Here is a 71,376-nt window from a genome sequence, read left to right as displayed (position 1 = left end):
CACCTTCGGCCACAGCCCTGACCTCCACATGAAAGGCCAGCCAACAGCGCCTGCGCAGTCCTCCGCCAGCGCGTCTCATTGGCTCCCGCAGGCGCAAAGCACTCTGGGATTCGTAGTTCTCCGGCCGCTTCCTGCTCGCCCCTCTCCGGCGAGGCCGAAGCTGGCTAGACTACAACGTCCGGCAGGCCGCGTCCTGGCTCGCCCGCGGAGCAAAGTCTCTCTCTATTGGCCTCGGCCCTGCCTCGCTAGGCGCAAGGCTTCTTGGGAATTGTAGTCCTGCCGCGGGGGATGCACGTGTTGGCGGAGCTGGTGCCTGAGGGGGTTCGGGTTTGGCTTGGGCTTGGCTCTTCTCTGTTCTCTCCCCGCCCGGTGCCAGGCAGCCAGCCAGCCAGTGTGTGATGGGCAAAGAGCCATGCTCCAGCCCACGCCACACTTCTCTGCCAGGCAGGGAATTTTGCAAAAGACCATGCCCAACCAACCCCCTCCCCCATTTCTCTGCAGGGCAGGGGTTCCCCAAAACGACCATGCTCCAACCCCCCTCTAATCTTCTCTGCTGGGCAGGGGTTCCCCAAAACGACCATGCTCCAACCCCCCTCTCAACTTCTCTGCTGGGCAGGGGTTCCCCAAAACGACCATGCGCCAACCCCCCTCTCAACTTCTCTGCAGGGCAGGGGTTCCCCAAAACGACCATGCTCCAACCCCCCTCTAATCTTCTCTGCTGGGCAGGGGTTCCCCAAAACGACCATGCTCCAACCCCCCTCTCAACTTCTCTGCTGGGCAGGGGTTCCCCAAAAGGACCATGCTCCAACCCCCCTCTCAACTTCTCTGCTGGGCAGGGGTTCCCCAAAACGACCATGCTCCAACCCCCCTCTAATCTTCTCTGCTGGGCAGGGGTTCCCCAAAACGACCATGCTCCAACCCCCCTCTAATCTTCTCTGCTGGGCAGGGGTTCCCCAAAACGACCATGCTCCAACCCCCCTCTAATCTTCTCTGCTGGGCAGGGGTTCCCCAAAACGACCATGCTCCAACCCCCCTCTCAACTTCTCTGCTGGGCAGGGGTTCCCCAAAACGACCATGCGCCAACCCCCCTCTCAACTTCTCTGCTGGGCAGGGGTTCCCCAAAACGACCATGCGCCAACCCCCCTCTCAACTTCTCTGCTGGGCAGGGGTTCCCCAAAAGGACTATCTAACCTGACTGTGGCTCAGAAGGGCCCCTTCAAAGAGTCATTATAACACTGCCCTAGAGCGCTCTTTCTTGTAAAGGGATCCCCAGAAGGGGATTTCTGCTCCCCCCGGAAAACTCTGCGGAGTCAGGCTGTCACCAGAAAGGATGATGCTTCAACCCTCAACCCTAGCTGCTCAAGGTAAAGAGGCTTCTTCAGGGTGGAGTGCTCTGATGTCCCTCCACTCGCATGCCTTCTGCAAGGTAAGTGTGTCCCTAGAAAGGTCATATTCCCCACTCCTACCAAAACCCTTTGGCCAAGTCAGGGAATTCCTGTCCCAAGCTTGACTTTATTCTGTTATTCTGTTGCTATGCGGTTAATTGCTGTCAGAAATGCTGAATCATGGAAATGAAGGAGTAGAAAACTGTGCATGTTAAACAAATGAGATCACGGGTCTTTTCAAGTTTCCGCTCTACTGCTTCGTAGTGGGGAGCTCATCATGTGTATTAGTCAAGTGTGTGCCCTTCACTTGAGCCTTGGATGATCTTTGGAATGAAATTTTAAAAATCAGAGCCTCGCTCAGTTAGGGTATTACTGGAAGTTTCAAAAGAAGCATCTCTAAATATTTTCGGTGGTGGAAATAACCAAGCATGGCTAAAGGACAGCTGCTCGAAGAGACAAAAGGTAACATGGCTGAATCTTAACCCTCACCTTTATGGCTCTTTTGAAAACCTGGCTGTATGTGTCACACTGGGGGCTGAGCACTTTGAGAACCGGGCCCACGTTTAGGTGCCTAAATGAGAGCTGAGGTCTCTGGAAAATCTGCCTACTGAGCACCTGAAAATCAGACACCCCCCCACCTGATAGTTGCATCCTTAGCCCTAATGCGGTAAGAGAGTCAGGGGTCACCACTGTACAGGGTGAAGGTGATCTCTGAAAGGTGTCTTTTCCTAGTTGGAAGGAGCGATGTTCACATAGGGGAAAGGAAGAAGAGTAGGGCGCTCTCTAGGAGCAAGGGTATTTTCATAGCAGGGAGCGTCTTGAAACCAAGAAAGTGTGCAGGCTAGGTGGGTCTGCGGGGTGCTTGGCATGTGCACCTTTAAGGACCATTTTGGTATGGGATGATTGACACGGCTGATGACAGTGACGCCTGTGTCGATTGACGGCAAGAGCCGCAGGGCAGTGAGCGTGGTGGTGAATGTTCCATTGTGCTTCAGGGAAGACCTTGGAGTAGTTTGGCAAGAGCACTGGGGGAAGGGGCTGGGGAGGGCAGAGCAGTGACAGGGCATGTGATAGTGTGCTGGGCTCTGAGCAGCATGGGGTAGTTGGCAGTGGAAGATGCCAAGGCCGGCTGGTATGGCGGGTGACATAGATGGGTACTCTGGAGAGTGCAAAGAATGAGGCATAGGAGGGTGAACTTGCAGTTCTGGAGCCATTGGCACAGCAAGGGTGCCCGTATAGCAAGGCGGCTGGCATTTGGCGAACTGGCTGATGGCAGCGTGTACTCTGGGGAATTATTGGCACTTCTACCACCAGCAGGGGCCAGAGGGTTTGAAGTCTGTGAGCCATGTGGCCCAAAGGTGCACACAGTGGAGAAGATGTAGGAGTTGGCAGAGCTGATTGTGTTCTCAGATTACGGCAGCCAGCGGAATGGCTCTGGGTGAGTACTTGGAGCCATCTATCAATTTCAAGTCTTCTGGCGTGCTCCTCACTCTGGATTCTAGTGGGATGACTCGGGATGGTGGATAGAGCAGTGGTACCGAGCTGTGGGTGTGATATCGTGCAGAGCATGTGAACACAGAGAGAACAATAATCTCTAAGAGGCCTAGTCCAGTACCAGGATTTTGGTCACAGAGGAGAAACTTGGTAAGTCTAAGTAAGCAAGGTAGTCTCTAGTCCTGCTTCGCCTTTGTTCCTGCCCACCTGGGGCAGCACATGGTCACGCGGATCTCTTTCTCATGCTCTGGCATATCCCCCAGTTAACTAAAGCATCAAGTCCCAGAAGCCCTAGCTAAACACAATCACAGTAATCAGCCATAACATGTTCCTCTCCTTTCATCGAAGGAGAGAAAAAGACCTGAAATTGGCTTTTTTCCCTGCTGAATAAGCAGCATTCCTAGGAACGTGGGAAGCAGGATGCTGGGAAGAGACAGATGGGGCTTGGTGTTTGCTGATAGTGCACTGGGGAGTTCCTAAAGCTAAACCCACCTGGCTACCCTTTGAAGAAGAAACGTGGCTAGTTCAGGAGGAAGATTACAGGATTGGGCTGAAACCAGACTCTGGTGTGTCTATAAACGTTGTCTGCAGGTGTGAATTGATGGAGCCTCACAACAGCTCCCTGAAATAGAGATTAGTTCACCAGTATTAATGATGGGGAACGAGGCTCAGAGAAAGGTTAAGAGACTTGCCCAGGGTCACAAAGTGAGTCAGTGGCAGAACCAAGAGTAGACCCTGGAATCCTGATTCTTAGTCCCATACCCAAATTGGTATAGCACATTTCCTTCCACATGATTAGAAACAGAGCCCAGGAGTCCTGACTCCTAGCCCCCTGTCTTTAACTGTTAGATATCCCTGCCTCTTTTGACAGGGGTTGTGCCTAATGGTATGCCTGTACCACAGCGGCACAGCTACGGAACTGCAGTGCTATAACGTAGATGCTTTCTACATTGACATAAGGAGTTTTTCCAGTTAATCCACCTCTCCGAGAAGCAGTAGCTGGACTGACGGAAGAATTCTTCCATTGACCTAGCTGTATCTACACCGGCGGTTGGGTTGACCTAACTACATCTCACAGGGTGCAAAATTTTTCATAGCCCTCAGTGGCGTAGTGAAGTCGATCTCATGTTTAAGTGTGGACCAGGCCTGTGGTATGTTTGTCATGTTTGGGGTTACAGAGATCGGGTAGAAATTTCAAGCAGTCTCAGAAAATGGCACAAAGGCTGTTGATCACCAAGGATTTCCAGGACTTCCCGTCCAGTCAGTAAAGGCAGAGGTTGTGGGCATGAGACAGACACACACAAAAAACATTGTCAAACCTCCACTCCAGGCTGCTTTTGCGATCCCTACTCCTGAATAGCCACTAGGAGGAGACAGCACCCTCCTGTTAAAGTCTCAACACAGGATGCTCTCAGGGGACTTATCTTTCTCCTGAGCCTGTATCCAGGAAGGAAGGAAAAGACAGATTACATCCAGCTAAGCCTGCTGCCACTTGCCCCTGGCAAAGCCTCCCCTCCCCTTTTGCATCCCCGCCATGGCAGTAGCTTGTTCCAGGCACCTTCCCCTGTGTGTTCTGCCTTTAACTTAATGCCGCGAAGCATGGGGTGTTCATTAAGCTGCAGCCTGGTGATTTGTGAGCGTGTAGCTGGGATCCTGACATCCATCAGGTATCAGATACGTGTCGGTGGGGGGAGCAGGGGAGGGAGCAGTTAATGGCTGGGTGTCCCCACTTCGGGGGGCCCTGGCCTGATTTACGAGCTCCTAAATAAATCATGTGTATTGGAGCTGGTCCAATGGGCTCTTTGTCTCTGTCTTACATTTAACCTGAAACACTAGTCAGCCACTGCAGAGGGTCTGTGAGCGTCCAGCTTTCAAAGTTGCGTCCCTCCTGATGGCACCTGGAGAGAGGATAATTCTAAATAATAACCTTCCTCCCTGCATCCTTCCATAGCACTTCGCTGTGGAAGATCCCAGGGTGGTTTGCAAGTGTGGAGGAGTGAAGCCTCATGACCCCTCCTGCGAGATGGGTTTGTATGGTTACCCGCGTATGATAGATGGGGAAACTGAGGCACAGAGGGAGGAAGGGTTTTCCCATGCTCAGCCAGCGGGGTGGGGAAGAGAAGAACGAGACCGGGAAAGGGCAGTTTGGAAGGCTGCAGGGTTTTAGTTAATATCAGAATTTGCTAGCTTGGAAGAAGTTTCCAACAGAGGAAGGGATGGTCAGCCGCAGTGGGAAGAATTTGCGAGAGCTGCTGTCACCCATGTCCTCCACCCAGTCCTGACTGCAGGAGATGCTCCGAGCTGCCAGGCTGCCACCAAACCCGGCTCACTGCCACTGTCCACCTGCAGGCCTCAGCGCTCTGTGCTACCTGGTGTTCTCTTCCCGCTCCACAAAGAAAATCAAGCACGTTTCTGCAGAGAGCTGGGAGACTAGAGGCTGCTGTCTCCCATAAACTGCACCTTTGTGCGTCTCGGCTGGTCCTAACTGGTGGGGAAGGCCTTGGCTGCGGGCAGACGGTGGCACTTCTGCCCTGCAACAACCTGCTGCAGAAAACCAGTGACCTCCCTCGCCAGACTCCTGTCTCGAACCTCTCGCTCCCGAGGCAGGTGGATGTGAACCAGCTCAAGCAACGCCTGGCCTCTGGGGATACCCCAGAGCAGGCTACATGACCTGGGTCCTAGGACCTTGCTGAGGGGATGTGTCCGAGCCTGGGTCCTGGTGAGACTCAGGTCCAAGCCCTGTCACTCTGCGAGTGTGGACGCAGCTCAAGCTGCAGACCCGAGTCAGAAGGTCTCGTGTGGTGCCGTGTGGACGCATCATCACGGCAGTGAGACCCGGCTCCAGGAATTGCAAACCAGGGTTTACAATTCAGTGCGGATGCTCAAGCGCAGACTTGGAAACACCAAGTCCACAAGCCCGGATCCCACAGACCTGGGCTTAGTGTGCTGCTGACCTTGCTGCCCCAGGTCCCATCTCTGCACTGAGGATAATAGCACTGCCCCGCCCCAGAAGGACTGTGAGGACAAATCCATTGAAGATTGCAAGGCGCTTTGATCCTATAGGAATCAGAATCCTTCCAGAGCCATTAAATGTCGTCCAGGGCAGTGCTACTCAAAGCGGTGGTCTGCAGACCGGTGCCGGTCTGCGCACACACTGGGGGAAAAAAATTGCCCGTCCCCCACATCAGATAGCTTGAGAAGCACTGGCCTAGGGCACAACAAGGCTCCGCCATCCCTGTCGATCAGGGGCTGCTGTATGCATGCCCTCGCTGTTGTTAAGTCCCATAAGTTTTCCTTCCCTTCCATGGAGGGATTCTTTTAGTCGGCCTCTTGTGCGTGTCCCTCCGGCTGCCCAATGGCACAGCTGCCATGGCAGCTGTTCTGGCTTCGTTCTCATCACGTGTTCCAGGTCTTCCCAGTTTCTTTTCTGGATAATGTTGGAAATAAGAAGTAGTTGGACTCTCCTTCAAAGAGCTTCCAACCTAAATAGTCCAGACAGACAAAGGGTGGGAGGGGAAACAGGCACTGTGAGGATACGTGACTTGCTCAAGGTCAGGCAGCAGAGCTGAGATTAGAACCCAGGTCTCCTGATTCCCAGTCCACTTCTATCACACAGATGCCTTGCTACTACTGCGTACTTACGTTGTGCATTGATTTCCAAAGGCGCTCCAAGTGCTTTAGTATCTTTCACAAGTTCATAGAGGAGTCGCCTCTGCTACCTCTGAAATGCAGCCACTTCTAGGGTGGAACGTGGCAACGGTTTCACAGCTGCGTGGCAGCACACAGACGGAGACAACCGTGTAGGCATTGGGTTAGCACAAAATTAGTCGGGTCACGGCCCCGCCTCCGCTAAGCGCAGGAAGCAGGTGATCTTAGGTGAGATGAGATTGATGAGATTACTGGTTCTGTGGATGAAGGGAAAGCAGTGGATGTATTGTTTCTTGACTTTAGCAAAGCTTTTGACACGGTCTCCCACAGTATTCTTGTCAGTAAGTTAAAGAAGTATGGGCTGGATGAATGCACTATAAGGTGGGTAGAAAGTTGGCTAGATTGTCGGGCTCAACGGGTAGTGATCAATGGCTCCATGTCTAGTTGGCAGCCGGTGTAAAGTGGAGTGCCCCAGGGGTCGGTCCTGCGGCCGGTTTTGTTCAATATCTTCATAAATGATCTGGAGGATGGTGTGGATTGCGCACTCAGCGAATTTGCGGATGATACTAAACTGGGAGGAGTGGTAGATACGCTGGAGGGCAGGGATAGGATACAGAGAGACCTAGACAAATTGGAGGATTGGGCCAAAAGAAATCTGATGAGGTTCAATAAGGATAAGTGCAGGGTCCTGCACTTAGGACGGAAGAACCCAATGCACAGCTACAGACTAGGGACCGAATGGCTAGGCAGCAGTTCTGCGGAAAAGGACCTAGGGGTGACAGTGGACGAGAAGCTGGATATGAGTCAGCAGTGTGCCCTTGTTGCCAAGAAGGCCAATGGCATTTTGGGATGTATAAGTAGGGGCATAGCGAGCAGATCGAGGGACGTGATCGTCCCCCTCTATTCGACATTGGTGAGGCCTCATCTGGAGTACTGTGTCCAGTTTTGGGCCCCACGCTACAAGAAGGATGTGGATAAATTGGAGAGAGTCCAGCGAAGGGCAACAAAAATGATTAGGGGTCTGGAACACATGACTTATGAGGAGAGGCTGAGGGAACTGGGGATGTTTAGTCTGCAGAAGAGAAGAATGAGGGGGGATTTGATAGCTACTTTCAACTACCTGAGAGGTGGTTCCAGAGAGGATGGTTCTAGACTATTCTCAGTGGTAGAAGAGGACAGGACAAGGAGTAATGGTATCAAGTTGCAGTGGGGGAGGTTTAGGTTGGATATTAGGAAAAACTTTTTCACTAGGAGGGTGGTGAAACACTGGAATGCGTTACCTAGGGAGGTGGTAGAATCTCCTTCCTTAGAAGTTTTTAAGGTCAGGCTTGACAAAGCCCTGGCTGGGATGATTTAATTGGGGATTGGTCCTGCTTTTGAGCAGGGGGTTGGACTAGATGACCTCCTGAGGTCCCTTCCAACCCTGATATTCTATGATTCTATGAAGAGAGATTGAACCTTCACTGACACGTGTCCTGGAGCCGAAAGGAGAATTGAAGCCGGTATCGTTTAAAGTGGATTAGAAGATAGTAATTACATCGGAGAAAGGGTCAGGGAGGATTTGAATTGGCATGTGCATCTCAGTCAGCGCGTGCGTAGCCCGGGGAAACAGGCTGTAGATAGACACAGAAATATGCTACATGTCTGATGGGAAGTTTCACGCTCCATAAAGTAGAGGAAGATGGGGAAACTTAAGGTGACACTTGTGGAGAAATTCCATGTCCTTGGAGACAAGGCAGTCGGGAGACTTCTCTCTTGTATTTTGATTGGCCAAGACTGTCTTGTCACTGCCCTGTTGGCTGTGGAAGAACCTAGGATGTGGCTCTTTCCTAAATTAATGGGGATTTTTTAGGGGGATTAAAAGGCGGTTGGTTTGTTTTTGATTTGCCTGCAACCAGCGCTGGGTCAGGAGATTCCTGGTTGGCAGGATACTCTTTGTATTGAAATCTTTAACACAAAAATACCCCTCTGTGTGTGCACCAGGGATTCCCCCTGTGGGGGGAAGGGGGTCGTCACTCCTTGGGTGATGTAGGTCAGCTTCTTTGCTACCTCCCTTAATGGCTGCAGCTGCAGGGGGTGGGGCTGGGCTGAAGGGTTCATGGCCAGGATGTTCCTGTGCTCCGGTGATCCTAGGCTGTTGGAGTGGACCCATGGGGTCATAGCAGCTGGTGAAATAAAGCAGCCCTGAGCCTGCTGTAATTGACTCTGGGGACTGAATTGGGGGGCTGTGGTGTGCAATGATCACTCAGTGCTTATGGGGCTTGAAGGGATCTGCTTTCTCCTGTGTCTGGTTCCACCCGGCTGTGCATAACAGGAGTGTCAGCATGCCGCACCCAGATTCTCTGTTTGGGAAGCTCAGCCCTTACAGTCCCCAATACCACAAAGGGCAGTGTGGTGCCCACTCCTTCATCTAGAGTTGCATGAACACCTATGTAACCCCCTGCATGCTCAGCGCGCTGGCTAGGCCAGCTAGAGCTTGGTGAGCCTGCCACAGCCTTGGCTAAGAGATGCAGGAGCAGCTCATGCAGGAGCAGCTCATGCATTTAGCTCCAGAGGTCCCAGGTTTGATCCCCGCTGCCGACGCCCCTGGGTGGGTCGGCGTTACTCCCACCCATCTGCAGGGACCCCTTCTGCAGTGCCAGGGGAGCATTCAGCCTTCATGCGTAACCTTGGACTCTTTGCTGAGACTGCCAGCCAGGTGTCCGGTTAGTGCCAAAGGCAGAGGTGATGTCTGTGAAGTGGTTTCCTGCTCCCGGGGAACTGGACTGAGGTCAGTCTTAGACTCCTAGTGCCACAAGTGAAAACGCAAGGTGCTAAGAATGCAATTTGCTGTTTATAAAGTGGGTCCCTCACCTGGAATCTAGATTCTCCCCTAGTCCTTTCCTGGAGTTTTGCAGAGCCGAGCAACCCGGCACCATTTCACATAGCGATTCCCAGCACCCATCGCCTCTGAGCTCCTAGGTTAGCCTGCTCATTCTTCCAAGCTGTCTGCGGGAAGGAGAGGGGAAGGTCAGCACACCGTGGGTCACGCAGCCAGTGTGAATCTCAGGTATGTTTCAGGCTTGGGGCAGAGTCTGACGCTTGCAGCTGTTCTGTGCTGCAGCTCTACCAGCTCCAGTTGTGATCTTGTTGGATTTCACATCCTCCGTAGGGGTGGGAGAGGTCAGTGTTTGGATAGGGAAACCCGAGGTGCTGGGTTGATGTTGATGACTCGACAGCAGGTGGTCTTCCTTCTGAGTCACACGTAACCAACGCCCCAGCCCAGTGTCGGGGGCCCTGCACCATGACAGATCTGGTGTAAATCTGAGGTTCTGATCCTTGATTGCAATGACGCTGTTTGTGAGGGACATGGCGTCAATACCCAGGCCCTCCCCAAATTCCACATTCTGCCTGAGTTCCCCCTGCAGTTTCAGATCCAGGTGGTATGCTCCTCCTCTTCCTGTCCTAAAGCAGTTGTGCGGGGTTGCTGAGCCCCACCCCTGAAGTGGCTGCATTTCAGTGTCGGGTGAAGTGATTAGACCTAGATATTATCATAGTCAGATGGTCCATCCTGCCTCCAGTGAAGTCACCTGGTGTTTTGCCTTTGACTTGTATGGGAGCGGGATGGGTCCCTGGCTTTCTCGGCACAGCCCTGGCTGGGTTCAGGCTGGGAGGATTTGGGATTCCCCAGGTGTGTCCTGGTGCCATTGTGCCGTGTTTGTACAGCCCCTAGCACAATGAGGTCCTGGGACATATAATACATATAATAAATACTAAGGATTTTGTTGCCCCTGGAGCTTTAAAGCAGGAAGTAGCCTGGAGAGATCCAGGAAGACAGACAGGTCTGATCACTCAAAGGTCCTTATACGCCATCCTGGCACTGGGAAGGGGCCTTCCAGTGGGTGCCAATGAGAATCAGACCCACAGTGGCTAGGGCTCCTTAGAGTGAGATCCTGACTCCCTGGAGTTGATGAATAAAAGCATTTCACTGCAACATGCCTCCTGGGAAGCACTGTGTCAGGGTCCCATCAATACCCTCCCCACCCCTAAGAATCCAACGACAGGGGACATCCCCACTGCATTACCACCCCCCCACGGGCAACCCCTCGACGAGCTTGCATTGCAAACCTCCCGGCCGGCTCCAGCAGGAACACTGGCGTTCCCTGAGCTTACTGATAGAGCTGCTGGCACTGGCTTCTCCCTGCCCCGGCAGACGCTGGAGTGTGGGCTCAGGGGGGACCCGCGGCTGTGGGTGAAAGCCGGCCTTGTGGGCTCTTTTGTGTGGTGTGACCTTCTCCTGCTTTGTGTCCCCGAACAAAAGCGCTTTAGTAGCCACTGCGGTGGCTGGAGAGTGGGCAGAGGGGGAGTTAAATGGAGCCGAGCTGAACGTGGCCGAAGGGCTGGAAAAAATAGACTCCTGCCTTCAGGGCACAGTAATTACTCATCAAAGTCGAGCGGGGAGCTCCTTTGTGCGCTGGGACGGCTCCCTGCCTCTGCCCCCGCGCAACCAGGAACAACCGCTGCCATCCACAAAAATAGCGACTCGCAGAACAGGGCCCGTGGCATGAGGTTCGGATTTGCCCGTGTCTCCATCGTGCACAAAGCGCCAAGGCCGCTGAGTTGAACGGGCTGAGTTGGGGGTGGGAGGGGGGCGAAAGGGGGTTACCACTCTGGCTCCGTGGGTAGGCGGAGCATGTGCGTGTCTGCCTGCAGTGGCCGAATCCCAAGCAGCTGTCAGTCAGCGTGGCTCTGTTGGCTTCATCTGGACTGGACGGCTCTGGCCCCATGTGGTTTGCACGTGTGTGCACGCTCTGTAGGTGTGTGTGACGGCATCTGGTTCGGGTGTGCACAGCAGATGGAACGAATCCTGTTTCCACGGATGTCAGCGGCAAAATTCCCAGTTGACGTCAGTCTGTTGCATGGGCCGGCACCAGCCAGTCACGGGGGCATGTGGCACTGGCCTGGACACACTCCAGTTTTACGCCAGCGTAACTCCATTGGCGGGAGCGATGTTCCTCCAGGTTTACACCCCTGCACGTCAGAGCTGAATCAGGCTCTGCGGGAGTGGAAGAGAGAGAGGTGACCACTTCACTCCTGGCCTTTGCTTGCTCTTACTCACCTTTCATTGCAGGGTTGGCCCCTGTTTTGTCGGGTGCACTCGCGTGGGTGGCACTGCGGGCGGGCAGCCCTGCGCACAATGAGGATCGGTGGTAGGGTGAGCCAGCCCAACAACGGGCGTTATTTACAAACAGCCAGAGAGCCTGCGTGTGGCCCCAACCCAGTGAAGAACAGCTGGGCCTGACGTACTGGCTGCCAACTCCTCCTCCGCAACCTGTAGCATCCAGGGAGAGCAAAGCAGATGTGGAGGCTCTGAACTGCAGGGGGTCCTGCGAGTCTGAAAGCGCAACGTAATCAGGATCCCCTCAGCCTCCATCCCCAGAGCTCCAAGAGCGGGTTCACGACAGATCCCGCTTCCGGCCATACATCTATTTCTGTTTCCTTTACAAAAACACATACGCACGCCCCAGAAACCCCCGCAAAGTCCCTTGCGGAGCCCAGCTGCACGGAGCAGATGTTTGGGAAATGTGTCCTTGTGTCTGGCAACCCTTCTCCCGAGCTCAAAAAGGCTCTTTTTTGCCTCGACAGCGCTGGGAAGCGGAAACGTCAGCGGAATAAGAAGAGGACGCAACGGTGTTTATAGGCGCACAGGATCATTGTGGTGTCTCATCCACCAGGCTGGAGAGAGCAAGGCCCTTGCACAAGGGATTGAAATTCCTTCTAGGTTTCCAACAACCCAGCCATTGTGGAAACTGAGTGATGGGGCCAGCCAGAGGCCCAGGGAGCGGAGGCTGCAGTGTAGTGCATGTCTGTTCTCATGACCATGAAAAGATTGGCCGCGGGGAGCTCGTGATCAGCTTGTTGAAGGGAATGGGGAGGGGGGCCCTGAAACGACTTTTACAGCCACATAGGACTGGTCTTGTCCCGATCAAATTATATAAAGGGGAAAGGGCCAAGGGGCTAAACCAAGATCACCTGGCTTGGAACTCTGGAGGCCTTGTTCTGATCTCATGCTGGTGAAAATCATTGATGTCAGTGGAGGGTTGCCAGTGGACCCGAACTACCAGCTTAGAAACCCCCAGGAAATGAATAATTGTGGGCTCTCCTGTGGTACCAACTACGGTCCCAGAACAGCTGGGATACCCAGGCTCCTTAAACAATGGGATACAGGGAATTTCTACCTAGCTGTTTCCCCAACAATAGCAACTCATATCCGGGAGATTTCTCTTCACACATCTATCCTAAGCAGGGACAGAACCAACAGATGCCCAATTCATTCTTGGTGTAACTTCGTACAGCTCAGTGGCGTTTCCCCAGGGATGCATTTGGCCCCGGGCGGTTTCTATCCCAATGTGTCTAATCTAATATCGACATCCGTTATGGCGAGAGAGCCAAGGCAATAAACACCAGGAGAGATGCACCCTTTCAGAGGTCTGCAAGATTCACACAGGGCGGAATTCAACCAGTAAGTCGACCTCTTCGCTGGGGTGAATTTCAGCCTTTTGCAGTGCAGACCCAAGCGTGGATGTGCTTGTTGGTTCATTTTGTGCGTTTTCACAACCTTTCCAGCTTCCTACGAACCAACGTTTCTTGTTCATGCAGAAATGGCTGTTGTCTCATGGAAAGCCTGGTGTTTTCATGCTTTTTTTTTTTTTTTTTTTGATGCAAAGCCAGCGCTGCTTGGGAACGGGCTTGGGACATGTGCAAAACTCACGGAGCCAGGCAAAAATGTTTGCCTGATTGTCCCATTTTGGAGACATATACAAGGGATGGAATGTGACCTCTTCCGTCATTTTTGTTTATACCCACACGTGTCCATCTCCATTAAACTTGATCCCTAGAAAATTTGAACTGGCTCAACAGAGAGAGAAAAGAAGTCAACAGTATGTGTGCGAACATGCATACACAGACCTCTTTATAACCCCTACGAATGGGGAGAGATTCCTCAGGAAAAGAGCATTAGGGACAGTGATGGACTATACGGGGCTAAGGGGCCAGATCTCAGCTAGCGTAAAGCACCATAGCTGATTTGGATGGAGCTATTGCAGTTGACACCAGCTAAAGGATCTGGCCCATGAGAGACACTCAGACTGCATGGTAATGTGTGTAGGATGGAGGGGATGGATAGATTAGCCAGCAAACACATGGAATAAACCCACTGTGCTGTTTACATTGTAAGCACTTTGGGCTTGAACAGTATTTGTACAACACCTAGTGCATTGGGGCCCCTTTCTTGGTTGGCTCGTCAGCACTGCCATAATGAACAGGTTAAATAATAATTAATAATACTTAGCTATTTCTCCCATAATATCCCAATCCCAACAAGTGACACAACATAGACAGGAACAAATCCCTGTAGGCTTCTGTTCTGCTCTGTGTTCCTCTTTCTACCCAATACCCCTGCGCCAACCAGGGGTAAAACCAGAGCAATAACTCCCGGGAGGAGATGTCTTCCCAGCCGTTCCTTACCCAATATCCTTATCCTAGCAGGAGAAAGCATCTCACAGGCTACAAGCCATTGGATTTGGACCCATCTCTAATCAAACCCACCCTTATCCCTCATGAAATTGCCCGATGTCCCGGCCAGAGGAGGAGGGGTGGCATTTTCCCGGCTGACATGGTCAGAGCCTGATGCTGTGGTGAGGAAGCGAGAGGTGGGTTGCCACCGATCCGTCATGTTGCAGTCAGCTCCCGCGTGACATGAACGCCTTGACATTTCCGGCAGACTCCTCCAACTGCTGTTCCCTTTCACTGGTTGGTGCAGTGATTGTCAGCAGCATGGGAGCCCTCACCCTCTCTTTCTGTCTCGCTCTTTCTCTCTCCTGGGTCACGATCCGGTGACACACTCCAGAGAGAGCATGGACGCTGTTGTGTTTTCAGCGCCGGCTGGGACGCAGGAAAATGGGCCTATTGTCCGGGGAATATCTCAAGGGTGATTCAGCCAGGACTGACGCCTGCTTGACAAGCTGACACATTGCTTTGTGACCAGGAGGCGGGGTGCTGCGGGGAGAAGCTCAAACATCTCCCATCGCCCAGCGCTTCCCCTCTAACTGGGGGTCACTGTCTCGGGTTGCAGGGGAATGTCAGGTCAGCGCTCCAGCTTTCCATGGGAGAGGGCCGTTTGGCTCGGTGGGCTTGGTAGGGAGAGTTGAAATCTGCCCTCTGGAAGTCGAGGGCCGGAATCACAACACTCTGGTACAGAGTTCAAATGCAGTGCCTTGGCTCTCCTTAAGCCCTGGTTTGAGGCTGCATTGGTTTAAGGACTCATATAATTCATTGCAGAGAGGAAGGCTGGCCTGGTGGTTAGAGAGCCAGCCTGGGATTGGGGAGACCTGGGTTTAATTCTCTGTTCCACCGTAGGTTTCCTGTGAGACTACAGGCAAGTCACTTAGCCCCAGATCCCCACAGGTATCTAGCTGCTTAACTCCCACTGACATCATGTGTATTTTGGTGGGGAAGATGACTCACGACTCCCCCCACACATACACACACCAGCCAAGCAAGGGTTAAAGAACGTTTGTGGTCACAAGTGCCAACCTAGTGCACCTGAATGTTTTTCAGGCCTGGGTGTGGGAGGAAGTCAGTGCAATTGAGGGCACCCTTGGAAGCAAGCAGAGCCATGGCTCCCAGACCGAGGCCCTGTGGTACTAACTGATGGGTGGCTTGAGACTGCCACCCGCCTGAACCCTCTGAGGAAGAGGACGGGCCGTCTGTTTTGCTGATGAAGCCCTGGCCTTTAGCCACACAGAAGAGCGGGACCCGAGAATGCCTGCAGGGTCCCAAAGACTGCTGCCTTCTCCCTGGTACCAGGAAGAGAGCCCGGTTTCTTGTGGTCCGTGGAAGTATTTTCCTTTTCTTTGGACTGGAGTATGTCCCCTGAAAGGGGGTGGACTAGCTAAGGGCTACAGCCAGGGGTGAGCTGGAGCCGGTTCGCACTGGTTCGTGAGCACCGGTTGTTAAATTTTGAAGCCGGTTTAGAACCGGTTGTTAAAGAATACAAGGAACCAGACACTGTGCTGTGAGGCAACTAGAAAGCTTTTGAATGCTGTAACAAGAAAACACTTAAGCACATGGTTAGCTTATGGCAGTTTTTACTCACCCAGCGGTCTTCGGCAGCACTTCGGCGGTGGGTCCTTCACTCGCTCCGGCTATTCAGCGGCACTTCGGCGGCGGGTCCTTCAGTGCCGCCGAAGACCCGGAGCGACGGAAGGAACCGGTTCTTCAGCTTTAGGCAGCTCATCACTGGCTACAGCTATAGCCCAAGACTGGACCAGAGTTGCTGCACCGTGAAAATGATGCATGAGATAAGCAAGCTGCCTGCCCTCGCCCCAAGGGGGCGACATTGAGACAACCGTTCTCTCTCGCGCGTGCATGTGTGCACACATATACACAAGGGAAGGAATACTCCTGCATTTGAAAGGAGAGGGAGTGAATGAGTCAACAGGACTTTTCCATCTTTAAATTCTACGGGGACTGATTCTTCTCTCACTTACCCTGGGTTTACAACACTGCAAGTCCATTGCTCGCAGTGGAATTACTACTGATTTCCAGTGGTGTGATGGTGAAAGAAGCTCAGGTCACCCCTCACTGCCCCCCCAAAAATAAAGCACCCGGCTTTGGATGCCCATGAACCTGGCTGATGTCAATTTAGCTTATAGGATGACTGCCAGCTCCCAGCTTCGCAGATGTTCCCTTGAGACCTGCTTTGGGGTTTTGGCGCACACCATATAAAGTTACAGAATGGGCCCTCCATTTGTTTGTGCTTGCTGAGTGTCTGTGTTGCGAAAGCCAATTCCCTGGCCAATTGGTAATTAGCCATTACCGCACGATTGATGAGCTGCTAATTGATGTTTGTCTCCCGGTGATATTTGGAAGGTTATGACAACACACGCTAAACCCCGCATTAAACATTAAACTTCTGTGCACCCTCCTGCCATATTTGCAAATCTTCTTTCTCCCTCTCTTTGCCGCTTCTCCTACTCCTTCCTTTCCCGTTCTCAAGAGCTCTTTTAAACGCAGCACCAGATTTCTCAGTGGATCAGGAGTGGCAGTGGGGAAGCTCTCTGCTCTAGGGAGGCTTAATTTGTGCCAGGGCTCAGCCCCGGCACCTCTAGGCTTGGCAGTTCAGAGCCCCGGCACCTGTAGGCCACATCAGTTATTAAAGTTCAAAATTTGCCTGAGCCCTGGCTCTTGTTTTATTACAAATTAAGCGCTGGCTTTAGGTCATCAGCTCAGCCAGCCCAGGGGCCTAATCCAGATTTCAGTGGGAGCCCAGGTCAGTAGTGACCCCCTTGTTTGCCCAAACAGCCTGACAGCAGTTGGTTCCTAGGGTACAGGTGTCCATGTAAACCCCACCCACCCTGACCCGTCGACGATGCTAAACTCTCCGAAGCTGATTTGGCAGCATGTTACACCCACAAGGGGCAGGGTAACACTGAGCTACAACCTGAGTAAATAGTGAGTAAGGACTTCAAGATTTAGTCCAGCAGCTGCAACACCGTACTGGGGTCTCCCTAGCAGCAGCCAAAGATGCACGGGATTGTAGCATCCACTGATCCTGAACCACCCATTTTACCGGGGCTGGGACTTGTGGGTTGGGTGTCTTTGCTTAACGAGGTTGTGGGGCAGCATCTCAGCAGCTTCGGGAGCAATCAAAACCTTCCACACCTTCATTTCCCTTTCCAGCTGGGGGAGCTGAAATAGTTGCTCACTTCAGCAAGAGAGCAAATAGCCCCGCTGAGCTGCGGATCATTTGCTACAAACCCGTCAGCCAGCTTTGTGGGGTTTTGTTTTTTTTCCCATTTAGTTCATCCGTACCAAACCAAACACGCTTTCTGATCATCTGTTCATTGGCAACAAGCACAGCTCTGCGCTTTTCCAAGGAGGAGCCTGTTATCAGAAGGAGCCAACCAGGAGCTAGACAAATCTTAGAGCGATTTTAATCTCTGTCACGGAAGAAAGAGGATATTTTGGTTTTTGATGACAGTAAGCTCTTCTTTTTTCACCCCCTCTCCAGTAGAACATTAAGCCTTTGAGAAAACCCCAAACCAAAAGAATATCTGTGCACCCTTCCCCAAGTACTGACAATGGGATTTCAGACAGATGCGGGCTTGTAAAGCGAGCGGACAATGAATCAGGACTCTGTGTGGCAATCTGGTTTATTTCAGAAGAGACATTCCTAGATGGGGCAAAACCTCAAGTGGACTAAGCCCTGGCCTCGCACTCAAGAAGTGGCCCATTGTGTTTGCGCTGGGAGGCCAGGGCTGCCCAGACTTCTCTATCTATGGATGGAGCAGCAAGCCCCTCGAACAAAAGGCCCCCTTTTTCCCACCATCCAAAATTCATCTCTCTGGGACAATGCTGCCCAGAGTCCACCCCAGGAAAAATTTATGGCATGAAATTTGCAAACTCTGGAGAATTTGAACGCTTGTTGCCAAGTGACCCTGGAGATGTATTTCCCTGTCAGTCAGCTATAAAGACGGTCATTGATCTCTGACCATCTTGTGTAGTGCATCCCACTCTTCACCAGAGCTCTGGCCTCAGCTGGGTGATAATGCTTGAAAATGCTGCTTCAGAGCCAGAGCATTCAAGTGGTGGGAAGACCCTTGTGTCCCGATACGAGGAGCAATGATACTCCAGAAGTGCCAGTTTTTTCGGGTTAATACAGCGCCTGAATCGCTCTGGATATAAGCCTGTTGCACGATGCACCTTGACTGTGGACCGCCCTGCCCACATGGGAATCCAGTTCCCATCCCTTGTGATTTAGAGGTGGTCTTATCCTTGTGCTGGCATACAGCACCGTAGAGGAGCGTCCCCTGGGTGGTGGATGGGGGTAGCCCGTCTTGGGGAAACCCAGAAGGGTCCCACTGAATATTACGCAGTAAAGTGTCAAGAACCAACTGTGCGGGGGAGAAGGGAAACTCTACTTCCAAATGAAAGCAGACAGGGCTCACGTCGCCTCTATAGATAAGTCTGTCTAGGAGAAGGAATCCGAGCAGTCCAACCTTGTTAATGTTGGAAGGCAAGTGGACAAGAGTGGAACCACTGATACCTGTTCCTAGCAGGCTCTGACATGGCATTCCCATGAGCTGCACAGGGTGGATTGGCCTAACAAGCCATTGGCCAAACAAGCCATTGCAATAGAAACAGTTCAACAAGCCAGAGTCAGGGCAACGCTATACTGCTCCCTGTGTCTGTAAACATGCTGTGAGACGAGAAGATTATGCCCTGAAATTGGGGATTTCTATCCCTACTTCTTTTCTCCTCTCGACTGTACCTATGGATGGTCTCGTCAGCTACATTAATTCTTCTGCAACAATCTTACTAAGCGCTTGACCCCTCATCTAGTGGCAAGGAGTTCCACAAGTGAACCAAACGTTGTGCATAACAAGCCTGACTTTTCATTCATATTAATTTTGATGGCTGTCAATTTAACGGAATGTCCCTCAGCCAAGGGTCCGCCCACTCCCTTATTCCCCATTTTCTTGGACCAGAAGAGGAGCCGTGGCCCATTGGTGAGTCCTCTGTCCTAGTGCATTGCCACTCGAGAGTCGACGTCTGGCCCTAAATACATAGTGGTGCTCAGGTGCATTACGTGGCTACTTGAATGGCACTTTGGGCATTACAAGGCAGGCTTTGGAAAATCCTACCAGAGGGGTTGACCTTTCCATGTTCGTGCAAACTCATCTCCCCTGTTAACTAATGCTACTGTTGAGTCCACCTCCCTTACTGAGGTCACAATGCTTTAGAACCTGCCCCCACATGGAGCCAATCCTATGCATCATTCAATGGTCTGTTATGGCTCAGCTGACCCATCCTGGAATCCTTCCTCAGGCAAAAACACCCCTTGAAACCAATAGAAATGTTGTCTAAGTATGCGTTTTAGGTTTGGGCCTTGGAGCCTTAATGCACCACCAAATCCTGCAGGGATGTAGCTCCTAGGTTCTGGGACATCACTACAGGGTTAGGTTCTCGGGTAAGACAGTGGGGTTATAGAATGTGCCTATGGGGGCAGGGGTTAGATTCTAGAGTGAGTTGGATGCTAGCCTAGGCGCTGATTCCGTGGGTGCTCTGGGGCTGAAGTGGAGCACCCAGGGGGGAAAAAATAGTGAGTGCCCAGCACCCACCGGTGGCCCTGCCGATCTGCTCCTCCCGCTCCATCCCAGCACCTCCCGCCCACCACGGCTCCGCTGTTCAGCGGCATACAGGAGGTGCAGGGGGGAAGGGGGCGGAGCGAGGGTAGGGGGCGCTCAGGGGCAGGGGTGAAGCAGGGGTGGGAAGACGTGGGGTGGGACCTTGGGGGAAGGGGTAGAGTGGGGGGCAGGGCCAGGGGTGGAGCGGGGGGTCGAGCACCCCCAGAAAATTAGAAAGTCGGCATCTGTGGATTCTAGAATCTTATGATGTGGGTTAGGTTGTCAAGCATTACTATGAGTCAGGCTTGATCGCATTATTACAGAGACATGTCCTGGAGCATGACTAAGAGGGTTATAGTCTAGAACATTATAATGGAAAGAGACTCTAGAGCATCAGTGTCTTTCACCGTGGGTCTGACCCCAAATCCTGCTACAGGAAAGACCGGCTCAGAAAGTGGCAGTATTACAATATCTCGTGTCTCTTGCTGTCAGAGGAGCCGCAGAGAAGGCGGTGTGCTGACAGGGAACGAAAGGAGGACTCCTTCCTTGAATGGCAAAGAGAAGCAGGGTGCAACCTGCTGGCACCCCAGAATTCCCCGTTCCCCAGACCGGCCTGGCAGGAGCTTTTTTTTCAGTGTTTGTGGCTGGAGGATAAATATAGTTCGGTTGCAGGAGGGTTGAATTGCTGTTATTCAGGCTCCTCTGACTCAAGCCGTCAGCCTGTAATTAAAGCGAATGTTCAAACAGCCTCTTACAACACAGAACAGAACAGCGTCCGCAAGGGAAGCAAGCCTGGCACACGTAGGCAGGAAAGCCGGCGTAGGCATAAACACAGCCGTGCATGAACGAGCACACGGTCCCGTGCCACCAGGTCTGACTTATATGTAGGGACAACAAAAATTACTTGGCACCTTCTGTATCTCAAAGGGCTTTGTGACTATCAATGAACATAGCTTGGGAGATGGGTTTGATTATCCCCATTTTAGAGATGGACAAACAGAGGTGAAGTGGCCTCCCTAGGGTCACACAAGAAGCTTGTGGCAGTGGTCGGGATTATAACCCAGGTCTCCCACACCCCAGTGATGGATTCTTTTCTCCTAATACGATGCTCCCCTTCTTTTTTAGCCCACACATAGGGGCAGCGTGCCAGGTGCAGATTAGAGTCACAGGTCTGGGCCATGCCATGGCCAGCACAGGAGGGACTATTGTAAATTAGAGCAATGCCACGTACACTGTGTGTGTGTAGATGTTAGTGCTGCTTGGTATTTTCAGTGAGGTTTTGAACAGTCCTTTCACCGTTGCCTTTTGGGCAGTTTTATGCTCCATCGGAAACCTGTCGACGTTCAAACCTCAGCTGCATCAGTGTAGTTTTGACTTTTGAAGTTTGCTCACCAATGGGCTTGTGTCTTCTGGGAGACAGAAGAACCCAGATCGTTCTCAAAGTGTGGGCTGCCGCTTTGGCATAACGAGTTCGTAATGCAATGCCTAAAGCTTGAGGTTTCAAAGGAACCTACAGGAATGAAGCAGGCGGTGCCCATTGACTAATGGGATCTGAGTGTCCCCGTTGTGTCTTTGAAAACCTCCCCCTAAATGTTGAGTGCTTTTCTTTTCATTGCAAATAGTTGGCACTAAGGGCTTGCCAACCCACAGAAGTTGCCCTGACTTAACTTAAATTGGTTTAAAAACCGATTTAAGATAAACCGATGCAACTCGGTGTGTGGACAGTCATGCTTACAGACACGAGCTAAACTGCTGTAAGCCAGGTTTAAACTGATATGAGCGTCTGTGCCCAATGTTGCACCAGTGTTTGAGTCACACCTGGTGGTGCAACTGTGCTTGTAGACCAGTCCTGCTAGGATAACTAGCTTCTTAATAGGGGGCCTAAGAGAGAAATTCTCACAGAGAGAGAGAGGCTCCATTGTCCGCATGCCTCATACACCAGCATGTTTTGAAAACCAAATTCCAATTAGCCATAAGTCCTCCATTTGATTGATTGATAGATAAGGGCAAGAGTGCAAAGTCCTGCTCGTAAATCCTCAGTCCTGATTGGCTACAATAGATACGAATGCCACACAACGTCTGTCCAAGTCCTCCCTCCTTCCTGGTTGGCTCAGACTCCAACTGGCTACAGGAGAATGAGGTAGGTTTCATTTCACTTCATGCATCATCTGTGCTCTGAGTGCAGGATTGTTATTACTGGCAAGGCTGTCTGGGGCAGAAAGAACCCAGATGGACTTTCAAATCGCAGGAGAACTGATGTGTATCATTTTTTTGGCTTGTAAGTGGACCACATTTTTATTGAGGTCATGCAGTGGCAAGAACAATGAACCTAATACATTGTCTTAGCTAGCACTTCCCCCCCAAGAATCTCAAAGTGCTATACAGGCATAAACTAATGAATTCTCACAGTCCCCTCATTAGGTTGGTCAACATCATTAAAAATGGGAAGATGGAAACCAATGCCTAAGGTCAGTGGAATAGCTCTGGATCTCTTGAGGTCCACCTTGTTCTTTAACCCCTAGACCAGGGATCTCAAATTCAAATCACCACGAGGGCCACATGAGCACTAGTACATTGGCCCGAGGGCCGCATCACTGAAACCTTTTCACACAGCGATACAAAAATATAGGCAAAAATGAAGAAAATGAAGAGTAATATAGTATGCCATTAAAAGTCAATGTATTCACTTTTTAAAAACTGTAATGCAAAGAGGGGTTTTAATAAAATATAAACACTCAGTAATGCACCTCACTGAAATGACAAAACAGACATTTACTTTTAGAATTACTTCGGTTAAAGCCCCACCCACTCTGCCCCCGGCCCTGCCCCCCTCCACCCCTTCCATGAGGCCCCACCCCTGCCCCGCCTCTTCCCACCCCTTCCCCATTCCAACCCCTTCCCCAAATCCCTGCTCCGGCCTCGCCTCTTTTCCGTCTCCTCCCCTGAGTGTGCCGCATCCCCGCTCCTCCCCGCTCCCTCCTGGAAAGTCCTAAGTGCCGGGAGGTAGGCGGAGGAGTGGGGACGCGGCATGCTCGGGCGGGAGGTGAGGGGAGTTTGGCTGCCAGTGGAGTCGGCGCCTATAGTGGGCTGCAGGAAATAATTCGCGGCTTGCAGCCCACTTGTTGGAGACCCCTGCCCTAGACTATGTTCCCTCTCTAAAGGCCTGATCAAAAGCTTATGATTGAAAGCCTTCTCTTGACTTGGGCTCATTAAGATTGTTTGTATTACAGGAGCACCTACAGGCCCAGATTGAGATGGGGGCCCCATTGTGAAGAGTCATGTACATACACGGTCTGTCGAAGTGGCCATCAGCATGCGCAGAGATACCAGAGCAATCTATCTAAAATAGCCGTGAAGCCACCTGGGTACAAACCCAGTCGGGATATGTACTCGGGGAGCTAGCCTGGGCCATTGCAGCTTCACGGCGGTTTTTAGCAAACTAGCTTACTCAAAGCCGGCTCTGTCTATATGGGCTGCAGTTACACCTTCCAATTGCCGTGCGGACACAACCCACAGCGTAGGAGACGTCTCCTGTGCTGAAGAGTTTAGACAAGACAGACAATGGGTAAGAGGGCGGGTGACGTGCCCAAAGTCACAGACAGAACCAGAAATAGAACCCAGGAGTCGGCACTGTCAGGCTAGTGCCCTGCGCACTTGGACCACGCCACTTCTCAGGATCAAGCCCTCCAGAGGGACCCTCAGACTTTTTGCAGGCTCTTTCCTGGCTCCCCCGAATGCTGCGTCCCCTTTCTAGCTGTGCTCCGTTGGAGACCAGGCATGAATTTCCTGTCTGAGAAGGGCGCTGCAGGTTGCCCTCTATACCAGCTGTCTCTGGCTCTCATCCTCCCCCATGTTCTCATTGCAGCCTTAATCCATCCGCTCTCTGACTAATTGCTTTTTTACCAGGAGTTAACGACTGGTTGGTTATTTAACAGCCAGAGGTAGGGCAATTAACGAGTGAACCCACTGGTTGTTAAGTGCAGCAATGACTAATTTCCAGGGCCTGCAGACACAGCAAAGCCCTGGTTTATAAGAGCAATAACCTATTGTGTGTTTTAGAAAATTAATAGCCACACAGGCTCTGGAGGAGGTGTTTCTCCCCGCACCGCAAACAAATGTTTAAATGACTGTCCAACATACATAGTAAAGAGCTGCTTTCCTTCTCCACTGGAGGGGCAGAGCTCTGGGCTGGGAGTTATTCCTTACATTACAGCCCTCTCTTCGGCTTTGAGACTGGAGTGTCCCAAGCACAGCCACGGTGGCAGTTGGCCAAGAGCTTAAGGGCTGCGACCACTCTGTGTAGTAGGCGTGATGTAGTCCAGTGGTTAGAACAACTGTGGCAGTCTGTATCCCTATGTTCACCCCTTTTAGAAGGGTATGATCAATTTTGTACAAAAGTATGCCTTGTGAGGTGTCATTTGAAAACTCGTAATTTGCTGATCATTATTGTCCTGGTAAAATATGTGTGGCAACATTACATGTAAAGTTATAAGTGTCCTCTGTATAGTCTTACTAAGGCCATGTCTACACTTACAAGCTTACAGCTGTGCCTTTGTAAGAGCGCTTGTGTAGCCGTGTTATGCTGACGGGAGAGAGCTCTCCTGTCAACATAATAAAACCAGCTCAACAAGTGGCGATAGCTATGTCGGTGGGAAAGCATCTCCCGCCGACATAGCGCTGTGCGCACGAGTGCTTATGTCAGCAAAACTTATGTCGCACAAGGGTGTGTTTTTTTCACACCCTTAAGCAATAAAAGTGTTGCCGATGTAAGTGCTAGTGTAGACATGGCCCAAGACATGTTCCAAGTCTGGGGGGAGCAGCCACAAACCAGTTCCCCAGAGACAAAAGGCTAGCCAGACCCTCAGCCGGGTGTCAACAAAATCAAATGGACCATCACCTGGTTAAGGATGTGGGTGAAAATGTACATCTTGGCAAAGAAACAGCTTGGGGTTCCTGTCCACACAGACTTTCTGTCTCCTGAACCTCAGCTGGGGATGATTCTCAAAGAAAAGAAAGAACTGTAAGAAGAGAGAGGAGATGCCCCAAATTATTCCTCCCTTTCTCTGTAAGCACAGCATCCACAGCACCTGAAGAACAAAGGAAAGAGCTTTGCAGTCGGGGGAGGGATCCTGACTGAAAGACATTCAGCCGGGAAGACGGAACATGTGCTTTGATGTCACTTAGCTTGTTAAGCTAGGCATTAGTTGTGTTTTTCTTTTATTTTCTTGTAACTAATTCTGACTTTTATGCCTCATTAATTGCAGTCTCTTCAGATCTATCTTCCTGTAGTTAATTAATGTGTTTTGTTGTTTTATCTAAACCAGCGTGGTTGGGTTGAAGTGCTTGGGAAACTCCATTTGGGATAACAAGATTTGTGCATATCATTTTCTAAATGACTGACTTTATATGAGCATGTGTTGTCCAGTAATGCAGTGTAAAAGGCACCCCAGGTTGGAGAATTAAGGGGACACAGCTATTTATCAGTCCAGATTGTACCATGGGTAATGTCACAACAGCCCCAGGAAGGATGTGTTACCCTGGGACTTAGAAGCAAGGATTCCCTTCCTTGCTCTGCTACAGACGTCCTGTGAGATGTTGGGCAAGTCATTCAGGGCCAGAATTTTATAGGTCTCTAGGTGCCCAGTAAGATTTTCTAAAGGTCCTACTTGAAAAATAGCCCTTCTGACATTCCCATGAGGTGCCCATAAATACGGTTAAAAATCTGGCCCTTCGTCTCTTTGTGCCTCAGTTCCCCATCTGTAAAAAAGCACTAGTGATGTTGTGACAATGAGTACATTAAAGATTGTGCAGTGTTCATATTTGACAGTAATGTAAGTATCTAGGTAAGTAGAAAAGGGACTTGGGAAGCAAGATAGCTAGGGTTTATCTTAGATTACTCCGCCCTCAGTCTAAGATAATTTGGAGAAATCACATTGTGTCTCAGTTTCCCTAGCTGTAAATGGGGTAAATTCTTTGTAGAAGGAGCCATCTTTTCAATTCTCTGTGTGTACAGTGCCTAGCACAATGACTCTTGATTGGTGGTCTTCTCTTGGTCCTACCGGAAGACAGATAATACATATTAATATTTATTTATTTTATTATTTTATTACATGACACATCGGGCCAGTTTCTCATAAGAGCTCAGCACTTGAAAATCTGGTTTAAATTGTATGTGCAGAACTGTCTTCTAGTGTCTCCAAAGCACTTTAAGATTTTTGGGTGAGAGCTGCTGTAGACATTATTACATATACATCACATGTAGTCATGGTATTTCTCTATATCTGTCGTTGTTTGTTAAACACCAATGTGCTTGGAACTGTGTGAGGGGCAAATGAGGATGCAATCCCCGCCCAGAAGCATTTTCAGACTGATGTTTTCTACTTGCATCTTCCTTGAGAGAGGAATAGAAATTGCTTTCTTGGCAGAGTTCACTAGCAATAAAACCCTGCAGCTGCTCGCCTTTTGTCATCCAACAGTTAGTAAGTAAATAAATAATAATAGGAGATGCTAATATGGCCCCCTGTGACAGGAGGAGGAGGATTTTCAAAAGCGCGTAGGAGTTTTAAGTCCAATTTTCAAAAGCGACTTAGGACCAGATTTTCAAAGGTCTTTAACTGCCTAACAATGCAAATGGGTGGCTAGTAGGATTTTCAAAAGCTTCTAAGTAGTTTAGGTGCCTAACTCCCTTGAAATCAATGAAAGTGACTGCATAACATATGCAGTAAAGAGGTGAAGACTTAAGTCAAGTTTGCATCCATCCCTTCTCTCTTTTTGCTGATCTCGCATTCACACACACTCTTCCCCTCTTTCTCCCCTCCTTATGTATATCCCCCTTTCTCCCTCTCCTCTCTGCATCTATCCCTTCCCCCACTCAAGTATGTGTGTAGAGCACCTAGTGTAATGATTCTCGACTTATGGTCTCTAGGTGCTCTCAGAATACAAATAATGAATACTATTATTAATTATATTATAATTATAATTAAATTATTAATTATTATCGCAATAAAGGCTGGTGTCACTGGAACCGAAGTCAATGGAACGTAGGCTCCTCAGTCACTTAAGGCTTTTCAAAAATTTTACCTGAGATCTTTGTAACGTAAAGAATTATGCCTCACAACGCCCCCGGGAAGGAGGTAAGGGATACATAGAGAACACTGTGCCCACCTCTGGGGTGGGACGTGGCAGCGAACAACAGTTCAGGACAGGAAGTGAAGAATTCCCAGGCTACGTCCTGCTCTCCGTTGCACCAGTATAAATCTGGAGCAACTCCACTGAAGTCACTCTGGCTTTATATTAGTTTAGTGGAGCAGAATGTAGCATTACTCGCCCGGAGTTCATCTTGGGTACCGGAGTAGTGACCTGTGGCAGTGCAGATCAGCTGCCTGAGTAATTACACAGAGATCTGGGCAGACTACCCAGCTTCGGTGCTTCAGGATCCGAGCTCACTGGATTATAGCTGGCTCGGGTATGTCTATATTTCCATCACTTGCTGTGATTGAAGCTCGTGTAGACTGAATGGGAAGAAAGTTGGCCGAGGGCCAGTCTACACGCTTACACTGATTTAACTAATTTAGTGAAACCGTTGCAACCCCCTCGTGTGTGGACACACTTATACTCATTTGAAACTGTCTATATTGGTGTAGCTTGCACCCACATGAGCTAAACTGCTATGAACAGTTTGAAACCGGTGTTAACGTTTCCACGTTAGGGATTGGCACCAATTTTACTAAATCACTGATTTAATTAACTTGGGCCAAAACCTGTGTGGCCCAGCCCCTAGGGGATAAAGCGCTAGACTAAGATTTAAGCGACCTGGGTTCGATTCCTACTTCAGCCGCAAACTTCTACTGTGAGCCTAGAGAAGTTATTGCATGTACCTGTTGCCCTCAGCTGTAAAAGAGAGAGAGAGCACTTCCCTGCCTTCCAGGAGCATTGTGAGGTGCTCCCATACTGTGGTGCTGAGAGCTAGCTAAGAAGATAGCTGGAAAGATTTATGCTGGGGATGAATTTGGTCAGGGCACCTGAGTAAACTCTCTGACTTTTACATGCTTCTTGAAAGGGTCCAGGGCTTGATTTTATGTCTCCTCTGAAAGATGGTTCGGCACAGCAATGCTCCAGTACCCTGCCAGGCTATAACCTCAATGCTTATGCGGAGGGAAGAGCGCCCCCTGCTGACCCACCCTGCTCCACCCAGTTGTAGCAAGGAGGCAGTGTCCTGTTAGGATCCTGCAGTTCTTAGGCTGCGCTCTGGGCACCCTGCCTCCGTAGTGGGATAACAGCCTCCTCGCCACCCACACCCACTCCGATGCACCTGCGTGCACTCATGCCACCCTTATATCTGCATCCCACGTGGTTCTGGGGCTGTCAGGGGGAAAAGCAGAGCCCTGTAGGGAGGAGGATCTGGGCCTTGTGTTGCGATAAAGGCCTGGGAGGGAGCCCACGGCATCTGGCTAATATTATTTTGGTCTCCCCACTTTAATGCTACTTCCAGATCCCTATCGCCAGTTAACAAAGTTTCATTCCCCGCAGAAGAGGCCAGTGATCTGAAATTGGCTGCATTAAAACCCTGTTCCGCTTCAAGAAAGGTCCTAATGGCTGGTAATTGTCTGCTGACAGCAGCAAGAAGACCCAGGCTGGTGCTGGCAAAGATTGCAGGTGTCTCCCTTCCGAAAGCTCCCACTCTTCTTTCCAGCTTTCCCCCCCTACCCTCCACTTCATTATCTCTCCCACTCCCTTCAACTGCTAATCTCTCCCCCATCCCTCCAGCTGTTTCTTGTTGCTGATCGATTATGGCACACATCTGGGCCCTTTTGCATTCCCCCACTTCGTCGTGCTGCTTTGGGAACGGGGCTTACTACAAGTGCTGCCTGGCCCAAGGGGTACATGTAAGAGGATCCGGAAGAGCCTATCTAGCGTTAGAGAGAAACAGAGTGGGCAGGTGAGAGAGGGGGAAGAGAGAGCAAAGGGGACCTACACATAGATGGGAGAAAGAGGGGAAGATTATTTGTGTGTGAGAGAGAGAGAGAGAGAAAGACAGACACTGACCACACGGTAAGAATAGGCCATTTGGGGTCCCTTCAGTGTCTCCTTTATAGAAGCCTAATTTTGCACATTGACTTTGTTGGGACCACTTGATATTAACCTCAGTCTGGCACCCCGTCCCCACAAGCCTACAGTCCTTCCGCAATTAACTGCATCAGCGATGCAAACAATCCATGATCCCCGCCTAAGCCATAAAACGCCTGTAAACAGTGCTATCTTTACCACAGGAGTGTCTGGCAATGAGCCACAGGCTTCGATAGCTGGATTTTGCGTTCACTGCCTTCTCTCTCAATGGCTGAATTTGCCCATTAAAGGTCGCTGCCTCTCTCCAGCATGGGGACATGGGTTCCAGTTTTCGATTCGCAGCCAGACCCTGGTTTATCCTTCGGGTGAAGCGTCGAAGATATGCCTTCACGTAGGTCTACGCTGCAATCAGACACCTGCGGCTGGCCCGAGGCACCTGACCCAGGCCAGCTGCGGGTGTTTGAGTTCAGTGTAGACCTACCCTTGCAGGGAATCCCTAGCTCTGAGCGTGTGCAAACTTTGGAGAAGTTTGGATCTGGATCAGAACTGGAGGCCAGCATTAGTGAAAACCGATGGTCCCAAACCAGGGAGGAAGAGGATGAATGGGCAAGTCGTTGAGGGAGTCACCCTTTGTCCCTGGCACATCTCAGGTCCGAAACCATTTGGTTTGGTTATGCTGGAAACTGTGGGGCCACACACATAGATGAAGGGCCTGATTGCGCTGTCACTTCCACAGGTGTAAACCAGGAGTAACCCCACTAAGATCAGGTGGAGCCGAGCCCTGGGGCCGAGCACGCGTGAGTGAAGAGTCAGACCCAGGCATTTATGGACACATCCGTTTATTTTTAGGACAAAGCACAAATGGAGGCCAAGGGCCCAATTCCTACTGACTTTCTCTGCCCTTTGTGTCTTGGGAGTGTTGCCCCCTTTAAGGTCGGCATACCTCAGAAATTAGTATTTTACCCAGTTTTAGCAAATGATCCGTCGCCAATACAAATTCGTTGTTTTCACATTTCACCAAGGGGCAGCGTGGTTCAGTGGCTAGGACACTGGGATCGGCTTCAGGAGACCTGGGTTCTATTCCTGGCACTGCGTTGCTGGGTGACCTTTACAGTTTTGTGCCTCAGTTTACCCATCTGTAAAATGGGGATAATGCTACTGACCTCCTTTGTACCATGCTTTGCAATCTGCTGATGTAAAGCACTATATAAGAGCCAGGTATTATTATGTGTGTGTACAGCAGTTAGCACAATGGGGTCCCAGTCTTGGGTGGGGTCTCTAGCTACCGCTGTAATGAGAATCAAACTGAACTCCAGAAAACGGGTGAGTTTGGATTTTGCACTGGGTGTGGCCTGTGCTTGCAAAGCATGTTGGGAGAGGTGCCTGCTCACAAGCTTACATTACTTTTAAGATATTTTCCTTTTTCTCTGAAAAAGAAAGAAGAGTTCTTCATGGAAATTCAGGTGTTTTTTTTTAAAGTTAATGAATAAATGAACCATAATCATGAGCAATGAACTGCTGACCCTCTCTCATTGGAGGGTACTTTGGATACATTTTTTTTTCTTCTTCAATAAATTTAATGCTGGTGAGATGCACTGGGTAGGATAAGGGAGCCCTCTAGCTAACCACAGACCAGATGGAACCTGGTTGTGGAGGACTCGTCCACTGTCCCCCACCAATACGTCTCACCCACACCCCCTTGTTTTGAGGGACATCACTCACCTGAACCTCAGAGTTCCCTGTACTGCACACAGATGTGTCTTCCCCCTCACTTTTGCTGTGGCCAGTTACTGACACCAGAATCACAAAACTCAGGTTGTCATTAGAGTTATTTACACTCCAGCAAGGAATCCTGGAGCATCGCAAGCTTCATAGACTCATAGTTTGTGAGGCCAGGAAAGGACTGTGGTGATCAGCTCGCCTGATCTCCTGCATAAGCAGGCCCAGAGAATCTCACCCAGTGAGGCCCATGGTTGAGCCAGAGCATCTCGTTTAGAAAGACATGAATAAAATGTTTGCATGCAGCGTTGTTGTAGCCGTGTTGGTCCCAGGATAGTAGAGAGACAAGGTGGGTGAGGGAATATCTTTTATTGGACCAACTTCTGTTGGTGAGAGAGACGCTCGCTCTCTAAAATGTTTGTCCATCATTTAGAACGATGGTCAGACATTGTAGGCCACATTTGGGCTTTAGCAGGTTGATGATGATGATTGCACCCTATTGGGCTAGGTGCTGTCCAAACAGAATCAAAAGAGCTTACAATCTAAGTACAGTATAAGACAAGAGCCCATGGGGGGCTACAGACGGATGGATGGGGGAGAACAGTGAGCCAGGGCAGGTCAGCATGATGGTCTCCGCTCACCCTGCTGTCTCACCGTTCTCTGGTTTTTTGTAGGCATCCCACCAAAGGCTGGTTTGAAGGAGGACAGTGAGGTGGAGAGAGACGGTTTCATACTCTGATCTGGACACGCTACTTCTAAAGGGAGTTCAGTCTCCACAGCTCACTCTGCTCTTGGCCTCTTTAATGCTTTTGCTGCTTGTGGGTGGGCGCTTCCAGGATGGGTGACCGGCTTTTTCAGGTGGCTTCCGGGTAGAATGTAGCTTTCCCTTGGTATAGCCCTTTCTGGGAATATTCAGATCATCTCTCTCTCTCCTAGTGTGCGTGGAGGCTGGGGGAGAGGTATTGCGGGGTCTGGATGATAAAAAAAACAACAACGCATCTTTCCCTTGCCTGACTCGGATTCTTTTGTCAAGTAAATGAGGGTTTGTTACTCCATCTGCAATTCCAGCATGGTTTGAAAACCCCAAGCTAATTATTAAAACGGCCTTCGTGAGAGCATCAGGCAGCTGGGACTGCAGGAAGAAAACAACCCATTAAAGAGCACAAATGAACTCGGCGTGCAGGGATGGGTTGGAATCAATGGCTGTGCGCCGGCGTTCATGTTATATTTATTCCTCACTGCACTCACGGCTCAGCCCCCTTTGGAAAGGGACTCTAATAGCATTTCCATTTGTAGCCAGAAAGCTTTGGAAGCAAGGCAGCCTCTCCCAGGCCGGCCCGCCAGTGGCGAGGCAGGAAGCCGAGGCCTTTCCTTGCCAAAATATCATATCCCCCGCTTGTGTCTGTCGGATTTGGTTGGGGAGCCCGGGTGGGTTTCTTTGGTCCGTGGTGGCGGCTGCCTGGAGGCCCCTGTGCACTGATTGGTCGTGGTTTGCTGTGCACGGTGTCGATGCCGTGAGCAACACCATCGTGGGCAATGACTAGGCTCCGCAGCCTTTGCATGGCCAGGCTCCGCAGAGAGGCCACAGAGACTGACCCCGTAACGAGATCCCTTGATGGCCGGGCTGGGCCCTCTGTCCCCGTTCTGCAGACAGAGCACTTCAGTCTCCCTGGTTGTCGGTCTGACACCTTTCACCAGGGCTGCTTTAAACCCTTCCCCCACAAAAACCCCTGAGAGCTCCACCCTGCAAGGGCTTTGGCCCCGAGCCTTAAAGAGATTTAGGTGCCTAACTCATTGAAAGCAGTGGGAGTTAGGTGCCTGAATTCCATGGAGGAGCTGGGCTTGAGGGCCTTCAACTCGCACGGAAGTCGATGGGACTTCAGGGCCCTCAGCACGTGCAGGATTGGGCTGCATTTGCTCACAGCCAGATTCTGGGATTCTTACGTCCATTGTGATTTCAGTGGGACCACTCATGGTCTGTGGTACTATTCAGTGTCAGCAGGGGAATGAGAGCCTGGCTCCTATCCGCTAGGCAGAGCAGTTCAACATGGACCTGTGCTCAGTCCTCCCTTTAAGTTTCAGTGACCAGTGCACTTTGGGACAGGTGTCTCGATTGATTAGTGCGTATCCAGGCACAGGGACAGGCGTCTGCCTAGGGATCGGTGCGTATCCAGGCACGGGTACAGGTGTCTGCCTAGGGATCACTTGGTATCCAGGCACGGGGACAGGCGTCTGCTGAGGGATCGGTGCGTATCCAGGCACGGGGACCTGCATCTGCTGAGGGATCGGTGCGTATCCAGACACGGGGACAGGCGTCTGCCTAGGGATCGGTGCGTATCCAGGCACGGGGACAGGCGTCTGCTGAGGGATCGGTGCGTATCCAGACACGGGGACAGGCGTCTGCCAAGGGATCAGTGCGTATCCAGACACGGGGACAGGTGTCTGCCGAGGGATCGGTGTGTATCCAGGCACGGGGACAGTTGTCTGCACTGTGATGGGTTTGTATCCAGGCACAGGGGCAGGTGTCCGTATTGCATGCCTGTGGCTTCATGAGATAGAGTCCTGCTCTTGCCCAGGTTTGCTCAGTTACTTCACACGAGCTATCGGAGAACTTTGCACTCCCCATCTGTGACTGAGATCCTTTTGGAACAATGGCACTTAAGTCTCCACTTCCCTCACAACCCGCAGCTGGTCTGAACACCCAGCCATGCCCCTGTGACCCCTCCAGCACTGAGGACTCTCTCTCACTGTCAGGCTTCCATCAAAGATGCTAGCCGTAGGTTTCCTCTCTTTCAGTCCAACAGCCCCATTAAATCCCCCAGGGCTCTTTATGACTAGGAACCTTTTACTTGACTGACAGATGCATAGACAAACCTGACTGCCTGGATGGGTGGCTGTTTCCATGGTAATAGCAAGAGGGTCAGAGAGAGGTCTGGGATGTTTTAGTCTTCCTGTAATATCCTTAATTGCCCATTTATTTAGTGCAATTAGTCCCAGGTGCTTGTTCTTGTCTGTGTGACCCCTAGCGAATGCATCTTCAGCCCTGCTGGGCTATTCTGAGCTGCCCTATCGATCAGTTTCCTGCCAAGGTGGCTGAGTCTATCAGAATTCTAATTTAGGAATCATGTGATTGTGTATAGTGATCGTGTGCTTGAGTGTGCATGGGCATATACATCTCAAGTGCAAAACCACCCCTAAGCAGTGAGGCCTTGTTACATTTACCCCCTGCAATGTCAGCAAGGCCCTGTCCCACATCCTGTATATTTTACAGCATGTACATTGACACCGGACCTTCATGCAACTTTTGCAGATTGTCACAAAATTTTACCAGCCCAGATTCGTCATCCAACCATCACCGGCAGGTCTGGGGATAGTGTAGCAATGACTGATGATATTGTATCCGCTGTACCTCAGAAGGACATTGCTCACTTTAGTCCCAAAATTACCTACATGCCACAATAAATCTCCTTACTTCTGTTGTTGCATGTTATTTGGATCTGAAATGAAGAATCATAAAACTGTGGAACTTATGCTGGGCCTGACAGGACCAACCCAATTTGTCCCGGAATCCTGTTTCCATCAGTGGCCAGAAGCTGATGCTTCACAGGAAGGCATAAGAAACGCCTATAGATGGCTGATGTGGGATAACCTGTCCCTTCATCAAGGCCTCGACTTATCCCTAACAGTTAGAGGTTGTCTTAAGCCCTGAAATATTAGGTTTTATCTCCCTTCTGATATTTTTTGTTTTAGGTATTATAACTCTGGATGTTCTTGTTATCCATATAACTATCCCGAACCTCTCTGAATCTTACTAAGTTCTTGGCCTCAATGACATCACGTAGCAGGGAGTTCCACAGTCTAATTACATGTGTGGAAAAGTATTTCCATTGTCAGGAACTCCTTTTGGAGTTTACAGAGGATGTCATTCACATGAATGGAATGAATTCCAACGTATTTTAAGTTTCCTCCCTGAATAATTTTGGTGGGTCCTGTCTTTTAGGTCTTCATCCACATTATGTCCCACACTTGGCCCTGGTCAGATTAAGAGGTTTGCAATTTGCCCGTGGTGAGAATTGCACAAGGCTGCTTTAATGGATTTCTTGTGTAGATTTTAAAAGGAAATCAGGAAGAGATACTACTGCTCGGATTGTAAGATCTTTGGAGCCAGGTACTATCTTTTAGTTCTGTGTTTATACAGTGCCTAGCACAATGAGTCCTGGTCCGTGACTGGGGTTCCTAAGAGTTACCCCAATACAAATAATAACTACTGACATGAAATACAGATGAGCTGGTTATGTGGACACAGCCATGGTTTTTTCTAGTTTCTTGCCTTTTGTGTGTTTGAGTTTGTTTTTTTTCATGTTGCACTAGTATAGAGAGGTTTTTTGCATTTCATTTCCTACCCTTTTAAAGCAAAAGATGAGGAGGAAAAGGAAACAAAGCAAAACAACAAAATCCAAGAACTATTTGATGTAGGGAGCTTAGAAATTTCCTGAGCTAGAATTGTCCAGCTAATGATGCTTCCTAAAATCTCTCTGTTCAAATGGCTCTTTACTGTTTCTGGTCAGAACCGGAATTTCTGTTCCATGGGAAATTCTGACGTTCGGTGGGGTGGGGTGGGGTGGGGTGGGGTGTGTGTGTGTGTCATAGTTTGGAACAAAAAGCAACATTTTGAAATTTGCTATGAAATGAAAGTTTTAAAGAAATGGTTTTGCGTCAATTGAAACATTCCACTGTGATCAAATTGAAACGTTTTGTTTTGATTTAGACTCTTTAAACATTTTTTATTATACTATAAAATAAAAGACTTTTAGAAACAAAACCATCAAAATGTTCTGTTCTGAAAATATGGACATGATCAAAACACTTCGCTTGGGATTTTTTTTTTCCAAATGAAATTTCATCAGCCAACATGTTCCCCAGAAAAGTTTTGATTCTGATGAAATTACATTTCCTGACAGAAGAAGGTACAGCTGGAAAATTGTTAAATAGCTCTCCTCTTTATCCTGTATAGCCTAATCAACAGAATAAGGTGTCCTTACAAACCATCCTGAGTACGGGTAGACTTGGCCAAATTAGATTTTTATTTTATTATAGTTTTGATGGGTAATATTGATGTTAATTTGTAAGCATTTTTTTTATTTTTATCCATTTAAATTTTCACGGTCATACAAAATTATAGGTTTTAAGGAATTTTTTTCTATCTTTGATTTGAATGTTCACAGTTGGGGGAAATTATGGGGGGGAGGGGGTCAGACAATGGTGGAGGGGCATGCAATAATTACACATACAAATAAAATCCAAGCAACACACGAGTTGAGGCAGATTAGGGGTTTGTGGGGCCCTGGGCCAGAGCAAGTGGGGGCTGCTCCCCAACCCCTTCCACCTGCAGCCCCCCCAACCCCCCGGCACTCCTGCTGGGGAAAAGGGGTCGGGGCACGGGGGGCTTGCCCTGCCCCCGCCCAGTACTCCTGCTGGGAAATGGGGTCGGGGCATGGGGGCTTGCCTCACTCTGCCTGCCCAGCACACCTTCCGGGGAGCAGGGTCGGGCCATGGGGGCTTCCCTGGCAGGAGCGCTGGGTGGGCGGGGCGGGAAATTGGCCCGGGCCCCTGGGCACGGGCCCCGTTGGCCCATTGGCTAATCCGCGACTGCACATGAGCAGAGAGAACACTGTGACCGGCTGCTAATGTCGGTGTTGTAATTTCAGAGTAGCAGCCGTGTTAGTCTGTATCCGCAAAAAGAAAAGGAGGACTTGTGTCACCTTAGAGACTAACCCATTTATCTGAGCATAAGCTTTCGTGAGCTACAGCCCACTTCATCGGATGCATTGCAGATCGGCCCCGTTTACCACATCCCTTCTAGGGAGCAAGAGCAGCCGGGGAAGGTCTAAATTGGGCCTTCGCTCAGCAGAACTGGAAACTCAGGCGGGCAAGCCTGACACGGCTCGTTCGTTGTTGTTGTTGATGCGCAGGGGCCGATGCGCCGACAGTTCTCGCCGGCTCCTAGGAGGAACAATCTGGGCCTTTGTGGAGGCTGGGAATGTCATGGGAAAAGAAATCTCCCCCAAATGGCCAGTGATGTCACGAATCATCTGGGCTCCTTTTGTCCGGCGGGGCGTTGTGCAAGCTAGGCTGCCAAGAAGCGACGGGCACAGTTCACCACAAGGGTCTTCCCACGCTGTCTTTGCGGTGGGCAGGGGGTGCGTGTGGTGTGGGAAGGGGGGAAAGGAGCTGCAGAAGCTCCCCGCTTGGTCAAGTTTTATTGAGGGAGGCGGCGAGAGGCGCTGAAATGGACGGAGCTGCATGAGTCAGCGCCCGGGGGGCCGGGCAGTTATCTGAAAGGGCAGAAATAAGGCTGGGTTGCTCCCTGGGAACAACGCAAGGGGAAGTGACATTATCTAGCCCCGCGCTGAAGCCTGCCCCCCCCCCAGGGGACCCCATTCCCACACCTAGAGTTCTTGCCTCCCCCAGCGCGGGAGATCAGGGAAGGAGGCAGGGCGTGGCCAAGTCGGGCTTGCTGCCTGGTGATTCTGCACCCCCGTAAATCCCCATGGGGCTCATTGAACCAGGGGTGAGATGCCTCAGCCCCCGCTGCCCCTGAATATGGGAATGGCTCCACCTACCTCCCTTTGAATCCGCCTCAGTGAGTCCTCCTGACTCCTCCAGCATGGCGGGATGGATTTGCCCCCCACCTCCTCCGGACAGGGTGCAGGGCCCTCACGGATCCCCATCAAGATCCACCCAGATTCGGTGTCGGCAACAGGAGGACACGGCCCCACCATTCCTCCCAACCAGCTTTGCGTCTGTCTTCCCAATGATCTGAGCGGCTGCACTCAGCAGAGCGCGACGGGATACGTGGCAGAAAAGGTGTGATCCAGGGCCAGGAGGATTGTTATTGTTCTTAGTGACTACACAGGGACTCGGGGGAGTCATCCTGCTTAAAGGGTCTGAGGGCAGCTGGCATTGATCAGCTCTGTCCAGAAGCCACACATGTTCCTCCTCCGTCCCCTTTTCAGGCTGCTAAAGTGATTCCAGACCTTTTGTTCTCAGCGTCCAGAGAGATTCTCCGAGCAGCTTTTTTCAGTTGCCGTTGCAGGTCTCCACGGCCCTCTCAAGGTCATAACAGCAGCTCATGTGTCGTTTGCTTTAAGAGAGAGAGAGGGTGAAAATATGATGTTGGCCACGTCGATGAGAGAGGGGTCCTGAGTCGTGGCTGTTTTTCCCTTCCCCCCGCGTTCGACACATGATGGTGAGAAAGAAGAAAACCTTGCAAAAGCCTCTGCTGGAACCAGATAGACGGGCGCTCAGTGATGCAGAGAGCGAATATAAATAAATCGCAATGAAAGATTGGGGAAGTTGTCACGGCACACGGAGCGCCAAGACTTAGAGCGGAGTAAGAGGGGCGATTTGGAACATCTGGTTTTCAGACCATGAAGCTCCAAAGTTTTCTGGTGCGCTGGGCTCCGGGATGCTGCTAACCCTCGCCTCACGGCGTCTGCGACAGTGTTGTCACATTTGCCGGTCTCTCCCCCCCAGTTTTAATCCTAGAGGCCGGGCACCAAGGCCAAACTTTTCAGACGGGATTTGGAGGGGCCTCCATTTCCAAGTGCCCAACTTGAGACACCCTCCAGGGGGACTGATGGTCAGGTGCTCAAAAATGCCTAGGGTGGAATTTCACCCCCTTGCTGCCACAGGCTGATGTGGGGCCAGGAAGAAGCGGAAGGTCTGCGTGGCTGGAACATGAGCCAAAGACTCAGGTTCTCTTCCCTACTTTGCCAGAGCCTTCCTGGGGCACGTCATGTGATCTTTTGGTGCCTCAGTTTTCCCATCTATAAAATTGGGATAATAGCACTGGCCTACCTCACAGCAAAGATTCTGAAGTACCCCAGTACTATGCTGATGGGGGCCAGATAGGTGCTTAAGATGGATGGCTGCTAAAAGGGGGCTTGGGGAGAATTCCGTGCATGCTGTTATGGTCATCGTAGCATGCCCCAAGTTATGAGCAGCCCCGGGGAGGCTGTTGTAGCATAGAGCAGCCACCTGGGCTGCTCCAAGTTACACTGGTTGCCATTTTGTCTTCCACAGTAGCCTAGCATTATGAGGGCAGAAAAATGGTGTAAAGCCACCTTAGTGGGCAGAAAAGTGGTGTAAAGCCACCTCCCTCCCCCAGGGCTGTCCCAGGAAGGTGCTGCCTAGAATCTCACCCCAGTGTTCACAAGCCACAAAGATGGCTTTTAGGATTTGCCCTCTCTCGTCACCCAGCAGCCTTTACTCCTCATCCAAACAGTCACCATCCTTCTTTAAGGGCCTGCTCCTGCTCTCGTTCAAGTCAATGGGATTTTTTTGTTGCAATTGATTCAAAGGCGGCAGCCTGGGTCCCTAAAGGCAGCAAAGTTAAGTGCCAGGGATGGAGCTGTTTACAGCCCTGTTCTTTAACTCTTAGAGCTTCTAAGAGGAAACCAGGATTCTCTGCCAAATCCACTTCCATTGGTCCCCAGATATTTCCTCCCCAGTATCTCCACCCCAGCATCTCATCCGTCTGCATCTTTCCGAACTCTGGCACTGACAACAACCGACAGATCTTTGAGCTTAAACCTTTTTGCTGCCTATTCCCCCATAAACCAATATTTCAGTGCGCCTTAATTGTCTGCCAGTTGATTGCCTAAATTCCCTGCTGACACACATAATCATAGAACATCATAGAATATCAGGGTTGCAGGGGACCTCATATTGGGGACGAGGCGACACAGGGGCTGGATAAGCCAATCTTTAACTCATCAAGTCTCAGAGTTCCAGCCTGAAAGTGCACTTAGCGAGTCAGAAGAAGGCTGTTTAGAATAGACACAATGTCATTATTTTTTCTTTCTTTCTTTCTTGTTTTTTTTTTGCACCGATTCCTGGATGGTTAACTTGCTTGTTTGCAGCAGTAAAGGAAGATGCACAATATGGTTGACCGCGGGGGCTCCTCTTGCACACTAGGGCCAGATTTTCTCAAAAGTCTAGCACACCTACCTAATAAGGGTCTGATGCTCAGTATGCAGCAGCTCCTAGTGTGACCCAAGGGCTCCGGACACAGCTCTTCGGAAAACCCACCACCTTATTCTGGGGCCTAAATGGGGGCTGAGCTCTTTCCAAATCTGGCCCATAACCACTTCCCTGCCCATAACTCTGCTTTTAAAATCTGTCCAGCTATGTTTGTTTTCAGTACCCCTTTACCCCTGCCGGCAAGGCTTCATTTCTACCCAAGGGCTGTTGTATCAAATTTCCTTCTCAGTTACGCCAGTGTAAATGACAAAAGGATTTGGCCCATTCTTTGGGAATCCAAGCTCGGCTGAGAGCAGTACTGGGGATAAAAAAACCTAACTTGTTCCAAGGCTGAGCTTGATAAGTATATAGATGGGAGAGTGTGATTAAGTTGCCTACAATGGCATATGGCCCATCCACGTCTGCTTTGAGCAAATATCTCCAATGGCCAGAGATGGGACACTAGATGGGAAGGGTTCTGAGCTACTACAGAGAATTCTTTCCCAGGTGTCCAGCTGGTGCGTCTTACCCGCACGCTCAGGGTCAAGCTGATCACCATGTTTGGGATCGGGAAGGAATTTTGCACCAGGTCAGATTAGCAGAGACCCTAGGGCGCGGGACGGGTTCGCCTTCCTCTGCAGCATGGTCACTTGTTGGTTTTAACTACAGTAAATGGTGGATTCTCTGTAATGTGAAGTCTCAAAATCAAGTTTTCAGGCATGGGTGGCGGGTATTGTAGGCAGGAGTAGGCTGTGCCTCCCCAAACAGCCTAGCATGGCCCCACACACACTCCGCCCCCCAGGCCAGGCCCCCTCCTGCGATTCCCAGTGCTCTGCCCTGGCTGTCCCAGGCTGGCTGGGACTGGCTGGCCTGCCTCCCGCAGGGACTCAGGGCAGTTGGTGCTGGGGCCACGCCACTCAGAGCACCGGGACTGGGGGCGATGCCTGGTTGCCCGGAGCTGGGGGCACCGTCACCTGGTGCACCAGGGCTGGCCGCGCTGCCCGGCCACCCGGAGCACCAGGACTGGGGTCTTGCCCCCTGGCCAGCCGGCGCTGGGGCCGGGGGCTGCAGTGGGGGTGCTCTGGGCTCCTGCTGGGGAGGGGGGCAGAATGGGAGGGGGAGAGGAGGGGCCTTGGGCACAAGGGGAGGGAACTAGCCTCCCACAACGGCACGGTCACCGGCCACCCATGATCAGGACTTCAGTAACGCAGCCAGAGGTGATGGGCCTATTGCAGGAGTGGGTGGGCGAGGTTCTGTGTAGCCCGTGGAATGCAGGGAGTCAGACTAAACCAGAGGTTCTCAACTTTTTTCTTTCTGAGGCCCCCCCGAGATACTATAAAAACACCACAGCCTAGTTGTGTCACAACAAATGTTTTTCTGCATCAAAAAGCCAGGGCCAGCATTAGGGGGTCGCAAGCACGGCACTTGCCCAGGGCCCCATGCCACAGGGGGCATCGCGAAGCTACATTGCTCAGGCTTCAACTTCAGCCCCAGATGGCAGGGCTCAGGGACCCGGGCTTCAGCCCCTTGCGGTAGGCTTCAGCTTTCTGCCCTGGGCCCCAGCAAGTCCAATGCTGGCCCTGCTTGGTGACCTCCCTGAGACCTGCTCAAGGCCCCCTAGAGGGCCCCAGACCTCTGGTTGAGAACCACTGGACTAAATTATCCTAATTGTCCCTTTTGGCCTTAAAGTCTATAAATAATAGGGTTTTTTCACTTTGATGGCAATTCTGGGGGCAACAAATTGTTGCGTGTCAAACCAAAAATGAAATTTTTCTACATTTTTGGTGAATTGAAAAACCATTTCCAGCTGAACAAAATGTTTTATTTCAACTTTGAGCATTTTACATTTTAAAGAAACGAAAGGACATTCTGAAGCAAAAAGTCATTGTGAACAGAAAATTTGAAATGTTTCATTTAGAGAATGTTGAAATGAAATGTTTTGATTTTTTTCAGGTTTTTTTTCCCCTGACCAAAACAATTTGGTGAAATGGACCCAGATGCATGAACTATTCCGGTGTTACTGAATCTGCATTTTTCACAGAAAAATCATGTTGCTCACAAAATTTCACCCGTCTCTATGACAGCACCAGTTCAACCTGGCAAAATCTGAATGTACTTCGGTGAAACTGGCACGCAGAGCCAAGTTTACAGCAGTGGGTAAAGATCAGAATGTATCCAACTTCAAAAAAGGGTAGGCAATGCCCATCTTGCCTCCCCTAAAGGTTCTGCTTCTGACTTGGTAGGCTGGGCATGTCACTTAACAAAAGGTTATCATATGTAATAGAATATTGTCACCCCTGCGCTGAGTGGTAGCAGTTGTTGGGGCCTTGTAATTTAGCTTCGCATTGGAACTGAAATCAGTGACACGGAGTCTGGGTATATTTTTCATGCAACTTGTTTATTTACCCTATGTACACCAGTCCTGGAACAGAGGTGGTCACAAAGAGCACACAGGCAAACCTTTCTTTCAGGGATTGCAACTTAGGCACCAATGACTGATTCCCAGGGAACAACTCTGTCTCTGGATTAAGGCAGAAAGCAAAGTCTCTTGAAACTTGCCACCGTTCCCTGCACAGAATCTTCACAACACCAAAAGCAATATCATCAGTTCTTCAAAGCCTCAAAACTTGCTTGCACACTAAAGAAAAAGTTCTTGTAAGACTATGTGTAACAGCACCACCAGGTGATTCCTGCCATAACAACAGGAAGTGCTGGTTCTGAACACAGCACCAAGACCTTTGCTCACTCACTGAAAATCAAGCAAACCCCCAAATTCCTATAAAGTCAGTATATGTTTTAAGTAGGTCACATATTAGTTTAGGTCCAGTAGTATTTCTCCAAATCTATGTAGCTGCTCATTACAATCATTAATGAATTTATCCTCACAACAACCCTGTAAGATAGGGAATTAAGATCCTCGTTTTACCATTTTGATAAATGCAAAGTAATACACATTGGAAAACATAATCCCAACTGTACATATAAAATGATGGGGTCTAAATTAGCTCTCTCAAGAAAGAGATCTTGGCGTCATTGTGGGTCGTTCTCTGAAAACATCCACTCCATGTGCAGCGGCCATCAAAAAAGCAAACAGAATGTTGGGCATCATCAAGAAAGGGATAGATAATAGGCGAGAAAATATCATATTGCCTCTATATAAATCCATGGAATGCCTGCATCTTGAATACTGCATGCAGATGTGGTTGCCCCCTCTCAAAAAAGATATATTGGAATTGGAAAAGATCCAGAAAAGGGCAACAAAAAATATTAGGGATATGGAACGGCTGTCATATGAGGAGAGATTAATAAGACTGGGACTTTTCAGCTTGGAAAAGAGACGACTAAGGGGGGATGAGTTAGAGGTCGATAAAATCATGAGTGGTGTGGAAAAAGTAAATAAAGAAATGTTATTTACTCCTCATAACACAAGAACTAGGGGACACCAAATGACATTAATAGGCAACAGATTTAAAACAAACAAAAGGAAGTATTTTTTCACATAATACACAGTCAGCCTGTGGAACTCCATGCCAGAGGATGTTGTGAAGGCCAAGACTATAACAGGGTTCAAAAAAGAACTAGATAAGTTCATGGGGGATAGGTCCATCAATGGCTTTTAGCCAGGATGGGCAGGGATGGTGTTCTTAACCTCTGTTTGCCATAAGCTGGGAATGGGCGACAGGGGGGTGGATCACTGGACGGTTACCTGGTCTGTTCATTCCCTCTGGGGCACCTGGCATTGGCCACTGTCGGAAGACAGGACACTGGGCTAGATGGACCTTTGGTCTGACCCAGTGTGGCTGTTCTTATGTTCTGTATGAGGAGAGATTAAAAAGACTGGAACAGTTCAGTTTAGAAAAGAGACAAAGGGGGGATACAATAGGGTGCTACACAATCATGATTGGTGTGGAGAAAGTAAATAAGGAAGCATTATTATTATTATTTACCCCTTCACATAACCCAAGAAATTAATAGGCAGCCGGTTGAAAACATACATAAGGAAGTACTTCTTCACACAACGCAGAGTCAACCTGTGGAACTCCTTGCCAGGGGATATTGTGAAAGCCAAAACTGTAACTGGATTCAGAAGAGTTAGATAAGTTCCTGGAAGACAGGTCCATCAATGGCTGCTAGCCAAAGTGGTCAGTGATGCAGCCCCATGCTCGTGAATGTTGTACGTTCACGAGAAGACCAACTGCTAAGATCCATCCTTTGCAGTCCTGCAAAGAGAACGCCAGGGCAGGTTGCTGTCCCAGGACAAATGCTCCTGTTTTCCTGCCCTGCAGAGATGCCCTGGAGTACCTCCTGGCATTTCACAGGCAAGGTGTGTGTGTGCTGATGGCAGTTCCTGAATCAAGGTCATTGAACCAATTTCTCCTGGTGTGGGGAGCAACTGTGCTTGAGCGAATCACCATCACTCCCCAGTACAGCCTTAGCTCCCATTCCTGCTTTTCTCTGGGGGACCTTGACTTCAGGGTGAGGAGCAGCGGGGACTTGAATTCCATCTCCATTCAGCAGAGACTACGGTGACTGGGGTGGGGCTCCTGCTCGCCTTTGGAAATGGAGCCAACGCTTCAAGAGCCCCTGCACAAGCTCCTGGAGATGCCACCATCATTCCCACGTGGGCCTTCAGCACCACTGAGATGCATGTGACTTCAAGAATGGGATGGAGGAAGCGTATGGCACAAAGGAAGTGAAATATTCTGGAAGGGATTCAGCCTGCACTTCTGCAAAGAGAGGCCATAAACACTTTTGGGTTGGGGGAGACACTGCATTGTTCCACCCATGAGCCCCAACAAAGGGGGCATAGGAAGGGTGGAGCCAGGAGTGGACGGGGTTATAACGTGGCATAATGACGCTGGGTTATGGATGCCTTCAGACTGTGGAGCAGTCCTCGGGAGGCAGCCGTCCATTTGAGCAGTCCCTGGCTGCAGGCTGCACCAGCCGTCTGGAGCAACCCCAAATCCTCAGGGCACAAAGACTGTGGAGGAGCCCAGAATCCCAAGGCCCTGCTCCTCATCACCCTCGGCCTACACCTTGGCATAGCGCAGAATCTCAGCCGCTGTGTTTGCATGTAATCAGCTGGGTGAGGCGGAAGGTCCTTGTTATGTTACTGTCTGATTTAGGTGGATTATGCTTCAGGCCAAGGCTCTGTTAGGAATTCTTCTCCAGGAGACACAAAGTTTGTGCCCGGAGTCTTTTCATGAACAGCAAGGAGGTTGAGAGGGGACATCTCTCCCAGACGGGACCTTTCAGCAGCCTATTAGAGAAAGCGGCAACAGTAACAATCAGAAATAATGAGCTGCCGATGAAACAAAGATGAAAAAACAGCTCGGTTAATGGCTGAGCACAAAGGGGACTTTGAAGTTTATTGGAGCCAGACCCAGAGTCCCTCTGACAGATAAAGCGACCCCAGGATGGTGGTTTCCTGATCCCTCCAACGGTGAGTTTTGGGGACTGACTGGAGATGTAACAATCTTGGATTCATAAAAGGGAATTAGAGCAGGGCAGCTCCATGGGGGAACAGCTCAGGAGACCCCAGCTTGAAGAATCATCTCTCCGCAGAGGTCAGCTAGTGTGAGAATTATGATGCATGAGGGTTCGGTGCAGGGCTGGATTAACTCTCCCATGGGCCGGAGGCTATTTGATTTTGTGGGGCCCCTGGGGGTTTGGAGTGGGGGAATGGGCTCGGGATTGGGGTGTGGGAAGGGGTGCAGCTCCAGCTGTGGGGGTGGGCTCTGGGGTGGGGCCAGGGATGGGACAGGGGGTTGGGATGCAGCAAGAGGTTCGGGGTGGGAGTTTGGGTGCAGGAGGGGGCTCCGGGCTGGGGTAGGGGGCTGGGGTGCAGGGTGCAGGCTCTGGTCGGGCTGCGCTTACCTCAGGCGGCTCCTGGATGGCGGCACAGCGGGGTTAAGGCAGACTTGCCTGCCCTGGTTCCGCGCTGCTCTGCTCCCCGAGGTGTCCAGCATGCCTGGCCCCTAGGCAGAGGGGCCAGGCCGCTTTGCATGGTGCACGCTGCCCATGCCCACCCCCACAGCTCCCATTGGCCGCGGTACCTGGCCAGTGGGAGCTGCGGAGCCGGCCCTGGGGGCGGGGGCAGAGCACAGAGATTCCCTGAATGCCCCTCACCTAGGGCCCACAGGGGCACATCAGTGAGCCGGTGCTTGTGGCTCCAGCCCCAGGGAGGCACCAAGGCTCAGGGACCGGTGCCCGGCCTGCAGCGCAGAGACTTGCCGTGGGCCAGATTAAAAGAAGCAGTGGGCCGCATCCCGCCTGCGGGGCCCCCATAGCCCAAAACCCTGGGCTGCAGCCCCTGCATTAATCTGGCCCTGGTTCAGTAGCAAGGTTGGGCCCAGATTCAGTTATGTTATGTTGGTGTATGTGGTTCAGTCAGTTATGTTGGTGTAAATCTGGAGGAAAACCATTGAGTTCAGCAGAATTACACCAGTAGAGTTTAGGCCACTAATTCAGAAGAGCTTCCCAAGCAGGGGACTAGAATGGGCGTCCAGATGCCTGGGTTATAATCTCAGTTATGCTGCCCATCAAGTCACTTTCCCTTTCTGTGCCTCCCTGCTTCTGTCTTGTCCAGTTAAACTGTAAGTTCATCAGGGCAAGGACTGTTCTAACTCTGTACAGCACCTAGCACCATGGCCTGAATGCCACTGATGCCTAGGCGCTACTGTGACATTACTTCCACCACTAATAAGGTATGAGCAGATATAAATTCCCAGGGCAGAAGAGGACTGCCACCATCTCCTGGGCACAAGAGAAAAAGAGTAGGCCAGGAATCCTGTGATTTCCGAGAGGCTATTTCATGGTGGGGCAGTGTGGAAGTTGCTGAGAAATTAGCTAATAAAGACCGCGCTTGTGTCAGATAGTGAGCACCATGAAATCTTTCACAGTGTAATGGGGAGGAGGTATCTGATCTGGATTTGTGTGCCCAGCTGAAACGGGACTTGAGTACAGCTGATGGGAAGAAAAGATCCCCGCCTCGAATGAGGCTCCAAGTGCAGACCCTGGAGAAGATATACCTGGGTATGGGCTCTGGATATTACTAACCCCTTGAAGAACAAGATGCTTCTGAGCTGAATTTCTCAGCCTATCCTGGGATGGACTCAGGGTGCAACATCCACGGGGAGAAAAGACATCTGGACGGGATTCCTCTACGATGAAAGCCAGGCTTGACGACTCCCAGGAAAGGGAGCAGAGGCTGGAAAGAGATTCGGCGCTGCCCTGGAATTGCGTCTGTGTTCAGCACCCCCAGCAGGAGGGGTGGGGAGGAAGATTTCTGTGCCCACCACCAGCACAGTAAGAGAAGGTGGCTTCATAGCTGTGAGATGGAGGGTACATAGAGGAACTCTTGGATATATGCTGAAAGGGGAAGACAGTGTGTGTGGGTGGGTGTGTGAGACACACTCATCCACCTGCCCACCCCTTCTCTCTACCTCCCGTATTATGGCTGCTGCTATCTGCACTGGAGAAGGTACATGTGGTGTAGCTATCACCATCCATGAACTGGCAGTTGGCCCTGCGCAGGATTTATTACAGTGTGATTAGAACAGTTCATGGCAGGCTCCTTCCTAAGCAGGCTCCGCATTAAGGCAGGAGCTCAGTTTTCACACTGCTGCTAACTGAACAATTTGCCAGGCTAATGGGAGAACTAATGAGGCTGGCAGGAGGGGTGGAGAAAGCTGGGGGCTCCTTCCTTTGCAGGTGAAAGGGAGCCATGACATTTCCATGTGCTCCTCCGACCAACCCGGGGCCTTTCCGGAGGCAGAAGCAGACCCATCAGTTTTCCAACCTTAATCTTTACACACTCCAGACTCAGGGACTAGGCGCAGCCTTTGCCAGGAGTGTGGGATCAATTTGCAGGGGAAGCAGCCAGAGAGAGAGAGCGTAGTTACTGATTGGGCACATTATTAATTTTACCGAGATCTGATAAAAAAAACAGGACACCAATTTCAAAGTGTCCAAGTTGTTTCCCTTTTGCAGGGGACCTGTTGTCACGCAAATTGTTTTTGCCATTTTTTTCATTTGCCGGCATCTGTTTTCAGGAAGAAAATGTGGGTTTGCTGTGTATAAAAAAAGTCCGTCATTTTAAAGCAAATTTTGACAAAAGTGTCATGGGAAATGTTGGTAATGTAGAATTCTTTTAACAGAAAGTTTCAGGGTTTGGGGTGGGCGGGGGGAAACACCATGTTTTGATTAAACAACTTTTCATGGCTAAAATGTTAACCAGCTCGGATTCTGATCAATTCCTGGGCTTTTCAGAGAGAAACATACTTTCTTCCTTTGCAGGATATTTCTCCCCGGTTCACTGGCCAAGTCTTCATTGATCACATTATGGGTCATGCAGTGCTAGGAGAGGTGGATGAAAGCAAAGCTGGGAGAATGGGTGTGAGTAATATTTTTTTATCTAGATGTCCCCACTTAAAATGGCTTGCTTTGGTGGCCTAGTGGCTAGAGCACAGGGGTGGGACTCAAGAGATCTGGTTCTTTTCCTGGTTCTGCCACTGGCCTGCTGGGTGAGTCATTTCAATGCTCTGTGACTCCGTTTCCCCATCTGTAAAATGAGGCTAATGACACTGCTCTTCTTTGTAAAGCACTTTGCGTTCTACTGATAAAAAGCAGTATATAAGAACTAGGTATTATTGAGAAGGAAAGTGGTCTAGTTCTAAAAGGAGGAGGCTCTAAGATCCAGGTGGTCTACATGCTATGCTTTTGCCCCCCTCTAAGACAGGAATGTGGCCTCAGGGCTTATGGCTTTGTGCTATGCGTCTGGGTTCCAGCCCTACCTCCGCAAGGGGAAATATGCTTTACAGTAAGGACTTCCAGATTCTATTTCCCCCTCTGTCCCTCCAACCTTGGTCAAATCGCTGACTCAGTTTCCCTACCTGTTGTGATTTACCTTCCCTTGCTTGCAGCAATGTTGTGACACTGAATTAATTAATCCTTGTACAGGGATCTGAGGAATTCTGGAAGGAGAATATATTAGACTGCTGCCGACCTCTCTTGCAGTATACTGTTCAGACAGCAAAGAAATCTGGGATGGGAAAATTCTTGTTTCATTTCCAAGCCCAATTCTAAAACAACAGAGGTTTGGAAACACTAACCTGTTCTCAGTTGCTCTTTATTTTAATTGTTCTTTTGCGCCAAGGGAAAGCTCCTCTTTTAGCAATCAGGACCATGCCCCCCTGGTCGTACAGCAGACGAGACCTGAATCTCACCTTCACTCACTTGGACCCAAAGGGCAAATCTGGGAGGGAAGATGCTCTGATTCTCTGGCTCCCTCTGGGATTCTAAAGGTCAGGGTGGCTGGCAGCTCTCATTACATGGGCTAGAACCAGTTAATTAACTATTTTTCCTTTGAGTTTCTTGGATAAATTCGAAGAGAGACCCTCAACTTTCTCCCCACAGTTCCTGGAGAAACATGATTCACATGCCCAGGGGGTGTGAAGGTCAAAGTGTGGAGAGAGGCTTGCGGGAGGGTGGATCCAGAGTTCAGGCACAAGTTATTCAAGCTACAGCTGGGCGGAAGGGGCACTATTGCATTCCCAGTTAAGTTTAGATTCTGGATTTGTTACTGCGCCAAGTCTAAGGCTTGACTGGTAGAGACAAGGACCAGAGCTAGGATTGGGTGCAAAGGGTGCCGAGATACTTGCAAGCTGCCCTCATGGACTCTCATCCCCTACTGGAGGCATCTCATGATAGTGCCTGACCCCATGGGATTCCCTCCATGTCAGATGGCAGAGAGCTGACGTGATCAGCTGTTCTGATGAGTTTTCTGCCAGCGTGGGCCAAACACATAGAAGGGATATGGCTGCATTCCAGATCACAGTTTGAAAGCTAACCCTTCTGTGATGGGGTGTTCACCCCACACTAGCCTAGAAGGGGTTAATGAGGCTGAGAAGGGGGCCAGTGAACCAGCCAGGCAACAGCTGAGGGGAATTCGGTAGCCTCTGAATGATGATGGAGCCCAACTGAGAAAGAACAGGCAGGGCTAGTATAAATCCAGGAAGCTGGCAGAAGAAAAGGGCTGCAGAGAGGGAGTCTGCAGCTACTGTCTGGCTGATAGAAAGGGAAGGAAACAAAGCAACCCACCCAGTAGAAACCGCTGGGGATCCAGGCTCTGAAGGAAGGATTTATCCTGAAGGGTGGTGGAGTGAAGGCTTGAGAGAAGCAGAGTGAGAAAAGGTCTCAGGGAAACGTCAGCAAGGTGGGACATTGCAGAGCTCAGTGGCTGATTAGAGGGTCGCTGAGCTGGAACTGGAGTGGAGAGCAGGCCTGGGTTACCATACCAGCCACTGGGGAAGTAGCATGATCTGGGCAGTGAATGGGAAGACTACCTGAGACCGTTTATGTGGAGAGACTTTGGTACCCCCAGAAGGGAAAAACACACAATGTGGCCAGAGGGCCAAGCCACAAAGAACACCCAGAGAGAATCATAGAATATCAGGGTTGGAAGGGACCTCAGGAGGTCATCTAGTCCAACCTCCTGCTCAAAGCAGGGCCAATCCCCAATTTTTGCCCCAGATCCCTAAATGGCCTCCTCAAGGATTGAACTCACAACCCTGGGTTTAAGCAGGCCAATGCTCAAACCACTGAGCTCTCCCTCCCCCACACTGAGAGAGGCATCAGTGTGCATGTGCAAGTGACAGAAGGGGGCATTGCTCCTGGAAAGAGCTAAGCCCCAGAGCAGCCAGCAGGAGGTGCCCTAGCAGTAAGGGTATCTGGTGGCACCTTCTGAGTTAGGATAGAATCCAGAAGCAAAACCACAGGTCTCTGTTTAGATTGGGGATTCACTCTCCAGGCTGTGCTGAATGAGGGGAGGGACTAAAATGCCCTTTGATAGGTAGCGGGAAAGGACAAAAGAGATGAATGGACTGAACGAAGACCCCAATTCATTTCACATCAAACGACAAGGGCTTTTATTCCCACTACAACCATAGGCAGAATTTGAACTAGCAATGAGTGGGGGGTGGGAAGGGGAAGAAGCACCATGTCCATCTAATCTCCCTCTAATTACTAAAATTCACTAGCCAGCAAAGTTAAAGTAGGACAACCTGCTCCTGGGAGAGTGAAAGCAGTGACATTTATATATTGCTGGAAATAGTCCAGTCCTGCATTGAAGGAGCACAGCGCCCGGGTAGTGTGGGGATGGAGAGGATAGCTGTCCATGCTTTCATGTTGTAGAAACTAATTTATTGTCATTTATATGAGCCCCTACTTGTGTTAGGCACAGTACAAAAAAATCAACAACGAGGCGTCCTTGTGGCACCTTAGAGACTAAGAAATTTATTTGGGCATAAGCTTTCGTGGGCTAGAACCCACTTCATCAGATGCACGGAGTGGAAAATACAGTAGGCAGGTCTAAATACACAGCACATGAAAAGGTGGGAGTTGCCTTACGAAGTGGGGGAGGTCAGTGCTAACAAGGCCAATTCAATTAGGGTTGATGTGGCCCATTTCCAACAGTGGGCAAGAAGGGGTGAATATCAACAGAGGGGAAATTACTTTTTATAGTGCTAACGAGGCCAATTCAATCATGGTGGATGTGGCCCGTTCCTAGCAGTTGTCAAGAAGGTGTGAGTATCCACATCTACCCTAATTGAATGAGGAGAAAATGTGTGACTCAGGCCGACTTAAATCTCCCATGGATGCAAAGCCTGAGACTAGTGCCCTCTCCGCTAGATCACACTGCCCCTCTTGGGAAAGGAGAGGACTTCAGTCTCCTGAGTTTAGCAATGCAGCAGACTTAAATACAAAAAAATCCCCAGTCATCTTTCTTATCCCAACTCCTTTGTTTGAGGAAATCTGCTACTTTGAACATAATCTCAGTCCTGGATGCTCAGGGAGTCGCCAATCCCACCCTAGGAAAGCATGAGGAACAGAGTAGGAACCCAGGACTCATGGTTAAAATCAGTTCCCTCTCTCTGCTCCCCTCTGCCATCTCTGACTGACCCCTCCTGGTATGGTTTATGCATCTGGAGACTTGGTTTTCTCCAATAAAAGTTCAATCGATATGGTGCAAGTTTCCTAATGCTGACAATGAACTGGGCCATTTGAAACAGCCTAGGATAGAGAGAGCAGAACGTGGGGCACAGAGAGAGAGATTGAGACTTAACAGCGAAAATGTAAATGGCTCATTTCCTGTACTGCTCCATCTCCAAAAAACAAGATTATACAGCTGGAGAAATAACAGGGGCGGTCGAGTGGCGAGGGCTACAAACAGCAAATGAACATCCAGTCACATGCTCAGTGGACCCTTAGCTTTATTTTGTGGGACAGACATTTAAAGGTGGAATTTTAAGGCTCTGACAGGGGCAGGTCAAGCTTAACCTCAGCCTGACTTGCTGAACCCCTTCAGAAGGGCTCGGGGTAAAATCGACTCCCTACTTTCTGTTGATGTGCAGCACTTCTGGGATGCTCCATCCACCTTTCTCCTACACAGCGGGGGGAGGGGGTTCGGGGGGGGGGAGAGGGATAATAAAGGCTCTTGTTGTATCCTTGCGGGTCTAGGGAAGTTATCTAAGGTCTGTCGTGATGGAGATGGGGCCAGACCTAAAATCCTGAACCAAACACTTCAGGCTTTGGGGAACTTCGGCTTTCTTCTCCTCCCTACCACCTTTTCTATTTATATATCCAGCATTGTGTCCCTCTGGCCTTTTGAAGTTCTTGGCTGGTCTTTCCTCCTCCCCCACCAGGTATGGAACCTCTGTGAGTGCTAATACCCTGGCCATTCCATTTCCCCACGTCCACCAAACCTCCAGGAGAACTTCTTGAGAAGTAAGGTGGTTTGTCTTCATATTCAAGGCCCATCATAGCCTATCCCTATCATCTCTTTTGCTATCAAGATGTCTAGTCCTGCCTCCGACCAGCCCCTGATCCCAGCCTCCATCGCCCACCTGTTACTTCTTCAAACAAGCCCCTTTGCTTTGCTGCCTCCCAGGCTTGGGAGGCACTCCCTGTAACCGTAAACATGTGCAAAATGACCTTCCTTCAGATCCTTCCTTAAAACTCTCCTGTGCTGTGAGGCCTACAAAAAACTTGACAACAGCTAGGCCTCTGGTGAGCTCAGACCACTGCCCGTCCTGCTGACCAATCTTGTCTCATTGTTTCCTTATACTCTGTCCATCTGCATCCATCCGTTGTCTCTTGTCTTAGACTGTAAGATATTTGCGGCAGGGACTTTTTGTTGTGTTTGTATGGTGTCTAGCACACTGTGATTAGGACTCCTTAGAGCAATACAAATAATTATAATGGGAGAAACCAAGTGAAGTGTCGCATCCCATCACTTTAAGGACACCAAACAGTTGATGTCTGCATTGGGCCTGGATATGCATCCCAAGAGATCTTTTGATAGCCCCAACATATCACCAAAATTGCCCCGGGTTCTTTGACTGCCTCACACAGACGGCTCCTACAATATCTAGCTTGGGGCTATGTGTTCCTAACGCTATATCCTCTCTTCCACTCTCTGAGCTACGGGACAAGCCCTTAAATAATTTAATTCAATTGGGCCTTATGGTCCCTGCCAGCGAAGTTGACTGATTGCAAGACCTCTGCTCTCCCCTTTCCCCAAAGGCTGATCTTTCATTTAAAGTGCTTTTCCAGGTCTGTTACGGAGGGAGGATGTGGAACATACCAGCCCTGATTAGCAAGAGAGCAGCTGAGAATGAAAACTTCAGAGCTGAATTTTAAACAACCCCAAAGGTTGGGGGCAGAGGGCCCAGATTCTGTGCTGCAGCCCAGAATAAACAGCGCAGCGTGCTCCGGCCATTCCTCATCCCACCTCCCTCTTGTCCTCTGTGGCCAGGCTGCATGGGAGGAAGTTTGGCATAGAGAAGCCTATGCCAGCCACATGCCACCTGTGAACTGGATAAATTCCCTGGGACACTATTCAACCTAGTTTACACTGTGGAAAATTCATCCTTAAAAATTCCCTTTTCATTAACATGGTCCAAATTAAGTGTTGGCTGGACTGTTCGCAGAAAGCAATGCACAGGGGTTTCTTCTTATCTACTACACTACTGGGAGAGTAGTAGGGAAAGAGAGTTAAACTCTAGTTCACAGGCATATTTGATCCAGAAGCAAGTTTGGATCTGCCTTTATTCAGAACCAGAGCTAGGGAAATAATGAATTATAAAAAATTGTTTCAGGTCAACCCAAAAATAATTTTTTTTTTGTGGTTATGTTCAGCATATCAGAAAGTTGAAGACAAATTAGTTTGGGCTCAAAGTAAATGTTTCATTTGACCCAAAATGAAACATTTCAACAGTGAACATTTATAACGTTTAAGTATTTTTAAGAATAAATTTAAGAATGAAAAGCTGTTTTGAATTTAGACACGGAAGTGTTTCATTTAGCAAAAGTCAAAATGGAACATTCTGAGTTTTTTCCCCCGTGACCAAAGCAATTTGATGAAATCAGCACAAATTTGCACAATGTTTTGAGGTCACGGTGGTTAATTAAATCAACTGAACATGAGCTCCCAGTGCTATGCTGTGGCCAAAAAAGCTAATGCGATCCTTGGGTGAATAACCAGGAGGGGGTTTGAGTAGAAGCAGAGGGGTAATTTTATTGCTGCTGGAATCCTGTGTCCAGTTCTGGTGTCAACAATTCAGGAAGGATGTTGGAAAACTGGAAAGGGGTCAGAGAAGAGCCACGAAAAAGATTAAAGGATCTGAAAACCTTCCTGACCGTGATTGACTCAAGGAGCCCAATCTGTTTAGCTTAACAAGGAGATGGTTAAGGGATGACTTGACTAGTCATTAAGTAGTTACATGTGAAACAAATATTTAATAATCGGCTCATCAATCTAGCAGAGAAAGGTAGAACATGATCCAATGGCCAGAAGTTAAACTGAGACAAATTCAGACTGGAAATAAGGTGTACATTTTTAACAGGCAGGATAATTAACCACTGGAACAATTTATCAAGGGTCGTGGTGGATTCTCCATCACTAGCAATTCTTAAATCAGGGTTGGATGTCTCTCTAAGAGATCCGCTTTAGGAATTATTCTGGGGAAGTTCTCTGGCCTGAGTAACACAGGAGGCCAGATGAGATGTTCGCAATGGTCCCCTCAGGCCTCGGACTCTATCGTGCAGTACACAGGAAACACCACAGCAGCATCTGGAAAGCCTATGCGATGGTTTGTCCCATACTCAGGATTCGATCACTTGCAGTGCAGGGGATTTGACGTCCTGCAGCATGGAGCTATTTATCGCCGGGGCAGTGTTAGCGGGAGGTGGAATGGATCTCTTTCCTTTGCCACGCTACAAACATTGTGTCCGTCCCATCAGGACTTGACCACGTTTTTCTGTTTTCGTGCTCATTTCTCTTTATGTGCCTCTGGTGACCCAACGCAAGCTGTAACCTTTCGTCTCTGCTAGCACGAGCCGAGATGCGGTGGCTGATGTTCATTAACACACTTCTGCCCTTTTGTGTTACCCCAGGTTGGAGCATGCCTGTGGAATGTGTCTCCACATCTCTCTTGGTCAAGTGAGGAAGGGATCCTACTGGATTATTAATAAAAACAGCAGCGCGTGGGGGGAGAACTGGCAGGCAGGGGTGAATGACTGAAGCAAAAGCTCTTCTGCATCGCTACAGAGATTTCCCATTCTATAGGCTCTGTATACAAAGGATGGTTAAGGCACTGGACTGAGCTGGGAAGCCTGGGTTCAAATCCCGAGTTTGATTTTCTTGAAGAGGGGGGAACGCCAAGCATTCCCAGGGCCTTGGCTGAACTGGGGGAGTGCTAATGAAGAGCCCGGCAGTAGGGGCAGGGATTTTAGGTCATAGAATATCAGGGTTGGAAGGGACCTGAGGAGCTCATCTAGTCCAAGCCCCTGCTCAAAGCAGGACCAATCCCCAATTTTTGCCCCAGATCCCAAAATGGCCCCCTCAAGGATTGAACTCACAACCCTGGGTTTAGCAGGCCAATGCTCAAACCTCCCCTCAATGCTCAAACCTCCCCAGTGTAGCTATCCCTCCCCTCAGGTCTTTGTTACCCACAGTTTTCGAAAGAATTTAGCTCTCATTTAAGGTGCATCTACACAGCAGTTAAACACCTGTGGCTGGCCCGGTCTGCTGACTTGGGCTGCGGGGCTGTCAAATTGCTGTGCCAACATTTGGGCTCAGGCTGGAACCTGAGCCCAAGCCTTGCAAGCCGGAGTCAGCTGACCCAGGCCTGCTGCAGCTGTGCCATGGGTCTTTTATTCCAGTGTAGACATACCCTTAGGCACCTCGTTACAGGTCAGGTTTTCACAATGGGTCAGGGCCCACTGTGCATTTTATGGCCAGATTTTCAACACTGCTCAACTCCCAACATGCTAAGCGCCCATGAAATTCTGAGCCTTAGCAGCTGGGCCTCAGTTTCCCCATCTGTAAAATGGGGATAATTGTATTTCTCCTCTCTCAGACTTTGCCTGTCTAGTCTATTGAGACTGAAAGCTCTTGGGGGCACGGATTGTTTTGCTATGTCTCCATACAGTGCCTAGCACCATTGGGCCTCAATCCAGATCGGGGCCCCAGGCACCGTTGAATTAGTAACGATAGATTTACTTAAGAAAAAGCAAACTTATGGCTAACACTCCCCACCAAAGGAACCTGCACCCCAAACTCAAAACAAACTCTTGGAAGGATAAGAAAAATGTGGTTCCATTTTTTCAAGCATATTGTTTTCCCATTGGCCTTTTCACTTTCAGTCCCCAGTTTGAATTCCACAGTCAAGGCTGTTCTTGTGATGATGCATAGAGGTTGGAGCGTGAAACCGGGAGCCAGAGGGGCTGCGAGACCTAATTTATTAATGTTTATAAAAACACTTCGAGAGAGAAAAGTGTTTCTGGCTGGACAGAAAGCAGGAAGTGCTTTAAATCAATGGAGAAATCCTGTTCTCAGATTTCTAGTCTGCCGAGTCTGCCTAAGGTTCGGAGCAGTGTGTCACCTTTGTTTGATTATTGTTTGGTGATACAGTTCCTTTCACCCATCTTTAGCATGGTGGCCCATTGAAGACAAAGCATCATCCCTCTCTACTGGTGGCAGAGGTGCCTTGGCTGATGGTAGACTGATTCATGGAAGCTAGATAGATTCATGAAGGATAGGTCCATCAATGGCTATTAGCCAGGACGGGCAGGGATGGTGTCCCTAGCCTTTGTTTGCCAGAAGCTGAGAATGGGTGACACAGGATGGATCACTTGATGATAACCTCTCTGTTCATTCCCTCTGGAGCACCTGGCATTGGCCACAGTCAGAGGACAGGATACTGGGCTTGATGGACCTTTGGTCTCTCCCAGTATGGCTATTCTTATGTTCTTATGTCCCTACCTATTCAAGCTTGAAGAGACATGACTGGGCATTTCACTAGCTGTTGATCTCTCTCACCCAGGTGGTTCCATAGTTCCCCAGCAGTGGAGGGCACATGGATTGTGAGTGGGTTATTATGCTCGGCTGATGCTACAGGGCAGAGCCACAATGGACAGTGCAGTGTGACTAATTGACAACATGCTCTCAGAGGCTGTGGCAGAGAGAGAGAGGACGGGAAGAAAGAGGCTCTTTCCTTTGCTTTTTAAACTGCTCAGGCTATGAGCAGCGGCTTCCCACTCGCCCTGCTGTGTCATTCCTGCAGGACCCCTGCAGCATTGACCTTCTCACTTCCAGCAGGATGCTGGTGGGGGCCTGGAAGTGACCCCCCTCCAGCCGTTGTTTGAATGTCCAGGATGTTTCCTGCATGGATGGGCTTTTAAGCAGGACAAGACAGAGCTTGAGCTCTTCCACACTTGAGTTGTCTTGATGCCTCGGCGAGCAGCTGGTCTTCGGCACATAAAGGATCCCAGATACCACTGGGCCCGCGTCAGCTTCACACACAATGGCTGGGTTGTGCTGAAGCATGAAAGGCTGTAAAAGGGGCGGGGGCGGGGGGAGTGGGAGGGGAGAAATTTTGGGGTGGGGGGTGACTCTCTAGTGTCTGTGTTGGCATCTTTATGTAGACAGCAAAATGGTTTAAATTAAAGCAGTTAAGTTAATAATAAAAGCTGAAGATTAGAGGGAATTTTTGCCCTGGTAGGATCTTGCCCCCTGTTCCCCACCTCCCAAAACAGTTTGCATGACAAAGCATTCCCCCATGCGGATTTTATTCCCTTCCCCCCGCAATGTCTCGGAAGTCTGGGCTGCAGCATGTTTGCTCCCTTGGGCCTTTGAATGGAGATTTTATTGCAGCTAATAAATGTTATGATTGCAGCCTTGCAAAATGCCACTCGCCCATGCGCTGGGGCTAGTCTCTGTTTTGATGAACGGGTGAAATATCACTAATCTTCTGATTGCCCTCTGGGGGCAGAGCAGGCGCGTAGGTGGGGTACCAAGGTTGGCGAGTTTGCAGGCCATTACTGGGGCAGATTCGCGTGCCGGTTCAGGGAGGGAGAGGAGGCTGTTTGGTCCCAGTGAGGATACAGTAGGGCTCCTGGAGCTGCCCCTAAATTGTACCCCTGTTATAATTACCCTGGCCTTGCCCCTCCTCCAGCCTGACCCTACCCTACCCTCCACTGCCAGCCCACTCTTGCAAGCTTTGGAGTTGCTATGGAGGCAGGGCAGAGCCTCTATAGTCCTGGGAAATCAGGAGACCTGGGTTCTGTCCTCGGGTCTGCCATGTAATCATGGCCAAATCACTTTGTCTTTGCTTCCTCTCCCACCCTTTGTCTATTTAGACTGTAAAGTCTTCAGGGCAGGGACTGTCTCTCACCATGTGAATATTGCCCAGGGAGGTTGTGGAATCTCCATCATTGGGGATTTTTAAGAGCAGGTTCGACAAACCCCTGTCAGGGATGGTCTAGATAATACTTAGTCCTGCCTTGAGTGCAGGGGATTAGATTAGAACAGGGGTTCTCAAACTTTTTCTTTCTACGCTATAAAAACTCCACAGCCCAGCCACAGTAACTGGTTTTCTGCATGTAAAAGCCAGGGTCAGTGTTAGGGGGTAGCACGCAGGGCAATTGCCTTGGGCCCCACGCCACAGGAGCCCCCACGAAGCCACATTGCTCAGGCTTTGGCTTCAGCCCTGGGTGGCGGGACTTTGGCTTTCTGCCGAGGGCCCCAGTGAGTCTAGTGCTGGCCCTAATTGGCGAACTTCCCTTTCCCCCCCTCCCCCCCGAAACCTGCTCACTGAGGACTACTGGATTAGAAGACCTCTTGAGGTCCCTTCCATGCCTACAATTCTATGTGCAGTACCTAACACAAGAGCACCCTGATCTTGTTTGCTGCTACTCTGTTGTAAGCCACAGTCTCCCAAGCCTGGCTTCATGGGAAACTCCACGACGGAGCCTGCTTTCCTCTGCAGACCTGAGTGTCAGTGGTCTTTATTCCTTTATACAGCCCTGTGAATGCACGTGGGGCTTTATCATAGAAAATCAGGGTTGGAAGGGACCTCAGGAGGTCATCTAGGCCAATCTCCTGCTTGAAGCAGGACTAATCCCCAATTTTTGCCCCAGATCCCTAAATGGCCCCCTCAAGGATTGAACTTGCAACCCTGGGTTTAGCAGGCCAGTGCTCAAACTACTGATCTATTCCCCCCCAAAATTTATGGAGGCAGCTAGAGACAGACTCTCTTTTGCTGCTTTTGTTTCTGTTTTCACTCAGATCCAGATCTGAACACAGCCCTTGCCCCCCTCAGCTCCACCCCCCCAATCCCTATGTCAATTCTAGTTTCTCTCAGCCTTTGAAGGGGGCCCCTGGGCATAGCAAAAATCCAGAGCTCAGCACAGACTCGGTATAAAATTAATAGAGGACAGCAATTCCTTCCCTGCTGCCGTCCCACATGGCCCCTTGTGGCAGGGACACATCTGAGGTCAAGGGTCGGGCCCTCCTCTTGAACAGAGGGTCAGATCCTCAGCTGGGGCAAATGGGCCAGGCTCCACGGATGTCAAAGCTCGTGCTCACCAGCTGAGGCTCTGGCTCATTGATGTGAATGAAGCTCTGCTGATTTACACCCTCTTGGGCCCAGATTCAGTCCCTGAAAGGGTCTGGGTTAGCGGGGGTGAAGGAGCTCTGGGTCAGCCCTTAGTCTGCTATCGGGCCAGGGAAGGGTAGGCACCTTTCTCTTTCTAGAGATTTTACAGAATCTCCCTACCCTCGAACGGCCGAGACACATTACAGAGAGGCGGGGACAAAAGCTGCTGCTTTTTCCACCAGATTCCTCCCAGCCCTTAATATCTTTGGGAAACTCGCCCTTGGAAGCAGATTTTCCTGAAACACACACAACTCTGAAACTCTATCTGGGGAGAAAATTCTAATTGGCCATGACAGAGAGGCCCTTCCCCGGTGCTCTGGGTGCGCATCAGCCTTCTCTTGTTTCGGAGCATGTTTGTATTTGGTCTCTTTTGAATGTGTCTTTTTTCCCAAGGTTTTCTGTTTTATTGAGTCTCCTCGGACTGTTCCCCTGGGTCCAGGCATGCTCGGGTTTATGGGTTTTCTTGCGACCTCGAAAGCAGCAAGGGCCAGCTGGGCAGCTGCTCAGTGGTAAGAGGCTGATTTGGTAGAGCAGGAGTTGTCCACTAATTATGGGCCATGGACTTTCTAGGCTTTATTAATAAACTAAATTCTAATGGGGGCTGGTGGGGAACTCTCCATCCTTGTCCTCAAAGGAAATCTGCGCAAATCCTTCATAAGATAAGCCTGGGCCATTAAATTCATAGATTTGGCTAGACCTACCTTCAAAATACTGCAATGGCGCAGCTGCTGTAGCTATGTGGATGAGAGAAGCCCTCCCATCGACATAACCCTGTCTACACTGGAGGGTTAGGTTGGTCTAACTGCGTTGCTCAGGGGAGTGGACTGTAAATCTGTAGTGTAGACCTGGCCGCTGCTAGACACCAGAAATCATGGGCTCCATAGCAAGACTGGTTTTGTCTCATTAAAACAATCTGTAACCCACTTGCTCTCCTTTGTCCTGTGACTGCTGAGGTGTTAATTGCCCACTTCGTTTACTCCTTGTGCTTGCTAATCTGTTCCACCCTGACACCCTGCGACACCCTGAGGCCTAGTCTACAGGAGGAAGTATAACAATGTCGCTCAGAAGGTGTGAAAAATCCACACCCTTTGAGCAATGCACTTAAACAAGCCTAACCCCCTGTGTAGACAGTGCTAGGTTGACAGGAGAATTCCCTTGTTGCTTTCACCAAAAGAAGTTGCTTTGAAAAATTATATTACCTCAGGTTTCAGAGTAACAGCCGTGTTAGTCTGTATTCGCAAAAAGAAAAGGAGGACTTGTGGCACCTTAGAGACTAACCAATTTATTTGAGCATGAACTTTCGTGAGCTACAGCTCACGATGCGTCCGATGAAGTGAGCTGTAGCTCATGAAAGCTCATGCTCAAATAAATTGGTTAGTCTCTAAGGTGCCACAAGTCCTCCTTTTCTTTTTATATTACCTCACGCACCTGGTCTCCCTCGTATCTGGGACCAACACAGCTACACCAACACTTCACGCAACTTTGTGTGTGGTCAGTCTGAAACGGAATTAAACCTGCAAGTAGTTCTATTATCTGGGCTTAGCATTCGACTGTTTAATGTTACCCACGCAAACTAAACCGACCTCAACTTCGTTTCATTTGAGTTGAGACCAGCCACACGCAACGCTGAATGCTGGGCTGAAGAGCAGCGCCAACCACTCCACTGCGCAGGCCTAAGGCAACTGTCTACCATTAGGAGAAAGCTGGTCTGAGCAGGAGATGGAGCCTTCTCGGGGCTGGTCCAAGACTGGAGTGAACTCCCCTAGGACTTACGCACCCTCATAAACCTCTCCACCTTCCACTCCATGGGGCTGGTGCACTTCTCCAACTGGCCTTCGCCAATGGAAACACAGAGCAGCCTGGACAATCCCCTGCCTCCTGTCACAGGGCGTATCCCTCGCACTGGTGCTGAAAAGGAGAAGGGAAGCTGGAGAGCTCTGTTAGGGCAGCTGGTTGTATCTTGAGGGTGGGCCAGGCCCAATTAAAGACGAGTCCTAGCTGAGGAAGGGGCTGGGTGAGAGGGAGCCCAGCTGCAGGGAGAGAAGGAAAACTACGGTCCCTTTCATGACAGTAGGGAGACTGGCAAGGTCAAAGAGGAAGCTCAGGGAACCCTGTCCTGGGGAACTCTGGCAAGAGGCCAGGAGAGAGATGGGGAAGTACTGCCCACACAATTCTCCTCCAGGGGAGAGGGTGAGAAAGCGAATGACCCGTATGTGATAAATGCTAGTCACGTCCCTTAACGCACAATTGCAAGGTGCTCAGGCATGACTAGGGCTCCGTGGCAACACAAATCATATCATATTAATACAAATCATAATACACTGATGAGAGCAGTATAAGAATCCAAATAGAATCAAAGCTAATGTGACCAGTTTTAAACCAATGGAGGAGCGTCCGCACAGGGATTTGCACCAGTTAGCTAAACAGGTTTATACACTGTTTGTTTGTTTTTTTTTTAAGTTAAACTGGTGCCATTTATGTGTGGCCGCAAGCCCTGGGAATCAGGCCCACAGTAATGCAGAGGTGGGAACATCAGAGGAATAGCTGGCTCCCATGCCTCAGGGAAGAGGACAGACAACGAGAGGTTTTGTAATTAGCACTGGAGATACATTTTTCAAAGGCAGGGAGGCCTCTTCAGCAGTTTGGGGGAGATTAAGCAACACAAAGGTATGTTTTGATTGTATAGATTAGGTGATACCATTGGCAGCATTTCACAGGAACATAAAGAAGGATCTTAACATTTCAGAAGATCCAGAAAACCTTGGGCTGAACGCAAAGGAGCATTGAGAGAAGGAACAAACTTTTTTTTTTTTTTCAGGTCTTATATAATATTTACCTGGAGGGAGATGACTCAGCTGTTGTGCCATCTGGCCAGATTCTTTCTACACAGACAATAGCATAGAGAAGAGAAGCACTCCATCCCAAGATGCAGGCCAGGGAGTTGGGTTGGGAGGGATAATGGGATTTACAAAATCCTCACGTGGATGGAAATGTGTGATAGATTTCTTTAAAGGTGTCAGTGAAAAGGCAAGCTGGGGGCCGGGGTCGGAGATGTATTTCAGTCTCCCCCTGTAACAATGGAAACTTGACTTCAGTAGGAGTTATCCCTCAGGGAACAACTGGGCCCACTGATAATCCATGTGGCTGCAACTATGGGTCTCATCACCATTGTATCTGGGCACCTCCCAGCCACAAATGAATTTACCCTCGCAGCAGGCCTGTGTGGGAGGCCATTTTACAGATGGGGAACTGAGGCAGAGCAAGGTAAAGCAATTTGCCAAAAGAGTTAGTTAGAAGGAGTGGAGTCCAATCTGACAAAACGCTTGTTCACAGCTTTAACCACCAGGAGCCAACCAGCGGACCGAATTCGGAGATGAATCCTGGTCACGTGTCACCTGAGGCACGATGCGCATCCGCTAAGAAGACCACACAACCATCCTTCATGCATAGCTAAACCCCTGCAAGCTTTAATGGAGAGAGAGAGGGAAAGACATCACGTGGCCCGCTGTGGCTGGTGCACAAACAAAGGGTAAGGCACCTGCTATAATACCTGCTGAGGGAGTTTTCCTCTCGCTCAAGTGTCAGAGACTTGTGTCTTTGAAGCTACTCCCAGCATGGCAGGGACACAGGCGCATCTGCTTTTTGCAGTGGACAGGTACAATGCAGCGTTGCGTGGCAAATGGAGAGAGCGCCTGGGGAGCGTCCCTCGTCTTTCTTTGGAATTTGAACGGCTCAGGGGGCTGTTGAGTGGTTACAGTTCACGGGGTGGGGGTGGGGGGGCAACAGGGAGAGACTCCCCCCTCTCCCCCCCCGCAGCAATCTCAGTGGACCCAGCCCTTCGTGCTGGCTTAAGCTGGTGCAGGTCAAGAACGCGCGAAAAAGGAAAACCCCCCTCACATCTGTAAACCGCTGCAGGTGAGGAAAGGGGAGCTCGGCTCCCCCTTGGAGCACCCACTCAGGGCTCACTCGGCAGGAGAGGCACTAGCCGAGGAGGAAAACCCACCCAGAAGCTGCTGCGGCCAAGAGGCATCCACGTCTCAAAGGGTGCACCTGGCCCTCGGCTGCTGGCCTGGCAGGGGAATGCGCTTCACGCCTGAGCGGCACGGAGGTTGCTCCCGGTGTGCTAACCCGCCCTGGCATCTCCTGGCTGCAGCTGCGGATGGGCGGGGGGAGTGATGAGCCTGTTGCAGGGGGATTTATCGTAGCGGGGCTCCTTGAACGTTAGCATAGCCTTCCCCTCCCTGCCCCCAGGCCCTAGGACAGCAGCACATCCACCCTGCCCTCGAATATTTGATGCCCAGCTTGGGGCTGGGGTGTGGGGGGGAGCCATCTGTCGGCCAGAGCACTCGAATAGGAAGCTGTAGTCTCTTCTCAGCGCTGCAGCTGACCTGCTGCGTGACCTCAGGGGAGTTTCTTTACCTCGGTTTCTCTTTCCCGGCCCTTTATCTGTCTGGGCTGGTTAGACTGCAAGCTCTTTGCGGCAGGAACTGTCTCTGACTGTGGGAACACCGAGGCTGCGAGGCGATATTAATAATAAAGAGCAGGGCTGTTGCCGACTCCTGCGTCAAACTAATCCAGGGTAGAAAACAGGGGTTCTCGGCCTTTTCCATTCCAGGACCCTGCTTCATTTAGCAATGTGGGCTATGACCCCTTGACTCCTCTTTGCACCGCCTCGGGAGTCATGGCCCCAAGGCAGAGAACCCCTAAGATAGAATATATATATATATATATGTATAAAGAGAGAGATCTTTCCTTCTCCCTCCCTTGCCATTTTCTCTGAGCTTCCTAGCACCCCAAGAAGAAGAGACACCTCACCGTCGATTCCAAGAGAGACGGCTGTATCTCTCTCTACACGTCCAAATTGGTATTCCTACCACCAGTCTCTCCTGATACATTCAACTCTTGCTTGCTCTGTGTTTGCACACTCACTTCCCCAGGGCAGGAGGATCTAATGCTCAGAGCAGGGGACGGGGAATCAGGGTTCCCAAGGGCTAGTCCCAACTCTGCCACGGAGCTCTCTTTGTGGCCTCGGGAATGTCATTTCATCTATCTGTGCCTCACTTTCTCTGTGTGGGGGAAAATAATATGTAGCATTCTTTGCAAAGTGCTTTAAGTTCTTTGGCTCTGTAAATCACCCAGACAGAGAGCGATATGTACTGGACATCTTTCATTGAACAGAAACGCCGCAAGATCAGTGCATTTGCTGTTATGGCCGAGGGCTGTATGAGTGCAGACTTCTTGCTTCCCCTGGGCATCAGCACTGAGGGGCTGATTCTCAGTTGCCCTGCACCTTGCATAGTCATTTGAGGCATTGCAAAGTGAGGGGTAAACTGATCCCATTCTGCTTGGGTAGCATTTTGCACTGGTGTAAATAATCCCCCTTGTTCAGGGCCAGGGAGATTCGGGCCCAGGGAGGTGATGTGGCAGCAGAATCAGCGAGATTAATGCTTGTACCTTCTCCTCCTGCCATCTGAAACATTTACTCTCCGTCAGCCTGGCTTCCGACAATTAACTTAATCCCTGAGGAGCAATCTGTTACAGCTCTAAAATATAACCACCTGTTTTGACCTGTAGCTCCAGGTGTTGCTCCTGCCAGCTTTACAGACTCACTCAACATGGCAATGGCTTATGGGCAGTGCCCCACACCTCCTGTACCCATTGGTCTAACTCCTAGGCTAGCTGCTCCTAGCCCAGGTCCCTTCAATCAATCATCTGAAGGAGGTGCTTGTAGAAGGGCTTCTGGGTATGTGTCTAGGTTCTTGCGTGGTGCTCATCTCTGTAGCATGTCAGCACCTTGCTTGGAGACATTAACAAACTGAGCTTTGGTGCCCCGACGAGATCACTCTTTTTTTCATATGGTGCAGGGACAGGTAAGTGCTTGCCAGGATCAGAGAAGGAGACTAGAGGGGACCCATGGTCCAATGGTTTGCACGCTAGCATGGCGCTCTGGGGGCCTGGGTTTACTTCCCTGCTCTGCCACAGAACTCCTGTGTGACCTTAGGCAAGTCCCTTAGCCTCTCTGTGCCTCATTTGTGCCGGGGGATGATAGCGTGGCTCTGCCTCACCAGGCTGTGGTGAGAGGAAATACGTTAATGACTGTGAGGTGCTCAAAGGCTGTGGTGATGGGGTGAGAGGCTGAGATCAGAATCCAGATTTCCTCCTGAGACTACAGGGTATCATCCTCCCTTTGTCAGTGGCCGGGGCCCTTTCCATCGGGACTGAGCAAACACACACAGGCACTTGGAAGCTGGTAGTTCTCAGCCTGCACTGGGGTCCAAGTCACAAAAAATAGCCCCACAACTGATCATTTGGTCGGGCACCTCATCAGAGAGATGATGAATGGGCTATGGAGACGGAAGTGTTCTCTAGCAACGATGGGACACTCACACTTGCCAGAAAGAGTTCAGAGCACTACTGCACCGATCAGTTAGCACCCTAGGGTTGGGGATAGGGCACAGGGTGAATACCCCTTCTGTCAGCCTCCCCCCCCCCACAAAATGCAACTCAAACTCCATCCAGGGAGCGTTTTAAAGTCATAGACACATTTAAAGATCTGGGGGGGGGGGGTCAGAGAGGAGATTGGGGTAGAAAGGGATGGGAGAGGAGGTGGCAGTGGGGGGAGAAGATAGGGAGTAGGAAGGAAAGACGGGACACTTGGGGGGGACAGGAAACATCTCTTCATTCTTGTATTTGTACAGCACCTTGCACCGCAGGGTCCTGGTCCGTGACTGGAGCTCTTCATGCTATCGCAATACTAAATGATGATGATGGGGCTGTCAGCAGAGGAGGGGGAAGGGTTTCTTCCTCCTCTTCCCCCTTACATCTCCTTCCCCCATTCTCCCCTTTGTTCCTTCCATGAATAAACGCTCCTCTGTTCTGGAGGCAGTTATTCCCTCCCTCTCTCCCTCCTTCTGACGCATTATTACTACCCCATCTCTCCCTGTAAAGTCTTCGCTGCGTGCTCTGACAACCAGGAAATATGGCACAGTGAGCTGAGACCCCAGCAGCTGCCACTGACTCCTTCCCCGCCATGTGCCTGATGTTAAATATTGACTGGTGGGGCCCCCGAAGGGATGATCATTAAAATCCTTCCAAGGCCTGGATGGCTCAACGAAATCAGCCAAAGGAAAGGAAAGCTCAGGAGGTTTATGAAAATTGGAAGGTGTAGCAGTCATTTAGCTAAGGTTAAGTTTTCCGTACGGAAGAATTAACCGGCGTGTTTGTGAGAAGAGGCAAGAGACCACATGCCACGCATGGGAGCCGGTGAGTCAGTGTGTCCCCCCTCACCCGCTCAGCACAGATCTTCCAAATCTGATCTGAACCTCTGAGGTTCAAATAAAGTTCAATTTTTGTGCATCATTTTTCACCTGCCAGTTGTGACTGGATAAAGAAGTGAAATAACATCATGGGAAAGGCCGTTTCCTTGCTGGATCAGAAGCAGGAAGTCTTCCGTTTCCCAGTCCATGCAGCTAACAGATACTTTTCAGCCCAACAGACTTAATTTAGACAAGAAGAGCAATGAAACAAGAAAGAACAAAAGTAAAGTCTCCAAAAGAGAGCACAGTGTTTGTTCCACATCTCTAACTGTCTGCACTGAACCAGACACAAAATGGCTGCTGATCTCTGCAGCCAGCATAGGCCCCAGAGATGGAAGGGCACAGTACAAAGAAATAGAGTTGTCTCCGTCACGTCGTTATATATACCACAGGAACTGCTGAAGTTCTGGCAATAGAGGCTGCTCTTGGGAGAATTCCAGCCCAGAAACTTTCCTGGCAGCCTCAGCACAAAGAATATTTCCTTCCGTGTCTCATAGTGGAGAAATCACTCCCCAGCTACGCCTGCAGTCAGTTTCCTGAGGAGCTTCCAACCCATAATGTGAGGCTATTCCTGAGTCAATACCAGGGAAAGGGCAAAATGTCTCTGTAATTAGATTTTTCTTGAGACTTCATGTTTAAAAAAGTATTTTTTATTCTACAAACTGCAAACAAAAGAGACACCCTTTTAGATGACTTCTATTAGATGTCTTTTCTGAAGACGGTCCCCGGATGAAATTAACCCCTGTGCAGAGGAACAGAGGAACAGCTACCAGTTTGGCCAAATACCAGTGACTGATCTGGGGAACCTCCAGACCTAATATAATGAACTGCTACCACTTGAGCTAAGGAAAGAAACCTATTTAGCTGGGGCTATAACAGAAGCATCTCCTCTGTAGATTGGCCACAGAGTGGGAGCCTAACACACGCTCAGTAGTGGGTTTCATCAGCCGTAGCCGATGTATTTAAGGTTTATAGGGCTTGACGCACCACAAATGTCATGCTTATATCTTTCAGAGAGCCGGTGGATATTTCTTCTGATGAAAAATTATGGTTTCCTATAAACTAACTGTGGGAGAATATCAGTGCCAATGGCATGTTCCAAAGCTGCATTTTGAGCCAAAGTGCTGCATTTCAACCGCAGTTCAACTTCCACTGTCATTTTCACCTGACATGGCCATTGAAAATGAAACATTTTGGTTGCAGTCAGCATTTCGTTTCCATTAAAAACCGATCAAACTCTTTCGATCGAAAATGTTCAAATGGTTTGTTTCGACATTTTTGAATTGAAACGTTTTGGACCGTTCCGGTTTGCAAAACTTGTTTCGACTCTTTATCCCAATTCAAGATCAAAATGAACATCGACGTTATTTTCTAGCGCCAGTCAAATTTTCGAAAGAGCTGAGGTACAAGTTTTAAGGGCTCGGCACCCTGAACTGGCCCTGCATTTTCAAAAGACTTCAGCTCCCACTGAGACACCCAAACAAGGGCCAGATTTTCAAAAACACTCAGCACCTAAAGATGCATCCAACATTCTGAGCTCTTTAGAAAATTCGGGCCCCAGGAGTTAAGTGGTACCTAAGTGTTGTGCTGGCCTTCTTCACAGAGGTGAGTTTCACACTGAAAACATTATTTTTGCACACCCAAAACTTTAATGGAATGGGAGTTCTGGGGTGCACAAGGAGTGCAACGTTACAAATTATTGTGAGTCTCATGATAATTATTGTTTTCCTTAAAGCCCCAGCTGCTGGAGTCAAGTGGATATGTGATTATTTCAGCCTTCATTCTTAAAGAAAAATTAAGTTTCTAGCCCTTGTGGCTGTGGAGAAAGCTTCAAAATGTGACCCCAGGGCACCCAAAAGGCTCAAAAAGCAGAAGGCAAATAAAAAGAGCCCCACATCTATTGTTTGTACATAGTCTCATGATTGTAAAGCTGATCTCGTGATTTTTGGTGACATGATTTTGGACCATTTGGGGTTGGCAATACTGGGATTGCAAGATTGGTCCCTTATTGTGGAAGTATTTCTTCTTTAGGAAGTATTTCTGCACACAGTGTACAGTCAACCTGTGGAACACTTTGCCAGAGGATGTTGTGAAGGCCAAAACCATAACAGGGTTAAAAAAAGAACTAGATAAATTCATGGAGGATAGGTCCATCAATGGCTATTAGCCAGGATGGGCAGGAATGGTGTCCCTAGCCTCTGTTTGTCAGAAGCTGGGAATGGGCGACTGGGGGTGGATCACTTGATGATTCCCTGTTCTGTTCATTCCCTCTGGGGCACCTGGCACTGGCCACTGTTGGCAGACAGGATACTGGGCTAGATGGACCTTTGGTCTCACCCTGTAGGGCCATTCTTATGTTCTTATTGTGATCTGAGGCAGATCTTCCTTATTGAGTTCTCACCAGACTGAGGGCTAGTGAGAAGCCCATAGGGATGTGTGTGAAAGGTGACGGTCGGTTCCTCCCTGCTACCAGCAGGAGTCGCTGTCAACAGAACGAGGTGCTTTGAAAGCCCTGTGAAAGCGGACCATGTATGACGGTGTGCGTGTGGAAAGCAGAAGCATCTGGTGTCCGTAGGAGGTGCTGTTGTAGGGTTGCATGAGACATTTCAAGGCGGAGAGAGCAGAGTGGGTTGCTGGGAGGGATATGTCTTATTTAAAGGAAGGGAAGATCTGGCTTTCTTGGAATGCTCGCAATTTTTTCCTCGCTAATCTTCAAATATAAAAACACTCGAGTCTCCCCGGTATTTTTTCATCCCTGCTACCCCGTTATCTGTCTGTGCAATATGCTGGCAGCTCCAGTTCATTTGTTAAAAGTCGAGTCTGGCGACCGGGCTGATGGCACGGTGATGTGTCTCTCCGAAAAGGGAGCGGTAAAGGGGAGACAGCTCCTGATTCCTGCTCCGGCTCTGAAGTGAATTCCATGTGGGGGAGAGAAGGGAGACAGCCAGCGCCATCAATTAGCCTCAGTGTTTCCTAATGGGACCCTGATTTATCTTCTGCCTACTGTCTGAACTAATTGAGTTCATTCCACTGGGTGATTCATGCCATGGAAATGGGTTCCAGAGAAAATGGGACCTCAAGCCACTTCAGCAAATCCCCAGGTTTATTAGCCAGGGAGCCTTAATGGTTTTAAAACCAGAAGACTTTCAAAAGGCACATTCGACCTGGAATCAATCAGTCACTGACAGTGGCCACAGCTCAGGTTTCAACCGAGCTGCGGGCGTGGGGGGAAGTCTTGGTGAAAGTTTTCCCAGCTGCTGCTGACTGTGGCCTTGAAGGCAACAGGAAGGGTTGAACGAGGGTGTTAGAAACGGGTGCCTTTGAGATGGGGATCCACGGATAATGAGAACGCCTGGGAGACATGGGGCGAGATTTTCTAAGAGTTTAGGGCTGGACTTCCAAGGGCTTGGCACCCACAATTCGAGCTGGATTTTGACAACACCTCTTCCCTATAGCAGCTCCCGGTGGGATAACAACAGCTCGATTTTCCAAAATTGCTCAGCTCCCATGAAAAATGTTTTTTCGACCAAAACTTTTTTTTTTTTAACAGACAGTTATTGCTTGGGTCAAAATGTTTCAGGGTTTCGATCTCCTCACCCCGCTTTCCTGCTCGTTTCCCTGCCCCGCCCCCACTAACACCACCTCTTTCCCCCACCCCTTTTCCTGTAGTGCCCTGGCCGAAGGGAGTTTCGTCCGTTCCTGTTTAACTTCAATATGTGCCCGATTGGTTTGCAGAATCAGGGCCTGTGGTAAGAAACCCTGATGCTTAAAAGCAGAACTGTCTGCTTATAAAACTTAGCAGGCCCCTAGGGTCTGTTCCTGTGGGGTGCTGAGCACCCCAAACCCCCATTAGTAGCAGTGAAGTTGAAGATGCTTAGCATCTAACAGACCCTTTACCAGGATAAATTGTGTCAGATCAGACCTTTAGCATGACCTCCAGCAGATTATTGCATCCCTACCCTTGACTCATAAGCTTGTGGGCTGACTGCTCCCGTCCTCCAAGATATTTAGGTACCTAACTCCCATTGATTTCATTATGCCAATGGGCATTAGGCACCTACATATCTTGGAGGATCGGGGCCACGGTGTCTGTGCAGATTTGTTTGTACGCACTTGTGCACATCTGCTTCAATCCCATGCTGGTTTGTGTGCATACACGGGGGCACCAGTGTCCCATTTTGTTCACACCTGCCATATTTGTGTTTGTTTGGACACTGGGCCAAATCCAAGGAAGTGCCTATGCAGTCCTGGTGAAATCATGGGGCATTTTGCATTAGAGTATAAACATCAGGATTTCACCCATTTGAGTCTTGCAAACCCCAGGACACTTGATCCATGGTATTTTCAGCAAATCTTGCGGGCAGCTCCGTTTTACATATCCCCTCTTACGTCCAGCTTAGCCAGGAGTTAGTCATACAGACCCAAACTTGTCATGAGACTAGGACCAAACTGTCAAGTCAGGATCAAAGCAATGCATGAATTGGTCCATCTAACCCAAGATCCTGTCTGTGTAATTGGCCAGCACCAGATGATTTAGACAAGAGGAAGGTGCAAG

General features: G+C 49.9%; 1 protein-coding gene across 2 annotated transcripts in view; it reads right to left on the bottom strand.

Annotated features, from left to right (window-relative positions):
• The window catches only part of PHB1 (prohibitin 1), an 8,275-nt gene extending 8,169 nt beyond the window's left edge, over positions 1-106 (bottom strand). Inside the window, exon 1 of one of the 2 annotated variants that reach the window (XM_073325780.1) lies at positions 4-106. In XM_073325780.1, the coding sequence (XP_073181881.1) occupies positions 4-79 (76 nt within the window). In that variant the 5' untranslated portion in view covers positions 80-106. The remainder of the gene's footprint in view (positions 1-3) is intronic. The other variant, XM_073325777.1, reaches the window with a different exon arrangement.
• Positions 107-71,376: the final 71,270 nt, after the last annotated feature.

The sequence above is a fragment of the Lepidochelys kempii genome, chromosome 27 (genome assembly GCF_965140265.1).
Source record: "Lepidochelys kempii isolate rLepKem1 chromosome 27, rLepKem1.hap2, whole genome shotgun sequence".
NCBI lineage: Eukaryota > Metazoa > Chordata > Testudines > Cheloniidae > Lepidochelys > Lepidochelys kempii.
Note: the sequence above shows the minus strand (reverse complement) of the source record. Positions and strands in the feature narration are given on the sequence as shown.